The sequence below is a fragment of the Oncorhynchus masou genome, chromosome 31 (assembly GCF_036934945.1).
Source record: "Oncorhynchus masou masou isolate Uvic2021 chromosome 31, UVic_Omas_1.1, whole genome shotgun sequence".
Taxonomy (NCBI): domain Eukaryota; kingdom Metazoa; phylum Chordata; class Actinopteri; order Salmoniformes; family Salmonidae; genus Oncorhynchus; species Oncorhynchus masou.
This window is the reverse complement of record NC_088242.1, coordinates 26,263,047-26,335,135: the sequence shown is the minus strand read 5'-3', so window position 1 is coordinate 26,335,135 and position 72,089 is coordinate 26,263,047. Positions and strand designations below refer to the sequence as shown.

The 72,089-nt window shown below is 42.5% G+C and overlaps 2 protein-coding genes across 5 annotated transcripts; both read left to right on the top strand.

Annotated features, from left to right (window-relative positions):
• Positions 1–13,983: 13,983 nt before the first annotated feature.
• Positions 13,984–20,863, top strand: ercc4 (excision repair cross-complementation group 4). The gene is made up of 11 exons (XM_064950519.1): positions 13,984–14,547; positions 14,832–15,012; positions 15,258–15,453; positions 15,564–15,771; positions 17,435–17,615; positions 17,795–17,920; positions 18,122–18,226; positions 18,387–18,963; positions 19,076–19,168; positions 19,276–19,388; positions 19,510–20,863. The coding sequence occupies exons 1-11, from the start codon at positions 14,371–14,373 to the stop codon at positions 20,241–20,243; spliced, it is 2,691 nt and encodes an 896-aa protein (XP_064806591.1). The 5' UTR covers positions 13,984–14,370; the 3' UTR covers positions 20,244–20,863.
• Positions 20,864–21,877: 1,014 nt separating this feature from the next.
• On the top strand, positions 21,878–68,649 carry mrtfba (myocardin related transcription factor Ba). Of its 4 annotated transcripts, none has more exons than XM_064950518.1 (15): positions 21,878–22,021; positions 25,842–25,984; positions 28,689–28,771; positions 43,658–43,893; positions 49,275–49,340; positions 49,441–49,496; positions 49,594–49,831; positions 50,066–50,250; positions 51,150–51,290; positions 51,610–51,860; positions 54,414–55,503; positions 55,669–55,821; positions 56,001–56,141; positions 67,644–67,704; positions 68,084–68,649. In XM_064950518.1, the coding sequence occupies exons 4-15, from the start codon at positions 43,740–43,742 to the stop codon at positions 68,581–68,583; spliced, it is 3,036 nt and encodes a 1,011-aa protein (XP_064806590.1). In that variant the 5' UTR covers positions 21,878–22,021; positions 25,842–25,984; positions 28,689–28,771; positions 43,658–43,739; the 3' UTR covers positions 68,584–68,649. The 4 variants fall into 4 exon arrangements, with proteins under 4 accessions (XP_064806590.1, XP_064806587.1, XP_064806588.1 ...); XM_064950515.1 differs by having other exon boundaries at positions 50,066–50,259; XM_064950516.1 differs by having other exon boundaries at positions 43,616–43,893; positions 50,066–50,259.
• Positions 68,650–72,089: the final 3,440 nt, after the last annotated feature.

Genomic DNA, 72,089 nt, shown 5'->3' with positions numbered 1-72,089 from the left:
GACAGGGGTGGTGATAGGTGGGATAAACAAGACTCTTCAGTTCAGTTTTGTCCTGTCTGGGAACTTGATGGTCCCTATTACTTATTTATTTATGTCTTAAATCTTCTTGACCTAATTGTGAACGTGTTATATGAAGCCCTGTATAGGCTATAACTAGTGCTTGCATGTGTCCTTTGTCCTGATCTTGTCCACAATACATGCTGACTACACCAGCAACATGAGTGGGTCCGCGTGCGCCATCACAGATGTGGATTTTATCCATCCACACCAGAGGCCATCTTAACACGCAGGTTAAAATATCAAAACCAACTGTGAACCAACTATATTCATTTGGGGGCATTATGAAACATTAATGGACCTTTATCTTGGTATTGCTAACTAATTTGTCCTGGAAGATGAACATTGTGTTATTTCACCTGTAATGTATATTGTCCTTTTTTTTAGCTGGATCTTTGTAAAAATTTGGCCCAGAGTCGTACAAAATGGTGTGTTTCTCTACTCCAACTATCTACTCCAATACTAGAAAAGATGGGAATTGAGCAATCCCGTTCTGAACCAATGCATTTTAACAGTCTAATAAATATAATCATTTAGTTGTGTCATTTAGTTGTGTTTATGTTTATGAGGGTCTTAGGTAACATTATAAAATAAAAAAAAGCATTTTCAATCATTTATGTTACTGTAGGTCGGGTGACCAAATGTCAAGGATTGTGAGGGACAATCTAGCATTTTGTCGCTTTGTCCCAGAACCAAACAATCATTTCCCTCATTTTATCAACAAATTCAAACACCACTCACTTAGAAAAAAAGTTGGATTTGTCCTGTATTTCAGGCAGACCTTCCGACCTGTCTTTTGCAATCATGTTGCATATATTAAAATATATACAATACCCTATATCATAAGGATGTGGTAGCCTAAGCCTACTGGTGATGTTAAACACTTCTCCAATGGTTGTTGAGATCTAATATTCTGCGCAGCGCAAGACAAAAAGTAGGACAATGTCATAGGCCTATTCAAGAGCTACAAAAGTAAGTAAATAGCCATATTAGACTGAAAGATATAAGTTAATTTTGTCAAACTTTGTAAGGCTCTCCATGTTCATTCATTAGCTGCACATTACAACATATTTTCTGCTACTTCATTCAATCCCGTTTTAAAAGTGTCCCTTCCTGTTTTACATTCGATGAGACCAACTCCAGGGGAGTAGAGCTGCCAAAGGTTCACTCAGCCACTTCTAACAATAGTGCTGAATCTTCGAAGGTCACATGATTCATTCGTATAACAAAATATTATAGCATAACGTTACTGTTATTCCAAAAACACAACTAAGCAGAATGTGTTTTGATTGAAACAAAATATAGGAAGGCTTCATAGTTAACGCCGTCTGCTCTAATTTGCTCAGGAAACAGTCATTCAAAAAGGTCTAAATGCATATTCCCATGAAACTGATTGAGATCAAATGATTGGTATGTAGACATAGTTTGGACATTTCACTGGTAAAATGTGAAGAATTATCATTCATGGTTGACAGTGATGTTGCCATGGCCTGTTTTGAAATTAGGTATGCCTAACTTGGTGTTTGAGGGTATTAAACATGTAAAATGTTCTTGAGGCAATATGTGTGGGCATAGGCAGGCGTTGCATTTGGAGGGTGCATTTCTATGCACATTCTATAATGATATTCAATAGACACCTTTCCAGTACATGACACACTGACGTCACACATGGATGCGCGCGACTCTTGACAGCAGTAAGCAAGCCAATGCCATCTGCACCCATTCAACATAGCCTAGATTCACGTTTTTATTACTTCTAAACAAAATTACTTTTTAGGTTGTCATATGCAGTGGCGATTTTAGCATGTAAATCTTGGTGGGGCAAAACATGTTTTATTGTTTTTGATGCATGCCAGCAAAGCCACTACAGAACACAACACTAAACAATTAATTAATTGCACTATAACGGTAACAAATGGTGCCCACAAACTGTTTGGGCCTACATAAAGCTGTCCCAACAGCAGAGTGCCAACAGCAGTCCCAACACCTGACCACTGCTGGCAGCAAAACAGTTCATTCTGCCTCATTTACTGTGACTATTAAAATCTACGCTAACCAGAAACTGTGGATGGAAGGAGGCATTCGCACAAAACTAAAAGCTTAAGAAATGCCAAATGTTGGCACCCTCATGGCAAAATGTGTATTAATAGCATGAGATTAGCTATAAAACTGCACCTTTTTTTTCTTTGTCCCATGGCAAAGCGTGTAGAATTTTTTTCCATATATATTTTTGGGACCCACACAAATTTCAGCAGGCCCACCCACCAACGAATTTCTGGCTACACTACTGGTCGAGAAAGCTTCCGTTTTCTCTGTGTGCTCTTTGTAAACAAACATGCCATGTGACTTGCTCAATCAGCTGCTTTGGGGAACGGCTCCATAATGAACAAATAATGCAACGGGCAAAATTAACAACATGATCTGCACAAGGTGACTGCAGGATTGTTTTTTAAATCATACCGTGGGTATATATGGTGTACCGCCCAAGCCTAGCTGGAAGTGGTCAGTAAGATCAGATCGCAATCAGATCACAATGCGTCTTTTAATCGTCTACACCTGTCTAAAAATGTGGGCACAATCAGAATGTGGGCACGATCAGGACAAAGGATACATGTTAGCACCAGGTATTAACAAGGCTTTTTATTTGCACTTTCCTCTTCCCATACGCTCCCAACAGAGGTCTTGTACTGTGTTAATGTGTTGACAGGGAGCCTACTCTGTAGTGGTCCATGGGATTATCTCTAAGTGCATACCAAATGCCACCCTATTCCCTCCATAGTGTACTTCTTTTGACCAGGGCACATAGAGTTCTAATGATCAAAAGTGGTGCACTATGTAGGGAATAGGTTGCTATTTGGGATGCAAGCCCTGCCTTGAAAGATGAAAGCTGGCCGTTGTTTATTGATCAGACCTGCCCTGTCTCTGTGTCCCAGAGCCCCTAAACGCATCACGCATGAATTACTGGACCAAACCATCACAGCAGCTTTTAGGAAGCAACATGACAACATGAAAAGGCAGCCATATTTCATATCTCTGTGGTCATCATGGTGGAAGGTAAGTTGATCAGGGAGGGACTTACGGGGTGGACTTCTGTCAGGGAAGTGCAGGAGGTACAGTGTAAGGAACAGAGTAGGGAGGGGTGACATGAATCATTCTGTCTCATAAGTGATCCTGTGGTACCTCTGTTCACTAATCTCACGAGAATGATCTTACATTAGCTACAGTATTTGATTCCTTGTGGAATATAGGCAGGTTCCAAACCAAAAAAACAATAAATTCAATAACACATACATTTGTTTCATCACAAAACCGGATAGCAACATCTGTTCAGTGAAGTCCACAACACAAATATTGCATGTAACAAATAGTTATATCACCTGCAGCTTGGTCAAGCAAGTTAATGTTTGACAGTTTACTAAACAACTACTGATTTAGAAACACAAAGTTACTGTAAGTCAGCACAAAGACAACAGGAGCACTGCCTCGACAATTCAACCACCATTTCAACTTAAACATGTAAACATCATCAAATCAACAAGACTGTATTTGCTTAGCTAGTTTAATAGAATCAAAACCAGAGCAATTTCTGCATAGTGCATCTTTAAGTAGTGGAAAAAAGGAACTCCTTTTTGTTAAATGATTTAGTTTGATAGGCAACATCGTTTCCCTCTTAAAATAACAAATTATAGTATCTCATCCTCTAATGCGTGAGCTACTGAAAACAGCAGTGACCCTCCTGGTTTGGTTCTAGACACAGCTATTATCTCTCTGTAGAACCTGCAGAAGCCAGAATGAGTGTGACACAATGCTCACCGGAACTAAAGCTCTTTATTTCATTAAGTTTTTGTACACTGTACAAAAAAATAAACGCAACAATGGACATTGATGGGAACTGGAACACACAATTCATACAAGTAAATCAAGAGCATCCCAAACATCAAATCAAAATTTATTTGTCACAGGCGCCAAATACAACAACCTTACCGTGAAATGCTTATTTACAAGCCCTTAACCAACAATGTAGTTCAAGAAAGAGTTAAGAAAATACTTACCAAATAAACTAATGTAAAAAATTATAAAAAGTAACACAATTGAGTAACAATAACGAGGCTATATACAGGGGGTACCGGTCAATGTGCGGGGTCCAGGTTAGTCGAGGTAATTTGTACATGTAGGTAGGATAAAGTGACTATGTTTAGATAATAAAACAGCGAGTAGCAGCAGTGTAAAAATAAATGGAGGGGGGGGTCAATGTAAATAGTCCGGGTGGCCATTTAAGTAATTGTTCAGCAGTCTTATGGCTTGTGGGTAGAAGCTGTTAAGGAGCCTTTTGGTCCTAGACTTGGCTCTCTGGTACAGCTTGCCGTACGATAGTGGAGAGAACAGTCTATGATTAGGGTGACTGGAGTCTTTAGATAATTTTTTGGGCCTTCCTCTGACACCACCTAGTATATATGTCCTGGATGGCAGGAAGCTTGGCCCCAGTGATGTACTGGGCCGTACACACTACCCTCTGTAGCACCTTATGGTCAGACACCAAGCAGTTGCCATACCAGATGGTGATGCAAACGGTCAGGATGCTCTCGATGGTGCAGCTGTAGAACCTTTTGAGGATCTGGGGACCCATGCCAAATCTTTTCAGTCTCCTGAGGGGAAAAGGTGTTGTCAAGCCCTCTTCATGCTCAATGGGTGGTGACATGTCTGGTGAGTATGCAGGCCATGGAAGAACTGGGACATTTTCAGCTTCCTGGAATTGTGTAAAGATCCTTGCGACATGGGGCCGTGCATTATCATGCTGAAACATGAGGTGATGGCGACAGATGAATGGCACAACAATGGGCCTCAGGATCTCATCACGGTATCTCTGTGATTTCAAATAGACATCGATAAAAGGCAATTGTGTTCGTTGTCCATAGCTTATGCCTGCCCATTACCATAAGCCCACCGCCACCATGGGGCACTCTGTTTACAACGTTCACATCAGCAAATGAGCTTCCCTAAGACAGTTTCTGACAGTTTGTGCAGAAATTCTTCGGTTGTGCAAACCCACAGTTTCATCAGCTGTCAGGGTGGCTGGTCTCAGACGATCCCGCAGGTGAAGAAGCCGGATGTGGAGGTCCTGGTCTGGCGTGTTTACACGTGGTCTGTGGTTGAGAGGCCAGTTGGACGTACTGCCAAATTCTCTAAAACGTTGAAAGCAGCTTATGGTAGAGAAATGAACATTCAATTCACTGGCAACCGCTCTGCTGGACATTCCTGCAGTCAGCATGCCAATTGCACACTCCCTTAAAACTTGAGACATCGGTGGCATTCTGTTGTGTGAAAAACTGCACATTTTAAAGTGACCTTTTGTTGTCCCCAGCACAAAGTGCACCTGTGCAATGATCATGCCGTTTAAACAGCTTCTTGATATGCCACACCTACAAGATGGATGGACTATCTTGGCAGAGGAGAAATGTTCACGAACAGGGATATAAACAAATTTGTGTGCAAAATGTGAGAGAAATAAGCTTTTTTTGCATATGGAAAATGTCTGGGATTTTATTTCAGCTCATGAAACATGGGACCAACACATTACATGTTGCATTTATGTTTTTGTTCAGTATAGATTAGACACAGCGTATCCAATCATGGCCCGGTACTAGGGAGCCACCCTCCACACCACTGGCCCCATGCCCACAGAGAGTGCACCATCTGGGGACCACAGAGCCCTCACCTCTACCCCCACCAGCCCCTCGCCACCCTGACTTTTTTTATTCTGTGTATAGTGTGGAGCCATAAAACAATGTAACTATTAATTAAAGCTCTTCATATCTCTGGACAAATTCTGTACTAAAACACAGTTTGCAGGCTGAAGACATACACTCACTAGCCAGTTTATTTGGTACACCACCCCATTCACAAAAATGGATCGTTCCTACAGACAGTGAGTCACATGGCCGTGGCTTGCTATATAAAGCAGGCAGACAGGCATCGAGGCATTCAGTTACTGTTCGATTGAACATTAGAATGGGCAAAACGAGTGACCTAAGCAACTTTGAGCGTGACATGATCGTCGGTGCCAGGAACGCCGGATCCAGAATCAGAAATGGCCGCCCTCCTGGACTTTTCACACACAACAGTGTCTCGGATTTCGCCAGAATGGTGCGACAAACAAACAATCATCATGCAAGCTAACATGCAGACCACAAACAGCATGGACCAACATCCCTTTGGAACATTTCCAACTTGTAGAATACATTCCCCCAGAAAACTTCAGGCTGATCTGGAGGCAAAGGCGGGTCCGACCCGGCACTAGATGGGTGTACCTAATAAACGATCTGGTTAGTGTACTGTACCAAAGTGATGTTGCAGCAGGAGAGGTGTTAGCGTTTTCCATTATTTCCTTTCCTCTACTTCCTCTGAATTGTCACAGTGCAGTTCCAGGGCTGATTGCCGCCGGTGGGCATGAACACAACTGACAGGGAGAGAAAACACATACGTACACATACACAGGGAGTTTAAACTCTATGACTTCATCTGTCTGGGTGGGTTGTTGGCCTCCTCCGTGTAAGCTGTAATTCAGTGTGTCATCGCCCCCCTGCAGCACGTACAGTATGACACACTGACACACACACACACACACCACAGTGAGGTAAACATTGCCTCTCTGACATGCCTGATCATCCCCATCTCCTCCTAGGAGTGGGATGAAGGGCAGCAGAAGAAAACACATTACATTTGCCGAGGGGCGTCGGAGCTTCGCACTGTAAACAGTTTTTCACTGTCACTTTCTGCTCCCTGTCTGAGTAGTAAAAATAGGTAACTATTTGTGAGGTTCCCATATATGTATGGATAAAGGGCTGTCTAGTTGTGGATAAACAGGAGTAGGCATCAAGGGAGAAGGGTGCGAGTTTGAAATAAAGACCTGCCACTCACCTTGCACCAAAAGTCTCAGCAACACAGTTCTGTGCCTGAAGAATGTTCAGTGTTTGTTCAGTTCGTCTGGCCTGGGAACAGAAGGCTGAGTAGCGTTTAACACGTTGTCATCTTTCACACCACTGACTGGACTCCCACTCTTTGAAAGTCAGTGGGGCTTTTTAACAGCAAGTTATAACAACTTTTTTCTTGCCAAACAACCACCTGTTTACTTAGTTTCAATAACAAATTGTATTTATTATATTTGAGCTTTTTCACTGGTTTGCTCTTTGTGACTGATTTATGGAAATTGGATGGGTGTCTTGTCTTTGCCATTTCAACTAGCCTAACAAACTGTCACGACTTTTCCCAGTCTTGTATAGACTGCAGCTTCAATAGCCCTACAGCCGTTGGTTTTGCAGTTATGAACTCTTAAACTCTATTAACTGTATTCTTCCTCAGGGGAATAAAAAACACAGAAACGGAACAGGTAGCCGAGGTTTGTTTTTCTAAATCTGTCAGTCATCTCTGCTCAACACATGGCCAGCTTGCTGAGTCGTCAGCCCATCTGCATGCCATTACTATAGGCTTCTTTTGACACTAATGGAGCTATTTCAGAAAGCAATAAACTGTGGGGAACATTAGCTGAGATGCAGAGGGGAACACTGAAATGAAGAGTAGCTGACGTGCGGCACATCGCTAAGATGTCTCCCCCAGGCCTCCAAGGGGAAATTATTATTCCAAATAATACTATTAAATTGAGAAGGGGGAAAAATGAAAGAAATAAACCACATGTATTCGCCAAGAGATAGAGTAACGAGACGGAAGGCAACGGCGCACGTTGAAGACGTGAAAAAAACACTGTGTTGTAATGTAGCCAATCAGGCAGTCTCACCTGTCGTCCTTTATGGTGCTCTGTCTCTTTAATTCTCCCACATTCCCCTCCATCTATGGTGTTTTTACACATGATTGCATGTGCTTGGCATGCTGACACTGACAATGAATTCCTCCATATTATTAATTGAACGAGCAGAAATAGAAGCAGAAATAGTAGCATGATTAAAAACAGAAATCCAATCAAATATGCTTATTTAATGTAAGTCCACAGATGAGGTTAACTATTCAATAAAAATGTACGGCACACATTTAGAAATAAATCCCTATCACTGTTCATCAAGCAATCCCTTCAACAATGCTAATTAATCACACCATCTTTTCCCACACTGGATACATCAGCCGTGGCTCCCCTCTTCAATTAGATTTACCTTCATACTGTAATGTTAGTGTTTGGATTAAGTGGAATTACCCAGGAACACTAATGTTTTAAATCCTCCTTAGCCTTTGACTCATTGTGTATCAGCCGCTTGACAGCTATCTGGGATTTAACATGCTGTGTTGTGGGGTTTTATATAGTATGTTACGCAAAAATATGCCACAGATATTAGCAGGAGCTTCCCTGTTGGGTTGGAACCCTAGTCAGTCAGTTCTGTGTTCCACAACTCAGAGCTGTGGAATGATTCCATCATTCTGGAGACTCATTCCGAGTTCCGTCAGAGGATTTTTCTGTCCCTGTATGGTCTCCTTTAGAATCTCTGGATGGTTATTAAAACCAAAGAGTAATGGGGCAGAAGTGAGGAGGCAAAGGAGAAAATGAGGATATCTGGGGGAAGGAAGAAGAGAGAAGAGAAGGAGGGGCGGAAGGGCTATTGTTCTCTGCCTCTTCAATCTTCTCCTACATGATAGGGTTTGATTTTCAAAAGGCAGCTTTGTTATAAAATGGGTCCAAACAGAGGCGACATAGGGACCCAAGTTGAAACACACATTCAACATTTTCCTAGAGCTGGGTGATTCGTCGTGAGAGGAGAGTGACTGTGGAAATATGTAAATGGTCCCTGATACTCTCCCTGAGCGTCTTGCCTCACCCTCATCCCCACCACACACACTCTCCCCCATTGTAAGGAGTCATTGACAAACTGTAGTGTGTAAAGTGGCTCCCCTGTAATCCATCACTGCAAACACCCTCCAAACCTCCCCACTCTTGTCTCTTTTTCTGTCTGTCTCTCTCTCCAACTCTGTCTGTCTCGCCATCTCTCCGTGTGTCTGTCTGTCTCTCTGTCTCGTATCTGGCAAGCCTTACTGAATTATTCATACAATATGCTTTCTGATTAGTCCCATCACTGCAGTATTTCAACACTCACTATATGTATATTCTTTTTTCCCCGACTGGTTTTTCTTTCTCTCCCATATTCTATGCCTCCAAACACCATATTTCATTCTCCTTACTGCCATTCACTGTCACACAGATTTGCTAAACTGGATGTGACAGGGCAGAAGCTTTTTCATGCCTCTTATAAAAGCCATACATTTGGTTTAATGGACATTTCTCTTCCCTTTCCATTTTCTCTCTCTCCGGTTTTCATGCATTTGCCTTAACCATGAGGATGCTTCTTTTCGTAAGATGTTTTATTTTAGTTTGTCACAAGGATTCAAGGGCTACTATTTGCATATACAGTACCAGTCAAAGTTTGGACACACATACTCATCAAAGACATCAAAACAATGAAATAACACATATGGAATCATGTAGTAACCAAAAAAGTGTTAAACTAAACAAAATATATTTTATATTTGAGATTCTTCAAAGTAGCCACCCTTTTCCTTGATGGCAGCTTTGCACACTCTTGGCATTCTCTCAACCAGCTTCACCTGGAATGCTTTTCCAACAGTCTTGAAGGAATTCCCACATATGCTGAGCACTTGTTGCCTGCTTTTCCTTTACTCTGCGGTCCTGTAGGCCAGGTCATCTGATGTAGCACTCCATCACTCTGACTGACCTTCATGTTTTAAAGTAATGATGGACTGTCGTTTCTCTTCGCTTATTTGAGATGTTCTTGCCATAATATTGTAACGACCCTGGGTTTATTAGCGCGGAAATCGGCTCTGCCACACGAGCATGCTTTTGCGGCACAGTCGATCTCGACCTCGGGCTAGAAGGTCGAGGGTTCGAGACCTGCTACCTGCTGTTTCATTACAATATGGACTTGGTCTTTTACCAAATAGGGCTATCTTCTGTATACCACCCTGACCATGTCACAACACAACTGATTAACTTTTAACAAGGAACACCTGTTAATTGAAATGCATTCCAGGTGATCTCATGAAGCTGGTTGAGAGAATGCCGAGAGTGTGCAAAGCTGTCATCAAGGCAAAGGCAAAGCGTGGCTACATTGAAGAATCTCAAATATAAAATATATTTTGTTTAGTTTAACACTTTTTTGCTTACTATATGATTCCATTTGTGTTATTTCATAGTTTTGATGTCTTCACTATTATTCTACAATGTAGAAAATGGTAAGAATAAAGAAAAACCCTTGAATGAGTAGGTGTGTCCAAACTTTTGACTGTACTGAATATGTGCAAATGGTAGCCCTTGAAAAGTAAGTATATATATTTTTTGGTAATTAGCTCCTGTTTACATAAACAAAGAAATGAACTTGGAGTGTATCATTGTTTCCCAGCAGCTACTCTCAGGCTGCCTGACTTGTTTGAGCAGCCTAACTCTGCCAATATGCTTTTCTCCTCATCTATATTTTAGTGTACAGAGAAAGCAATAAGCTCAATGAATGAATTATAGGGACTTGTTTTTGGTTTGTAGGCTACCATTGTTGAATCAGAGAGGGAGAGTCAATGTGCTTGATACTGTATGTCACTGTGCCCTGAAAAAGTGGGCTGCTTGAAAAGTCTAAATCTTCTGTCCTATTTTTCTTTTTTAGCTCTCTCTCTCTCTCTCTCTCTCTCTCTGTCTCTCTACATGAAACATCTACTGTAAGTAGCCCAGTATATTTTGGTTCCTTTATATAACAATGCTCTGCTATTCAAGACCTACACATCTATCCTTCTCTGTTGCTCTCATAGAAATGACATCCGATGATCCATTTCTTCACAGGTACTATACATGAAGAAACCTAAATATTCCCCAGGCATTAGCCATAATGTCTTATAATGACTAGACAGATCTGGAGGCAATACAGTTGTAACAGTCCTCAAAATGGTACGCTATTCCCTATATAGGGCACTGTTTGACCAGAGACCTATCAATCCCGGTCAAAAGTATTGCACTATATAGGGAATAGGGTGCCATTTGGGACAAACCCATTTTCAGACACCCGTTTTAGATGTCTTCCAGTCATATGTGGAAGAAATAATGTAAAATGCCCTATAAAAACTAGCCAGTTCTGAAGGCCATACAGTTATCAGACTTGTAGAGCAGTAGACACTCGTTTTAGCCGCCTCCCACAGCTGCAACCTTCCTAATAAGGGTTGGAGGGGAGAGCTGCTGCTGTTTACTCCATCTCTCTGTCTCTCTCTCTTCCCCCCTCTCTCTAGTCATCATTAAATATCATCTTACTTCCCCCTCCAGCCTGCGTGCCTTACATTTTAAGCTGTTCCCGTGTCATTTACACTGCCACACAACCAGTAATGATGTCCGGAAACTGCAAGGTACGAGCTGACAAATAGTATTTTTTTTACTCATCCTATAGGGAGATAAATATGAGTGGCAAATGGATGTGATAGATGCATCTATGACATCCATTTGCATCTATCACATCCCCTGGGACCTGGGGACCTATGCAGTCATAAGTAGCATGTCTATGGATCATTTGATCCCACTTCATGAAACAGGAAGGGAAACGTAATCAAGATGTGAGCAGCTGCCTAGTTTTCCCTAGTCTTTCTGTCTCTTTAATCCTAATCACTTTGTGCTCTCATCAAACCCTCATCAAGTCTCGTCATGTTTGACATTACACACTTGAATACATCCTCAGAACAGGAAAAGGGTTTTTAGAGAAGTTCAGACTGTAAACATTAGATAAGTTCTACAGTACATTGTGGAACAAAGCAGTAGAATAGAGAACTATGGAGATTGAGCAACAGTAAAACAGTGCTCTAGTGCTCTCTAAAGGCCATTCTGGAACAGGGCATGACTTCTCTTACTTTACATACTGTATGCTTTCTGTACACATTGCTTACATTGCCTGCTGCTGTATGACCTGGAATCAACACTGAAAAGTGATGAAATGGAGTGATATTCCGTTTAGTTTCCAGGTTAACTGCTGACTGAAGTTGACTGAAGTTCAGTGATGCCGTGCTAGAGAAGATCTCCTGCTAGAAGGGACCCACAATGACAGTGATGTCGTGCTAGAGAAGGATCTCCTGCTAGAAGGGACCCACAATGACAGTGATGTCGTGCTAGAGAAGGATCTCCTGCTAGAAGGGACCCACAATGACAGTGATGTCGTGCTAGAGAATATCTCCTGCTAGATGGGACCCACAATGACAGTGATGTCGTGCTAGAGAAGATCTCCTGCTAGAAGAGACCCACAATGACAGTGATGTCGTGCTAGAGAGGGATCTCCTGCTAGAAGGGACCCACAATGACAGTGATCTCGTGCTAGAGAAGATCTCCTGCTAGAAGGGACCCACAATGACAGTGATGTCGTGCTAGAGAAGATCTCCTGCTAGAAGGGACCCACAATGACAGTGATGTTGTGCTAGAGAGGGATCTCCTGCTAGAAGGGACCCACAATGACAGTGATGTCGTTCTAGAGAAGGATCTCCTGCTAGAAGGGACCCACAATGACAGTGATGTTGTGCTAGAGAGGGATCTCCTGCTAGAAGGGACCCACAATGACAGTGATGTCGTGCTAGAGAAGGATCTCCATCTCGAAGGGACCCACAATGACAGTGATGTCGTGCTAGAGAAGGATCTCCATCTCGAAGGGACCCACAATGACAGTGATGTCGTGCTAGAGAAGGATCTCCATCTCGAAGGGACCCACAATGACAGTGATGTCGTGCTAGAGAAGGATCTCCTGCTAGAAGGGACCCACAATGACAGTGATGTCGTGCTAGAGAAGGATCTCCTGCTAAAAGGGACCCACAATGACAGTGATGTAACAGACTTTTAGGGCACAGCCAGGCGGCAGATAGTTTGTTTACCCTGGAGGATCATATGTTTGACTGCACCATGGAGATGAACCTATTGAAACATTGATGCCTGTGTTCCATTGAGGTATTCCACAAGCATGGTTTAAGCCTCACCACCTGCCTAAGTTTCTTCTCTGTGGCCACTTCACTTTAAGAACAACAAGAGAAAGGAACTCTCTTTCTGTGTTGGTAAGTGGAAGTGCTTCACAGCTACTGACCCATATTTTATGGGGAAGGTGAAACAAACTGACTGTTCTGTGAATATCCATCTCTGTAGGTCTCACAATATGCATGACTCTAGATCGGAAATGCACCAAAATGTGAATACCGGTACGAATGTAAATATTAAAGCATGTAAATGCAGGTCACAGTGTTATAGCGACAGTTCTGAGGTGAGTCATGTCAACAACATCTCCATCTGACTCGGAGAGCCAGGGTTGGAGGAGCGGGAGCTGTGTGCGTGTGTGTGTGTGTGTGCGTGCGTGCTGTCTGAAGCAGACAGAACCCTCCCCCACTCCTTCTTCTCCTCCTCCAGTGTCATTTACAAGCCTGTCCTATTCTGAGCTACGATTACACACTGCCTCTTCACTGATTATGGAGAAACGTGGGTTGGCAGGACATAGAACATAGCCCAGCTGGGTACAATTTAGCAGCACAACATACACACACTTATGCAACCACTCTACCTTGTCATGGTCTTTTCACTGCTGTGTTCCCCTATGCCTCCCCAGAGGAATCATTAGTGTTTTGTTAGTGGTAAATATTGTAGATTTTGTCACCTGATTGCATTTCCCTGCTGGCTCTCAAAAACCCCTGAAGGTGGACACTATGCATGATAATAAGTTGGGTTATACAGTACATCACAGGTGGCTGGTGGTACCTTAATTATGGAGGACAGGCTCATCGCAATTGCTTGAACGAAATGAATGGGATGGTATCAAACACGTGGTTTCCATGAGTTTGATACCAATCCATTTACTCCATCCAAGACATTTATGAGCCGTCCTCCTCTCACTAGCCTCCTGTGCAGTACATGTCCAGTATGTGGATACTGTACATATTCCTACTGTATACAGTTACTATTCCACTACAGCAGATGGCGCTAAAAATCCTGTAGCTTCTTCCCGCTTCCCCGTTACGTGACCGGATATGCGATTTCCAAAACATTGGTGGGATGTGCAGGCTAATACAATGAAGTTCCGAATAACTCCTAATGTATGCACTTGTGGTTATTTTCTTACAACTGATGATATGCAGGTATACCGAAAGCCGTTTTAGTTAGCAATTAGGTTAAATGTATTTTCTTTACCGACTCGTTCTTGCAGAGTACAACCATGTTGAATAGCTAGCAAGCTAGATAGCATTCAAGCTATATTGTCTGACTGACCAACATTATTACTGACAAGAACTCACAGTACACGGAGGGAGATGGCTGGTCAACTACTTGAATTTGAGACGGAGATGTTCCTGAGTTTGTTTGGCTCGGACGGGCTGCTGGTGACTGCGGAGGGCATGGGGATAGACCGCATCCTGCTGCAGTTCATGCGGGTGTACTCCGAGGAAGGGAGTCTGGTGCTGCTGCTGAACACTACCACGCCCGAGCAGGTGGGTGAATAATAGCGGTGCTCGGGGAACGTATGGTCAGGGGCCCAATCAGGAGGGGGCAACGTTACACAACGATTATAGGTGGCTACTTGACATCACCTGCTTGACTTTCAAGGTTGCATCAGGAGGGCTTCAGCTAGGATGGACCCCCCCATGGTTGCAGATCTTGCATGAATCGAACTCTAGGTGAAGTTTGAACAACGTTACGTGTCTTTCTATGTAGAAAGTTTGTAACAGTAACCAATAACCCATGTTCCTATTTGTGCTTCTATTTCCTCTGCTAGGAGTTCTTCACAGAGCAGCTGCGAGCTGAGGGAGTGAGCCACCTGCCCCGGACAGTGACCAGTGATGTTCAGAGTACAGAGCGCTACGAAGTTTATACACAGGGAGGGGTCCTGTTTGTCACCAGCCGTATCCTAGTGGTGGACTTCCTCACTGACAGGATACCTGCACACCTCATCTCTGGTCAGTATATAGTGTAGGCAAAACTAGAGTTTTTACCTACCAGTTATGTTATATTAGTATGGATAATGGTACCAAATGGTCCTGGATACAAATCAGACTGGGATGTGTGAAAACAATGCCCTAAGATGTAGTTGCTCAAAAGGACACTCATATTGCTCTCTCTGTCTAAGCACTATCCTTTCTCTGTTTGTGCTGCTTCACTTTATTTATTTACATCGACCCACAACTTTCTCTGTTTTCCCCAGGTATACTGGTGTACCGGGCTCATAAGATAATTGAGTCTTGCCAGGAAGCCTTCATCTTGAGACTGTTCAGACAGAAGAATAAGACAGGCTTCATCAAGGCCTTCACAGACAAGGCCACATCCTTCTCCTCAGGCTTCTGTCAGGTGGAGAGAGTCATGAGGAACCTCTTTGTCAAGAAACTTTTCCTCTGGCCCAGGTGGGTGGGGGAGACCGTTTTATTTACTTTTTTACTCCTTTGTGTGGTACCTTCTTGGATTATTGATGACGATGGATAGTTCTCTCTCTCTGTCTCCCCGCCTCTCTCAGGTTCCAGGCGTCAGTGAACTCGGTTTTGGACAGACACAAGCCAGAGGTGGTGGAGTTGCATGTGTCTCTGACCCCGGCCATGAGGGCCATCCAGAGCTCTGTCCTGGACATCATGAATGCCTGTCTGAAGGAGCTGAAGCGCTACAACCCCACGCTGGAGGCAGAGGACCTCTCCCTGGAGAATACCCTTGGGAATGCCTTCGAAAAGGTCAGACTTGTTTGTTACATAGGAATTAAGCATCAATACCCACTGGAGTAAACTAACTACAACTTCTTGCAGTTCAGCAATAACCATTGTATGCATAACACAACTCAATGTGAATATACATTTATTGTTCTTCATATTAGCATTAGTGATATAAAAACATGACTGCACACTGCTTGTCTCCAGACTAGAGGTCGACCGGATATGATTTTTCAACGCCGATACTGATTATTGGAGGACCAAAAAAAGCCGATACCGATTAATCAGATGATTTTATATATATTTTTGTAATAATGACAATTACAACAATACTGAATGAACACTTTTATTTTAACTTAATACAATACATCAATGAAATCAATTTAGTCTCAAATAAATAATGAAACGTGTTCAATTTGGTTTAAATAATGCAAAAACAAAGTGTTGGAGGAGAAAGTAAAAGTGCAATATTTGCCATGTAAAAAAGCTAATGCTTAAGTTCCTTGCTCAGAACATGAGAACATATGAAAGCTGGTGGTTCTTTTTAACATGAGTCTTCAATATTCCCAGGTAAGACGTTTTAAGTTGTAGTTATTATAGGAATTATAGGACTATTTCTCTCTATCATTTGTATTTCATATACCTGTGACTATTGGATGCTCTTATAGGCACTATAGTATAGGCACTACAGCCTAATCTCGGGAGTTGATAGGCTTGAAGTCATAAACAGCGCAATGCTTGAAGCACAGCGAAGAGCTGCTGGCAAATGCAGGAAAGTGCTGTTTGAATGAATGCTTACGAGCCTGCTGCTAACTACCACCGCTCAGTCAGACTGCTCTATCAAATATCAAATCATAGACTTAATTCTAATATAATAACACACAGAAATACGAGCCTTAGGTCATTAATATGGTCAAATCCAGAAACTATAATTTCAAAACAAAACGTTTATTCTTTCAGTGAAATACGAAACCGTTCCGTATTTAATCTAACGGGTGGCACCCCTAAGTCTAAATATTTCTGTTACATTGCACAACCTTCAATGTTATGTCATAATTATGTACAATTCTGGCTCTTCGTGCACAGAACGCAAGAGAAGTGACACAATTTCCCTAGTTAAAAGAAATTCATGTTAGCAGGCAATATTAACTACATTTGCAGGTTTAAAAATGTATTATTGTGTATTGATTTTAAGAAAGGCATTGATGCTTTCTTCACGAATGAGCTTGTTAAATCATCACCCATTTGGCAAAGTAGGCTGTGATTCGATGATAAATTAACAGGCACCACATCGATTATATGCAACGCAGGACAAGCTAGATAAACTAGTAATATCATCAACCATGTGTAGTTAACTAGTGATTATGTTAAGATTAAACTTATCATATAAAAGACAATTAATGCTAGCTAGCAACTTACCTTGCCTCCTTGCTGCACTCGCATAACAGGTAGTCAGCTTGCCACGCAGTCTCCTCATGGAGTGCAATGTAATCGGCCATAATCGGTGTCCAAAATTGCCGATGACCGATTTATGAAAATGTGAAATCGCCCGACTGAATCGGCCATTCTGATTAATCGGTCGACCTCTACTCCAGACGTTACTTAAATCAAGGCATCCGCTGTACTCTATTGACCACTTACAAATTTTCTCTCATATTCCTGTTTGTTGTGCCTGTTTGACCCCCAGACTATCCGTCACTATCTGGACCCTCTGTGGCACCAGCTGGGAGCCAAGACCAAGTCTTTGGTCCAGGACCTGAAGATCTTACGTACCCTGCTGCTCTACCTCACCCAGTACGACTGTGTCACCTTCCTCAACCTCCTCGAGTCACTCCGCTCCAGCCAGAAAAACTTTGGAAGCAACTCTGGTAAGACGTTGTAAGAACTGTCCTTGGAGAGTAAGAGAATATGAATAGCTAACTGCATTGCTTAGTTTCATTGGAGAGCTATCGTATGAAGGTCTCTGTGTTTCCCCTTCCATTATGTTTGGCAGCCCTAGATGCTGATTCAAGGAAAAATGTCACTCGACTGTGGTTCATTTCAACAGGGTGGTTGTTCCTGGACTCCAGCACCTCCATGTTTATTAACGCCAGGAGTCGGGTGTACTGCATTCCTGAGTCCAAGAAGAAACTCAAGGTGGGAGCTGACACAGAAAAACAACAAAGCACTTCAGGTAACTAACTGCTCTCAAAATATACATTCAAGCACAATCTCTATGGCAATATTATATGTAATTCTACTTCTTTCAGAGGAAGAGCGTGAACATTTCGCTACATCCACGATAACATCTGCAAAAAAATGTGTATGCGAACAATACCATTTTATTTTATGCTTTCTGGAGCTGAAGAAAATTATTTTTGTGTGTCTGCCCCAGAGGTGAAGAGGGTGCTGGTGCTGGAGCAGAACCCAAAGTGGGAGGCTCTGACAGAGGTGCTGCAGGAGATAGAGAAGGAGAACAAGAGCTCTGAACTCAAACCAGGTCAGCCACTAGCAAATTCCAATATAGATAAAGTATTGTATATGGACACACAAAGAGTATTGTATATGGACACACATATTCCTACCAAAGCTATGCCATGCGTTAGTAAACTGTTCAGTCCTAGGTGGTGAGTCTCACTATTCTTTGTCTGATTCCCCAGGCCACATCTTGATCTGTGCCAGTGATGACAGAACCTGTGCTCAACTTCATGAGTACATCAGTCGTGGCTCAGACTCCCTACTCAATAGACTCTACGCTCGCACCATTGGCAAAAGAGATGCCCTGTTCAACCCAGACGCACACAAACAACAGGGCCAGAGTTGGGCCAGGAAACAACAGCCTGAGAAAGAGACCAAAGGAAAAAAAGCCAAAGGGAAGGCGGCAACCAAGCCAAACTCAAAGAGTAAAAAGAGGCCGTCTCTGACCCTGACTCAAATGGTTGGCAACAGAGAGGGGGATGAGGGAGAAGTGATGGGCAGCAGTGGGGATGAGGAAGGCCTGTTGGAAAAAGAGGAGGAGGAGGAGCTAAAGTTAGACTTGTCGTCTGACGCCTACTACGGTGTTCTGAAAGAGCCATTGACTGTTATCCACCCTCTGAGGGGTTGCACTGACCCCTACAGTCTGACGCGGGTACTGCACGAGGTGGAGCCCAGTTTTGTGGTGCTTTATGACGCCGAGCTCAGCTTTGTTCGTCAGCTGGAGATTTACAAAGCCTCCAGACCGGGGAAACCACTGAGGTAATCAAACAAATCCTTTATCCCCATATTCATTTTTACACAGATCTTCTGAATTACATGTTGTTTTTTTCCCAGATGAAGTCACTCATGAAGCATTTCCTTTTCCTCTCAGGGTGTACTTCCTGATCTATGGTGGCTCCACTGAGGAGCAGAGGTACCTGACTGGTCTGGCTAAAGAGAAACAAGCCTTTGAACACCTCATCAGGTCAGACATCTGCTGCATTATATTATGATCATCCTTCAGTTTCCATACCATGTGTTAGTTTGTGAGCTGTGCTGACTGACTGGGTGTCTGTGTGTGTGTGATTGCAGGGAGAAGGCCACTATGGTGGTTCCTGAGGAGAGAGAGGGAAGAGAAGACACCAACCTGGATCTGAGCAGGAGTCAGGAGCCTGCTTACTCTACTACCAACACACGCAAAGCGGGTAAGTGATGTGATTAAATTGCATCTGATTTATTACACTGTGGGTGGCTTATGTCCTACAATCCACATCATCTATCTGAGTGATTTGTTGATGTAATTTCATGTCATGTCTCTCCAATCAGGGGGCCAGGAGCAGCCCAAGGAGCCGTCCCGTGTGATTGTGGACATGCGTGAGTTCCGCAGTGAGCTCCCTTCCCTCCTCCACCGACGCGGCCTGGACATCGAGCCTGTCACCCTGGAGGTGGGCGATTACATCCTCACTGCCGACACCTGCGTGGAGCGCAAGAGCGTCAGTGACCTGATTGGCTCGCTTCAGAGCGGACGCCTCTACACCCAGTGCCTGTCCATGACGCGGTACTACCGGAAGCCCGTCCTGCTGATCGAGTTCGACTCGGCCAAGCCCTTTTCCCTGGTGGCCCGCACCGACTTCCGCCAGGAGATCTCAGCTAACGACGTCACCTCCAAGCTGACCCTCCTCACCCTGCACTTCCCCCGCCTCAGGATCCTCTGGTGCCCCTCCCCACACGCCACCGCAGAACTTTTCCAGGAGCTGAAGAAAGGTCGACCCGAGCCGGATGCCGCCGCGGCCCAGGCCATCACTGCCGAGTCGGACACGGTGGCAGAGTCAGCTGACCTCTTCAACCCTGGGCCATACGACTTCCTGCTTCGGATGCCAGGGGTTAATGCGAAGAACTACAGGGCTCTGGTTAAACACGCAGATAGCCTGGCACACCTAGCCAAACTAAGCCAGGAAAGGCTAGCACAGATTCTGGGGCATGCTGGCAATGGGAAGTCGCTCTATGAGTTCCTGCATAATACTGTGGACATCCCTGCCCCTGCACAGAAATGTAAATAGTCATACACTTTAAAGGAACAGATGCTGATATGTGATATCAGCTATGCTCAGGTTTGACTTTTAGAAAGACTATGGAAGGAACTGTGCCTTGTGTATGGACTGAACTCAATTGTGTTGTCATTGTATGTGTTTGTGAATTTTGTTATCCAACTTTGACTTTGTAAATCTTTGAATATGTAAATGGATGTTTTGCTTACATGAGCTGAATTATATTTAGGATCTGCTGTTGGATTTGATACTTGCAGTACTGTAGTGGAAAACTGCTGATACAGAGGAGTCAGTAAGCAGAAAGTGTTTTAAATCGGGTGTGAAACATCCGGTCTGTGGGTGGTTTCATAAAAACAATCAAATAAATTTGTGGGAGGAACGAAGTCAATATACTTTCAAATTACTAAAACCAAATAGAAACTAAAGCATCAAAAATTCCAGTTTTGACAGCAAGGAAATATAACACATTTTCAGTGCGGCCCTCCAAACCTCATTGATGATCAAATGTGGCCCCCGGGGCGAAATTTATTTGACACCCCTGTTTTAAAACAAATTAAAGTTTATTTGTTGCATTTACAGCATACAACAGATATTAATACTGCCCAGGGAAATGCTTAGTTACAAGCTCTTACTCAACATTTACATTTACATTTAAGTCATTTAGCAGACGCTCTTATCCAGAGCGACTTACAAATTGGTGAATTCACCTTCTGACATCCAGTGGAACAGCCACTTTACAATAGTGCATCTAAATCATTAAGGGGGGGGGTGTGAGAAGGATTACTTATCCTATCCTAGGTATTCCTTGAAGAGGTGGGGTTTCAGGTGTCTCCGGAAGGTGGTGATTGACTCCGCTGTCCTGGCGTCGTGAGGGAGTTTGTTCCACCATTGGGGGGCCAGAGCAGCGAACAGTTTTGACTGGGCTGAGCGGGAACTGTACTTCCTCAATGGTAGGGAGGCGAGCAGGCCAGAGGTGGATGAACGCAGTGCCCTTGCTTGGGTGTAGGGCCTGATCAGAGCCTGGAGGTACTGCGGTGCCGTTCCCCTCACAGCTCCGTAGGCAAGCACCATGGTCTTGTAGCGGATGCGAGCTTCAACTGGAAGCCAGTGGAGAGAGCGGAGGAGCGGGGTGACGTGAGAGAACTTGGGAAGGTTGAACACCAGACGGGCTGCGGCGTTCTGGATGAGTTGTAGGGGTTTAATGGCACAGGCAGGGAGCCCAGCCAACAGCGAGTTGCAGTAATCCAGATGGGAGATGACTCAACACTGCAGTGTTTAAATACTAGGTTTTATTATGATGAATGAATTGTCTGATAATGTTGGTAATGAAACATTTTTATACTGTTTGTCAGAACTAAACTAGGGCTCTATTAAAATATTCAGGTATTGAACATTGGCTCTACATACATCGTTTGGTCTTATCTCTTGAAAAATAAACTTGCCAGAAAGTGCTTCATGATTTGTCATTCTTTGTTTGCTCAGAGTTATATGATATATTGCTGCCAACGATAAACATGTATTTATACACTTATGCGGTGTAGAACGATTTGCCATCTAAGTTGAAGACTCGAGCGCCCCCTGTGTCTTGAATGCAGGCGAGGCAACGCAAAGCTTCTGTTTGACTACTGATTACGTCACAATTTATCCGAACATATCAGCAGGAGCCATTTTATTCCGCGAATGAAACTTCCGATTTCCTAAAAAACACAAGACATTCTTCTCGACATCAATTGCAGTGTGTCGTTGAATCGAATGGTAAACCTTTTCATACGGCAATGCGAAGGAATTGGGTAAGATATTTGAACTGGGTAGGGCTGTCTTGTTTTTAACGTGCGAGCAGAACTAGCAGCATGGCTAGTAGCAGAGTAGCGTTAGTGAGTGCAGAGGTTGTTGATGCAGTCATGCCATGTAGAATACAGCGAGCTAGTTAGCTATCAATGCGAGTGGTTAAAGCCGCCACAGTAGACAATGTGTAAACTGATTTAAATTACAAGATGACAATATTGTTCCGTGTCTTTTCTTTCACCCCCCTATTTTATGCGGTTTACATGCTATCTTGCCTGTCAGATAACCGCACTGACACGCTGTCTCTGTGATGTTGGAAGCTAGCTAACGCTAACTTCTCACAAATTACAACCAACGTCTCGCAGTTAACTGTAGTGCCTTCTCTTTAATCAGTCAGCCTACCAGTAACCGCTAGTGAACTGAATGCAATGTTTTTTGTGTATGCGGTGATATCTCTAGACCTCCCAGTAATGCCACCTGTTACAATGTAACGTTAGCAGCTAGTAAGTCAACTCTGATATCCTACGCCATTTGCTTCATTATCACCAAGGATATCTGTTAAAGGGCAGCCACATATTTTGTCAACTGTTAGCACTGTGAATGCTTGACTCCGCACACCGTAACTCGGTGAGGTCAACGTGGGTCTCAGTCATAAATGGGTGAGGGAGGATGAGCCAGCCCCTTGGGATAACTAGCACCAAAGAGAGAGACTAGCAGATCAAAGAAGATAAAGATGAAAGTGAGGCTGAGAGTGAAGTGGTTGCTGCCTGCAACACATCACTTGATGATGACACAACACAAACACCTCGCCTGACAACACTCTTGCTTGAAATGGGATAAGGTAGATTTGAGATTTTGCATAGGACTTTGTCAGAGCCACATATGGCTCTGCCTTATGAAGCTAACAGATGGTGAGGAAAATAATAGTGAATTGTTCTGGCATACTGTGATTATAATCTGTCTTGCCAAACATTTTACTTCTAACTGATGTTGCCAAGTTTTTAAAGCTCCTCTCCTCATCCTAACAATGTCTTGATTGTTGGTTCATTGGTTGCCAGAGTTAGGTTCTGTTTTTCCTGCACACAAAATCTTATCCGGTTCTAACCTTCACACCAGAGTAACCTGAACCATCCACCCAATTTAAACCTCTTACGATGTCTCAATGAACTTTAACCTTTGGTCTATATATTAATTGATGCCTTCTCCTCTTGGATTTCTGCCTATTTTCTCTGTTGTGATATGGCCTCATGAGTCACAGATTAGGCTAGGTTTGTTGTGCCTGTCTCTCTAGAAGTCAGAAGAGTCACAGTCAACTGTCACGTTCCACGCAATAATTTATTTCCCTCAAGGAGTAGGTGGGATGTGAGTGTGCTTTGGTTTTGTATTTACATTCAACATTGTACTTATTTAGCAGATCTTATCCAGAGCGACTTACGGCAGTGAGTTGTACTAGTCCCCTGTGGGGGTCTAGTTCCCACAACCCTGGAGTTGCAAGTGCCATGCTCAACCAACTGAGCTACACGGGACCTTTTATCTTGTCTGCATTAATTAAAAAAAATGTGGGGGGTGTGGGTGAAAGCAGTTGTCTAGCAGGAAATGGTTTGTCTGGCCAGCTGGCTGAGGTGATAGAGCAGACTTCCACTGTAGTGAACTCTATGCTGTAAAATACTACTTGAGTAAAAGTCTAAATGTATTTGGATTTAAATATACTCTAAATAAGTATAAATATTAAGCAAATCAGATGCCTCCATTCTTTTTATTTATTTTATTTATGGATAGCCAGGGGCACACTCCAACATAATTTACAAACAAAGCATTTGTTTTTAGTGAGTCCACCAGATCAGGGGCAGTAGGGATGACCAGGGATGTTCTCTTGATAAATGTGTGAATTGGACCATTTTCCTTCCCTGCTAAGCATTCAAAATGTAATGAGTACTTTTGGGTGTCAGAGAAAATGTATGGTTTAAAAAGTACATTATTTCCTTTAGGAATGTATCGAAGTAAAAGTTGTCAAAAAGACACAGTAAAGATGCCCCAGAAAACTGTTTTTACTTAAGTACTTTACACCACTGACTCCGGCATGAACCATAATAACATCAGCATTGGCCTTATCTCAAGAAGGAGCAGTCATTTTTGTTGGACTAGACTTGTGGGCTATTTCAGTCTCTAAGAAACCAACTTCAAATCGCTAGGATTGGGTTTGAGGGGCAATAATGTCCACAGCACAAGATACTGTTACTGGGCTGTGACTTGCTGCAAAGGGACTGGTTTTATACCTGAGACACACACACACCAGGAGATTGTGTGTTTAAGTCTGCCGCGAGAGACTAGACCACCCTGACTGAACGGCGAGGAGAATACTGAGTGGGTATTTTCCTAAAGACTGTGTTAGGAGTTCCTCCCTGTAGTGAATATGAAGAAGCATGTTACCACTGCAGTAGCATAACCCCTTTACAGACTGGAGAGGGGCTTGTGTTGTGTATAGATACTTAGCTGACCTATGACCTCTTCTTTGTAATGATGAGGAAGGGGCAGTCCCAGACCCTGTGGGAGAATGCGTTTAGTTCATATGTGCTCTTGATATACAGGCAAAGCTGTCTAATTGTTTATTTGATATTCTGGAACTATGTTATCCCAGGCTGTAGACTGCTATTATGCAATATTACAATATATTAATTGCAAAGTTATGTTTACTGTTAGGTGTACGTCTCCATCCTGCGTCTGTATGCCCATAGTTGGTGATATGGACCTTGTATTGTTCCTTTAAGACTGCTAGGTCAATACATACTGAATCAGTAGGATACTATTAGGCAGGAGCAGAAGGTAATCGATCTGTCGTACCCTCATGCATTATCATGCTCAGCACACTTAGACCCTTGTAGACTTTGCACTCAAAACCTTCAGTTTTATGAAAATGCAAAACAACAGTATTTTAAAGCTGAATTGTAAACACCAGCACATTTACATACATCTATTATCTCCAAAGCCATCTACCATTAGGCCTAGCTGGGCACCACCTTGTCCCTTCTGTGGGTTTCCCTTTGATGAACACATGGTACTCGTTGCTAATGCCTATAGCAGGACAGAGCAGTTGTGTAGGAGCACGGTTGATATTTACCACACATTGTCTAGTCATGCATGATGTTTGCTTTCCCTCTGAGGGGACCAGGTACTTCCCTCTGTTTGAATGTAAACAAACCTGTTGACCTTGATCTTCAGTGGTCAGTTCCTGGAGAGCAACAAGTTTTGTGCATGCTCACTGTTTTGTTCCAGCCCAACATTAAAAACTCCTCCTGATTCAACGATCATCAATACCTTGATGAGTTGAATCAGGTGTTTTAACATGACGCCCGAGCGCGCACACTCTCTATCCAGGGTTCATTGATTGTGGCCATTGGCAGCCCAGGACCTGAGGAGAGTGCACTAGATCCTCTGTAGCTTATAAACTGAGTTCTGAGGTGTTTTGTATCTTGTTTGAACTGGTTGGTGCTACTGTCACAGTTTGGCTTTCAGTAAAGATCCCCTCATGTAGGTGAGAGCTTGTCCCGCTAGTGCTTCTCCTTTTTGTCTCTTTCAATTTAAGGGGCTTTGTTGGCATGGGAAACATATGCTTACATTGCAAAAGCAAGTGAAATGGATAATAAACAACAAACATTAATAGTAAACATTACACTCAAACTCTGGCTCTCTGACTCTCAATTCAATTTCAATGTAAGTCCTTTATTGGCATGGGAAACATATGTTGTCATTGCCAAAGAAAGTGAAGGAGATAATAAACAATAAAAATGATCAGTAAACATTAAGCTCTCTCTCTCCCCCCTCCAGAACACCCCTTCATCCCATCGTCACAAAGACTGCAGCATGCTGTTGCTATAGCAACCGTCGCTTGCCGCTGCAGTCCCGGTGTTTCTTTGCAATACCTGTTTTTTGTCTCAGGTAGCCTGTATGCTTTGGTACTTTGGCAACTGGTAAGTATTTATTTTTTTAAATCCTCTGCTTTGGGCTGGGTGTGTCAATGTCTAGTTTATACATGCAGAATTACTGTTACCTCAATTAATCACGAAATCCCTAGTTTGAAAGTGTCTATTTTCAGGAAGTTGTGCTGTGCCATTTAAAAAATAAATAATTCCCCCCACATGGGCCAGCACCCTAGCAATTCAAGTTCCAGCCAATTAGATTCAGCCCCTCGGCATTTGAGTGACCGCTAGCAAGAATCACATACAGCAGAGCAAGAGCGCAAGGATGTGGAGCGCAATGATGTGGTGCACATGGCTGTACCAGACAATCCCTTTGTCCTTTTTACTAGTGAACTATAATATCTCTTAACGGTCCCCCCAGCGTGAGTTTTCCTATGCGCGTGTTCCTAAATGTGATTTTTACGCAACAGGACAACTGCCCTCAAACAAGACATGCTGCATGCTAATTATCAATGGGGTGTGTTTCAACTTGTCAATATTACATGATTTTCTAACAACAGTTTGAAATGAGGTATGTTCCCCCTCATTAATTCACAGAAGTGGTTCCAAAACTTGTTATAAATCCCGTACCCCTTCAAGCATTCAACCTCCAGCTGCGTACCCTCTCCAGCACCAGGGTCACCACACTCACAAATGTTGTTTTTTTGCCATCATTATAAGCCTGCCACACACACACTATATGATACATTTATTAAACATAAGAATGAGTACGTTTTTGTCACAACCCGGCTCGTGGGAAGTGACAGTTCTTATAGGACCAGGGCACAAATAATAATAATATAATAATAAGCTTTCTCTTTATTTAACCATCTTACATATTAAACCTTATTTGTTCATCGAAAGTTGTGAATAACTCACACCGCACATTGAATATAGTTGTGGAGAGTCCCTGTAATCCTAGCTTCAGATCATTTAGGCGAGAAAAAACATCACCCAGATAGGCCAGTCGTGTGAGAAACTTGTCAAAGTGAAACTTATGGTCAGTAAAGACCTTTAAGCTCATCTCTCAATTAAAAAAAAAAAACGTCAATACTTTGCCCCTTGATAACCAGTGAACTTCTGTATGTTATAAAAGCGTTACATGATCGCTGCCCATATCATTGCATAGTGCAGAAAATACACGAGTTCAGGTGCCTTGCTTAACAAAGTTAACCATTTTCAATGTAGTGTCCAAAACATTGTTCAAGCTGTCAGGCATTCCTTTGGCAGCAAGAGCCTCTCGGTGGATGCTGCAGTGTACCTAAGTGGTGTTGGGAGCAACTGCTTGCACGTGCGTTACCACTACTATGTCTCCCTGTCATGGCTTTTGCGCCATCAGTACAGATACCATCACATGTTGACCACAATAGTCCATTTGACGTCACAAAGATGTCCAGTACTTTAAACATATCCTCATCTGGTTTCCAGTGGTTTGCAGAAGAGGATGTCTTTCTTAATTTATTCCCCCCCCATAAATGTAACCGATATATACCAGGGCTGTGCCAGGCCTGCCACATCTGTTGACTCATCCAGCTGTAATGCATAGATTTCACTGCCTAGTATGCAATGCAGGAATTGTTTCTAAACATCTAATGCCATGTCACTGATGCATTGTGAAACAGTGTTTGATGAAGTCATGGCCTGCATACTGTGTTGTGTATCTTAGTGGCCTTTTATTGTCCCCAGCACAAGGTGCACCTGTGTAAGGATCATGCTGTTTAACCAGCTTCTTGATATGCCACACCTGTCAGGTGGATGGATTATCTTGGCAAAGGAGAAATGCTCAGTAACACAACATTTAAGAGAAATAAGCTTTTTGTGCATATGGAACATTTCTGTGATCTTTTATTTCAGCTCATGAAACATGGGACCAACCCTTTACATGTCTATTTTTGTTCTCCTTTTTTGAAGGTTGTACTGATTTATGATGAGCTAATGCTAAGCCATTTGCGTTCTGTGTGTCACGTAAATGTCTGTCAGACACACAATGTTTTATAGCAAAACGATGAGAAGGGATGGTTCACTCGCCTTTCAAGTAAACTTCCGTAAGTGAATGATGGTAGATTACGCACTCCCTTCAACATGCATACTGCAAATAGACCCAACTCATCTTGTCTCTGCATGTTTGGTTGATGCAGAAAAACTAACATGGTGACATGCACAAACTACCCACTGTGGGATTACTTTTGACTTTTAGAAAGTATTTTACTCAATTATTTCAATCACTGGTTAGCTCACCCATGATGTGATAAATTGTACGTAGTATTTGATATGAGCTAACTCGTATTATGGTTTCTATCAGCCGATAGTTGGGTATATACAATTTGGACTATTGTAGCCTACATTTTCAGATTTGGATGAGTATTGTGTTATGCTACTTCTGTGACTGTCTGAACATTGCATTGATAATAAACTGCTCACATTGAGGACATATTGTAAAGACTGTTTGTGTGAAATAAGTGGGGCCAGCTCAAATGCTGACTGTTGTGTCAATTGTAACTACACGTTCTAATCACACTGGTTTGAGTCTACGCTGCAGGGACCGCTGTGTTCATATGCGTTAATGATTTTTCTGATCTGATACAAATCTTGCAACGGTTGGTGGTCAATGTCTTTGACATTCAAATTTGCACAAAATGCTTTCTTAGTTCTGATAGCGCATTAATTATAGTTTGTAGTAGAATGTACTTTTAAATCGTCTGTCTTCTGTTTCCAGGTCTGTCTCCATGGCTTAGTGTGCTGTAGCAGTTGGACCCAGGCAGAAGTCTCTCTTCTCCTTCAGCCCCTCTTCCAGTGGTGGTAAGGAATGGCATTATGACAGAACGTTTCCATACCAAATGGTACTAAATCCACTACTTTTTACATTTTTATTAAGACTCCTATTAGGCTATATAAACACATTTTGGCCAACATTCAGTTGTCTAGTAACAGGTAGGCATTTTACTAAAAATTAACAATCCATGGTAGAAAAGGTTCACCATTCAAACAGAAAGATTAGGCTGCATCAACCTACATTTTTAAAAACATTTGTATTTTTTAGGACCTTTTATTTAAAACTTGTTAACGGTACAGGTTCCCCAAGGGGTACCCCCCCCCCCCCCCGCTCAACTCAAACGGTGGCGCACAGGATGCAAAAATATTCTTAGAAATATTTAACCTCCACACAATAACAAGTCCAATAGCTCAAATGAAAGATAAACACCTTGTTCATCTACCCAGCGTGTCAGATTTCTAAAATGTTTTACGGCGAAAACATAGCACATATTTATGTCAAACCACCACAAAGACACAGACGATATACAGCCATTTTGTCGAACAAAAGATGCAATCACAAACGCAGGATTAAAAGAAAAATAATGATGTCATAATGTTATAAACGTACAAAACAATTGGTGATTCAACCGGACAAAAGCACTTCTTCTCAGGCAAGCTGGAACAGAACCCACTCTGCCTCCCAAAGGGTCAAAAGCTCACGGGATTTGCACAATTAAACGCTCTACTGAATGAGGACATCTAGTGGAAGACATAGAAAGTGTTTCCAGATCCATAGCTGGTTGGGAAGGGTGGGGGCGATGACATCAAAGTTGCCCCAACTTTCAGGTTTCCAAAACTAGTTTGGGAGATTGCCTGCCCTGTGAGTTCTGCTATATTTACAGATGTAATTCAAACGGTTTTAGAAGCTTTAGAGTTTTCTATCCAATAATAATTATTAAATGCATATATTAGCAATTTTGGTAGATTTTTTTTCAGTTTACTATGGGCACGCAATTCATCCAAAGGAGGCAGTATTGTCCCTAGCCTTAATTAACTAGGCAAGTCAGTTAAGAACAAATTCTTATTTTCAATGGCTGCCTAGGAACAGTGAGTTGGTTCCAATGATATTAGGCCTAAGTCTGATATTTAGGGCCAACTACTTAAATCTGGAAGATAGGAATATGGTGTCTTACTAAAGGAAAAAGGAGTTCAGGTGAAATTTAAGAGCTGAATCTGAGACTCAACAGCCTCTTTTGAAATGTCCTCTTTTAGAAACTCAGAACCAGCTATGGCGGGCTGCACTCCCCTCACTAGGGCACAACACTGGAACTTTCAGACTCATGTTGTGTAGAACAGACTAGGGCTGTTTAGTGACCGTATTACCGCCACACCAGCAGTCATGACCACAGTAAAATTCCACATGACCATTGAGTCACGGTAATCTCTTATACACTCTGGACATGTGTTGATAGTAGCCAACTTGCTAACGACCATCGGGTCGCTAATGGCTTGGTACTCAGTGCTCTATTGTCCCTCTAACCACTCTGACGTGATTTTTCATTTACACTAATGTCAAACACTTAAAAGCCTGATACTGTTTCACAGTTAACACTCACCTCACTGTGATTGATCTAATTGAAGAAGTTCAACAACATTTTTATTTCACTCTTATTTAACCAGGTAGGCCAGTTGAGAACTATTTCTCATTTACAACTGCGACCTTGCGAAGATATAGCAAAGCAGTGTGACAACACAACAACCGAGTTACACATAAACAAACACCGTCAATAACACAATAGAAAAATGTATGTACAATGTGTGAGAATGTAGGGAGGTAAGGCAACATGGTTGTTGTGGATGTTTCACAGCCTAACACAATGAAATGGACCCTGCTTTCTGAGGTGATTCATTCATAACACCCAGACGCATAAGCTCTAATACGCATAGTCCTATACAGTGCAGACTCCAGCTACCCTTGTCGTCGTCCCCCCCCCCCCTTCACACCACTGCCACTCTGTTGTCATCTATGCATAGTCACTTTAATAACTCTACCTACATGTACGTACTACCTCAACTAACCGGTGCCCTGCACATTGACTCTGTTACTGGCCCCCCTGTATATGTTATTTTTTACTGCTCCTCATTAATTACTTGTTACTTTTCTCTTATTCTCATCCGTATTTTTTTGAAACTGCACTATCGGTTATTTCATTGTAAGGTCTACTCCGTCTGTTGTATTCGGCGCATGTGACTAATAAATTGGATTTGCATTCAAAGTATTAAGACCTCTTGATTTTTCCACATTTTGTTGTGTAACAACTTTATTCTACACTTGACTAAATAAGTTGTTTTCCTCATCAGTCTACACACAACCTCATCATGACAGAGCAAAAAATGGTTTAGAAATGTTTGCAAATTTATTACAAATTAGAAACGGATACCTGAAAGGGCTCAAATTCTAAATCCAATAGCTAAGTTATCCATGGTATGACCATCCAAACAATTCCTTCTTTTTCTTGACTGACCGCCTGACAAAGTCATGACCGCCACATCCCTAGAACACACACAACTTAGTAAGGGATCATGTCATGTGGAGTTGGGGATCGTGTCAGCTCTATTCATTAAATCTCTAATGGGTTTTCTGCTATGTTCAGAACCTTGCACCCTCTTCAGCGCAACCCTAATATCACAGTCGGTCTCCAGCCCATCTTTCCTCTACCAGACAGACTGACGTTATTGTTCTAACCTGGGTCTAGTCTCCAGTGACATAATACGTTGAATACCCAGAGCCTCAAGATAAAGTAACATTTAATTTGAACTTTTTTTTTAACTGGCTCATGTGGTGGGCTCGACTACCTCTGTTTGGCTGAGGAGAGGTGGAAGGCGAGTGCTGACTGACCAGATTATACACTGCTCAAAAAAATAAAGGGAACACTTAAACAACACAATGTAACTCCAAGTCAATCACACTTCTATGAAATCAAATTGTCCACTTAGGAAGCAACACTTATTGATGACAAATGTCACATGCTGTTGTGCAAATGGAATAGAAAACAGGTGGAAGTTATAGGCAATTAGCAAGACACCCCCAATAAAGGAGTGGTTCTGCAGGTGGTACCACAGACCACTTCTCAGTTTCTATGCTTCCTGGCTGACGTTTTGGTAACTTTTGAATGCTGGCAGGGCTTTCACTCTAGTGGTAGCATGAGATGGAGTCTACAACCCACACAAGTGGCTCAGGGAGTGCAGCTCATCAAGGATGGCACATCAATGCGAGCTGTGGCAAGAAGGTTTTCTGTGTCTGTCAGCGTAGTGTCCAGAGCATGGAAGCGCTACCAGGAGACAGGCCAGTACATCAGGAGACGTGGAGGAGGCCGTAGGAGGGCAACAACCCAGCAGCAGGACCGCTACCTTCACCTTTGTGCAAGGAGGAGCCGGAGGAGCACTGCCAGAGCCTTGCAAAATGACCTCCAGCAGGCCACAAATGTGCATGTGTCTGCTCAAACGGTCAGAAACAGACTCCATGAGGGTGGTATGAGGGCCCGACGTTCACAGGTGGGGGTTGTGCTTACAGCCCAACACCATGCAGAACGTTTGGCATTTGCCAGAGAACACCAAGATTGGCAAATTCGCCACTGGTGCCCTGTGATCTTCACAGATGAAAGCAGGTTCACACTGAGCACATGTGACAGAGTCTGGAGACGCCATGGAGAACGTTCTGCTGCCTGCAACATCCTCCAGCATGACCATTTTGGCGGTGGGTCAGTCATGGTGTGGGGTGGCATTTCTTTGGGGGGCCGCACAGCCAGAGGTAGCCTGACTGCCATTAGGTACCGAGATTAGATTCTCAGACCCCTTGTGAGACCATATGCTGGTGCGGTTGGCCCTGGATACCTCCTAATGCAAGACAATGCTAGACTCATGTGGCTGGAGTGTATCAGCAGTTCCTGCAAGAGGAAGGCATTGATGCTATGGACTGGCCCGCCCGTTCCCCAGACCTGAATCCAATTGAGCACATCTGGGACATCATGTCTCGCTCCATCCACCAACGCCACACCACAGAATGTCCAGGAGTTGGAGGATGCTTTAGTCCAGGTCTGGGAGGAGAACCCTCAGGAGACCATCCGCCACCTCATCAGGAGCATGCCCAGGCGTTGTAGCGAGGTCATACAGGCACGTGGAGGCCACACACACTACTGAGCCTCATTTTGACTTGTTTTAAGGACATTAGATCAAAGTTGGATCAGCCTGTAATGTGATTTTTCCACTTTAATTTTGTGTGACTCCAAATCCAGACATCCATGGGTTGATGAATTTGATTTCCATTGATAATTTGTGATTTTGTTGTCAGCACATTCAACTATATAAAGGAAAGTATTTAATAAGAATATTTCATTCATTCAGATCTAAGATGTGTTATTTTAGTGTTCCCTTTATTTTTTTGAGCAGTGTATAAATTGCTTGCCTCTTGAAATGTGAATATTTGTGTGTTTTAGATGTACTTGTGTTGACACTTTGGTCAGTACATGTGATCTGAAATAAAGACTGCTGTAGATTGACAGTCATGTAAACCAATGCATAGAGGGGTTGATAGCTGCTTGGTTACTCATCGACGTCTGTAGTATCTAGTGTCCCCACTGTCACCAGTTTTTTTTCTTCTTGGAAAAGAAAACATAACTGTAGATACTGATAATGGATAGTTGTCTCTTGAGGCACACTAAAGTCAGACATGGCAGAACAGTGGTTGTCTTCTGTTTTTGTGTGTGTGTGATGAGACTGCTGGGTCTCTTAGCAACAGTGGTCATTTAAGGAGTGGCTGCTCTCAAATCACTGTCTTCTGGACCATGTAAGATAACTTTTACATCTGTGGGATAATAAACATTAAGTTATTGAAACGATTGGACCACAGCAACGGAATGGCAACAGTAATGAACAAAGAGAGGGATGTTTCTATGTGGAGAATCAACAATCCTCAAGGGATTCACAGAAAATCCCTGATATGGTCTCAAGTATTGTATTCTGAAGTTGTTGTTTTTTTAAATGTGGTTGTTGTGAACAAAAGTTATGAAGTGTGTGTGAGTCCATGTACAGCTATGTACCTAGATGCTTTTAAAATCTTTGTCCTTTTAAGTTGGTACATTGGTTGGAATGTTGGTGCTGTTTCTTAGTCCAGAGGTGAAGCTAAGTAAGAACAGAGCTGCATGGTGCAATGCCAATACCAACATGTCAGGATTGTGCCCCTTTAGCCCTAGATGGATGTGGTTTGAATGGCTGAACGGAGCTGATGGTGGGACCCGGAACCATCATCATAAACTGATTATTCGGAACTATAGTTGCCAAACTGTTTGATTTTTTTTTCTCCCTTAACACTAGAACTGGCTGGCCTTTCAGCCTATAGGTACCCGCTAGAGAACGTTGCTGGGCATCCCATTTATCATATGCATCAGATCAGTGGTGTGAAGTACTACCGAAGTCGTTTTTGGGGGTATCTGTACATTACTATTCTTGACAACTTTTACTTAATTTACATTCCAAAAAAAAAAAAGTACATTTTACTCCCATTTTCCCAGACACCCAACAGTACTTGTTACATTTTGAATGCTTAGCAGGACAGGAAAATGGTCCAATTTAATACACTTATCAAGAGAACATCCCTGGTCATCCCTACTGCCTCTGATCTGGCGGACTCACTAAACACATGTTTTGTTAGTAAATTAGTGTTGGAGTGTGCCCCTGGCTATCCTAAATAAAAAAAGAAAATTATGCCCTCAAGTTTGCTTAATATAAGGAATGTGAAATGGTTTATTCTTTTACTTTAAAACCTCTTAAGGATCGTACCCCCCTTTTATTATAATTTCACCTAAAATGACACGCCCAACTAACTGCCTGTAACTCAGGACATGCATATTGTTGATACCATTTGAAAGGAAACACTTTGAAGTTTGTGGAAATGTGAAATTCATGTAGGAGAATATAACACATTAAATCTGGTAAAAGATAATACAAAGAAAGAACTTTTCTATTTATTTTTTGTTCCTTTTGAAATGCAAAATACACATTATATGACTTAGGAGTTGGCCAATAGATGGCAGCAGTGTGTGTGCAACATTTTAGACTGAGCCAATGAACCATTCATTGCAATACTGTTCAAAATGTTGTATCAAGTCTGCCCAAATGTGCCTAATTTGGTTTATTTGTACATTTTAAAGTACATAACTGTGCACTCTCCTCAAACGATAGCATGGCATTATTTCACTGTAATGCCTACTGTAAATTGGAGAGTGTAGTTAAATTAGCAAGAACGTCAGCTTTCTGCCCGTATAATACATGTCTATGTCCTGGAAAGTTTGCTGTTACAACTGTCATGCTAATCACATTAGCTCAACTGTCCCGGTATAGAGACACTGATCCTGTTTGAGCAGTTACATTTCATTTTGATTCTTAAGTATATTTAAAACCAAATACTTTTAGACTTTCCCTCAAGTAGTATTTCACTGGATGACTTGTCATTACTCAAGTATAACAATTGTGTACTTTTTCCACCACTGCATCAGATGCATATCAACCCGCAAGGTGTGCAAACATAAGCACCAACGCTTGATAAATAGTGCATAAACTATTAGAAATAATTAATTGCATGAAGAAATATTTGTGAAAATGTATAATTAAATAACAATAGTGTTTAGATAGTCAAGGATATGTTTTGTATAATTCTACAAACGGCTCCTGAGTAGCGCTGCAGTCTAAGGAACTGCATCTCAGTGCTAGAGGTGGCACTGCAGACCCTGGTTCTATCCCAGGCTGTACCACAACCGGCTGTGATGGAGAATCCCATAGGGCGGTGCACAATTTGGCCCAGCGTCGTCCGAGTTAGGGGAGGCCACATTGTAAATAAGAATTTGTGCTTAACTGACTTGCCTAGCATTATTGTGCTCGTATACGCATGCCTTTAAAACTTCTTATGGCTGCAATCCAGTTAATGGGATGATATGACAACTGCCAGTGAAAGTGCAGGGCGCCAAATTCAAAACAGAGATCTCATAATTAAAATTCCTCAAACATACATGCATCTTATACCGTTTTAGCTTCTTGCGTCGAGCAATCCCGGATCCGGGATCCTATTTATAGCCTCAAGCTTATTAGCATAACGCAACGTTAACTATTCATGAAAATCGCAAATGAAATGAAATAAATATATTTGCTCTCAAGCTTAGACTTTTTTGTTAACACTGTCATCTCAGATTTTCAAAATATGCTTTTCAACCATAGCTAAACAAGCATTTGTGTAAGAGTATTGATAGCTAGCATAGCTATAAGCCTAGAATTCAGCCAGCAGCATTTTCACAAAAACAAGAAAATCATTCAAATAAAGTAATTTACCTTTGAAGAACTTCAGATGTTTTCAATGAGGAGACTCTCAGTTAGATAGCAAATGTTCAGTTTTTCAAAAAATATTATTTGTGTAGGACAAATCGCTCCGTTTTGTTCACGTTTGGCTATGAAAAAAACCTGTATCCAGTTATAGCCTCAAGCTCATTAGCATAACGTAACGTTAACTATTTATGAAAATTGCAAATGAAATGAAAGTGCTGGCTCTCAAGCTTAGCCTTTTCTAAGCAACACTGTCATCTCAGATTTTCAAAATATGCTTTTGAACCATAGCAAAACAAGCATTTGTGTAAGAGTATTGATAGCTAGCGTAGCATTTAGCGGGCAACATTTGCACAAAAACCAGAAAAGGATTCAAATAAAATCATTTACCTTTGAAGAACTTCAGATGTTTTAAATGAGGAGACTCTCAGTTACATAGCAAATGTTCAGTTTTTCCTGAAAGATTATTTTGTGTAGGAGAAATCGCTCCGTTTTGTACATCACGTTTGGGTACCAAAAAAACCCGAAAATTCAGTCATCAAAACGGCAAACTGTTTTCCAAATTAACTCCATAATATCAACTGAAACACGGCAAACACTGTTTAGAATCAATCCTCAAGGTGTTTTTCACATATCTCTTCATTTGATATATCGTTCGTGGATGTCTACTTTCTCCTCTGAATCGCTTGGAAAAAGACGTGCAGTTGAAGATGACACACCAATTTCGACAGAGGACACCGGGCGGACACCTGGCAAATGTAGTCTCTTATGGTCAATCTTCCAATGATATGCCTACAAATACGTCACAATGCTGCAGACACCTTGGGGAAACGATAGATCGGGCAGGCTCATTCCTTGCGCATTCACAGCCATATAAGATGACAATGAAAAACAGAGCCTCAAATCCTGCTCATTTCCTGTTTGAAGTTTCATCTTGGTTTCGCCTGTAGCATCAGTTCTGGGGCACTCACAGACAATATCTTTGCAGTTTTGGAAACGTCAGTGTTCTCTTTCCAAAGCTGTCAATTGTATGCATTGTCGAGCATCTTTTTGTGACAAAATATTGCGCTTAAAACGGGCACGTTTTTTTATCCAATAATGAAATAGCGCCCCCATAGATGTAAGAGGTTAAAGGTAATCTTGTTGTTAATCCCACCACAGTGTCCGATTTCAAACATGCTTTACAGCGAAAGCACCACAAACGGTTATGTTAGGTCACCACCAAGCCACAGAATAAACACAGCCATTTTTCCAGCCAAAGATGGGAGTCAAAAAGCACAAATGGAGAGAGAATTAATCACTAACCTTTGATCTTCATCAATGACACTCATAGGACTTAATGTTACACAATATATGTATGTTTTGTTTGATAAAGTTCATATTTATATCAAAAAAATCTGAGTTTACATTGGCGCGTTACGTTCACTAGTTCCAAAAACATCCAGTGATTTTTTTGCATAGCCTCATTGATTCAACAGAAATACTCATCATAAATGTAGATGATAATACAAGTTATACACATGGAATTATAGATATACCTCTCCTTAATGCAACCGCTGTTTCAGATTTCAAAAAAACCTTATGGGAAAAAGCGAACCATGCAGTAATCTGAGACGGCGCTCAGAAAAATAATCAAATTAGCCTCCATGTTGGAGTCAACAGAAACCAGAAATTACATGATAAATATTCCCTTACCTTTGATCTTCATCAGAATGCACTCCCAGGAATCCTAGTTCCACAATTAATGCTTGATTTGTTCGATAATGTCTGTTATTTTATGCCCAAGTAGCTACTTTTGTTAGCGCATTAGGTATACAAATCCAAACTCTCATGCATTACTTCGGACAAAATCTTCAATAAGTTATATTACAGGTTGAAGAAACATTTCAAACTAAGTATAGAATCAATCATTAGGATGTTAAATCGTCAATAAAGTTCCAACCAGAGAATTCCTTTAGAATTCCTGTCCAGAGGAGCAACAAATATTGATATCATGTGGAATGCGCGTGACCAGGAAATTACTCATTCAGCTCTTATTCAGTCCCACAACACAGTAGAAGCCTCATTCAAGTTGCTAAAGACGGTTGAAATCTAGTGGAAGCCCTAGAAAGTACAACTTCATTCATATCCCAAAGTGAATTCAATAGGGCCTGGGTTGAAAATCGACCAACCTCAGATTTCTCACTTCCTGTTTGGATTTCTTCTCAGGTTTTTGCCTGCCATATGAGTTCTGTTATACTCACAGACATCATTCAAACAGTTTTAGAAACTTCAGTCTTCTATCCAATACTACTAATAATATGCATATATTAGCAACTGAGACTGAGGAGCAGACCGTTTTACTCTGGGCACCTTTCATCCAAGCTACTCAATATTGCCCCTGCAGCCATAAGAAGTTAAGCATGAATCAATCTGGTCTTCTCTTTATACTTCGGGTCCACAGTCAGCACACAGCTTCGGGGCATTGTGTGAGCAAGCCCCACAAACAAATAGTTTGCACTGCACACAGTTTTCATTGCCCTTGTTTAGTGTGCACCTGCCGCAGGTGTCTCATCTCTGAAGCGGCTGAGTGTCATGGTCTCTCAGAATTGTCCACCCCATACCTATCAGACCAAAAAGACTCCACATCCATGCTCTTTCTGCCGTATGCCCGGCAGACATACGAAAGTGCATTAAATGCTTTGAGTTCATCCCACGTACGGTTTCCTTTTCTGTGCCCTTGAGCAACAGTACAGTCTCTGTGCTGCAACATCTGAATGTCACAAACTCGTCACTCTTTTCTACCCAAATTGTGCCATCCCTCCCAGACCCCTTTCTCTTGGCAGTTGGGATCACCGTCTCCGTTGGCTGTGTTCTGGTTTCTCTGCGGCGAGGCTCGAAGTCAACATCAGAGTACGATGAAGACTCTTCATCAGAGAAGTCGATTTCGAGCTCAATCGCCAATCCAACTCTTGCTATTTTCTGCAGCATTTACAATGCTGTCAGTGCGTCCATTTGTTTTGGTTCGGCTTGCCATTGTGAACTACACACTGTATGTTGTACTAAGTGTCTGATTTGCCTCTGCAAGGGGAAATTATATACCATTTCCAGTCTTTTCATAATAAAATAGACTGCCCACAATTCTTCATTACACTGTTGTTCTAAATTCAATCATCCTATTCACTCTTATCATTCAGATCAATCAATCACCCTCCAGTTCATTTGAAGTAACATGCACCATTGCGTTTCTATCGCCTGTTCAGCCATTGACGACAGAATAGCATATTTACATTTTAAGTTTGTTACTAGTGTTTGCGTAGTAGCCAGATCAATGCTGCTGCGCGAGTGGTCATGTGCTGAATGCATGGATATTCTTGGGAAATTTGGAAATCAAGCTGCACCTCCTTAATTTTGAGCTCTTCCTGATATACAGTGCCTTGCGAAAGTATTCGCCCCCCTTGAACTTTGCGACCTTTTGCCACATTGCAGGCTTCAAACATAAAGATATAAAACTGTATTTTTTTGTGAAGAATCAACAAGTGGGACACAATCATGAAGTGGAATGACATTTATTGGATATTTCAAACTTTTTTTAACATATCAAAAACTGAAAAATTGGGCGTGCAAAATTATTCAGCCCCTTTACTTTCAGTGCAGCAAACTCTCTCCAGAAGTTCAGTGAGGATCTCTGAATGATCCAATGTTAACCTAAATGACTAATGATGATAAATACAATCCACCTGTGTGTAATCAAGTCTCCGTATAAATGCACCTGCACTGTGATAGTCTGAGGTCCGTTAAAAGCGTAGAGAGCACCTTGAACAAGGAACACACCAGGCAGGTCCGAGATACTGTTGTGAAGAAGTTTAAAGCCGGATTTGGATACAAAAAGATTTCCCAAGCTTTAAACATCCCAAGAAGCACTGTGCAAGCGATAATATTGAAATGGAAGGAGTATTTGACCAATGCAAATCTACCAAGACCTGGCCTTCCCTCTAAACTTTCAGCTCATACAAGGAGAAGACTGATCAGAGATGCAGCCAAGAGGCCCATGATCACTCTGGATGAACTGCAGAGATCTACAGCTGAGGTGGGAGACTCTGTCCATAGGACAACAATCAGTCGTATATTGCACAAATCTGGCCTTTATGGAAGAGTGGCAAGAAGAAAGCCATTTCTTAAAGATATCCATAAAGTGTCATTTAAAGTTTGCCACACGCCACCTGGGAGACACACCAAACATGTGGAAGAAGGTGCTCTGGTCAGATGAAACCAAAATTGAACTTTTTGGCAACAATGCAAAACGTTATGTTTGGCATAAAAGCAACACAGCTCATCACCCTGACCACACCACCCCCCTGTCAAACATGGTGGTGGCAGCATCATGGTTTGGGCCTGCTTTTCTTCAGCAGGGCCAGGGAAGATGGTTAAAATTGATGGGAAGATGGATGAAGCCAAATACAGGACCATTCTGGAAAAAACCTGATGGAGTCTGCAAAAGACCTGAGACTGGGACGGAGATTTGTCTTCCAACAAGACAATGATCCAAAACATAAAGCAACATCTACACTGGAATGGTTCAAAAATAAACATATCCAGGTGTTAGAATGGCCAAGTCAAAGTCCAGACCTGAATCCAATCGAATCTGTGGAAAGAACTGAAAACTGCTGTTCACAAATGCTCTCATCCAACCTCACTGAGCTCGAGCTGTTTTGCAAGGAGGAATTGGAAAAAATGTCAGTCTCTCGATGTGCAAAACTGATAGAGACATACCCCAAGCGACTTACAGCTGTAATCGCAGCAAAAGGTGGCGCTACAAAGTATTAACTTAAGGGGGCTGAATATTTTTGCACGCCCAGTTTTTCAGTTTTTGATTTGTTAAAGTTTGAAATATCCAATAAATGTCGTTCCACTTCATGATTGTGTCCCACTTGTTGTTGATTCTTCACAAAAAAATACACTTTTATATCTTTGTTTGAAGCCTGAAATGTGGCAAAAGTTCGCAAAGTTCAAGGGGGCCGAATACTTTCGCAAGGCACTGTATATAGGAATCAAAATGTTTTACCTGCATGTGACTCGGAAGGAGGATTTTCTAAAGTTATGCTCCTTTCCCTGCATCTCTCTATTACAGATGATGCACCCATATATTCATGCACAATTTGTTAACTGATAGGCCTAATATAGTCACTCATCAGATTGTCAATTTAATATTGTCTATGGGCTAACTCTTGTGTGTGAATGTGTACTTATGATGAGCCGGCTGTGCAGGCTGACTGGCATCGTTTTCTTCCCGTTAATCAACTTGTTAAAAGATATGTTTTGCATTATTCTAAAGGCCTACTGCAACACAGCATGTTTTACTTTCCCTTACAATACATTTGATTAGTAATAGTTATAGTAAATATAACTGTTCCATAACAGCTTCTTTTTACAAAGTAAAACATAGGAGAACGGTATCAACTAGAGGTCGACCGATTCATTCGGAATGGCCGATTTCAAGTTTTCATAACAATCGGAAATCGGTATTTTTGGGCGCTGATTTACAAAATATATATATATATTTTTATTTATTTATATTTTATTTATTTATATTTTATTTGACTAGGCAAGTCAGTTAAGAACACATTCTTATTTAAAATGACGGCCTAGGAACGGTGGGTTAACTGCCTTGTTCAGGGGCAGAACGACAGATTTTCACTTTGTCAGCTCGTGGGATCCAATCTTGCAACCTTACAGTTAACTAGTCCATGCAATAACAACCTGCCTCTCACTCGTTGCACTCCACAAGGAGACTGCCTGTTACGTGAATGCAGTAATCCAAGGTAAGTTGCTAGCTAGCATTAAACTTATCTTATAAAAAACAATCAATCATCACTAGTTAACTACACATGGTTGATGATATTACTATATATTATCTAGCGTGACCTGCATTGCATATAATCTGACTGAGCATACAAGTATCTGACTGAGCGGTGGTAGGCAGAAGCAGGCGCGTAAACATTAATTCAAACAGCACTTTCGTGTGTTTTGCCAGCAGTTCTTCGTTATGCGTCAAGCATTGCGCTGTTTATGACTTCAAGCCTATCAACTCCCGAGATGAGGCTGGTGTAACCGAAGTGAAATGGCAAGCTAGTTAGCACGCGCTAATAGTGTTTCAAACGTCACTCGCTCTGAGCCTTCTAGTAGTTGTTCCCCTTCCTCTGCATGGGTAACGCTGTTTCGATGGTGGCTGTTGTCGTTGTGTTGCTGGTTCGGGCCCAGGGAGGAACGAGGAGAGGGACGGAAGCTATACTGTTACACTGGCAATACTAAAGTGCCTATAAGAACATCCAATAGTCAAAGGTTAATGAAATACAAATGGTATAGAGGGAAATAGTCCTATAATTCCTATAATAACTACAACCTAAAACTTCTTACCTGGGAATATTGAAGACTCATGTTAAAAGGAACCACCAGCTTTCATATGTTCTCATGTTCTGAGCAAGGAACTGAAACGTTAGCTTTCTTACATAGCATATATTGCACTTTTACTTTCTTTTCCAACTTTTTTTTTTGCATTATTTAAACCAAATTGAACATGTTTCATTATTTACTTGAGGCTAAATTGATTTTATTTATGTATTATGTTAAAATACTTGTTCATTCAGTTGTTGTAATTGTCATTATTACATTTTTTATATTTTTTTAATCGTCCGATTTAATCTATTTGCTTTTTTGGTCCTCCAATAATCGGTATTGGCGTTGAAAAATCATAATCGGTCGACCTCTATCAACCCGCAAAGTACGTGGACAAATTATTTGCTGAGGAATAGGCATACACAAACTCCTCATTACACTATTGTCTTTCTAAATTAAATCAACCTCTTTCCCCTCATCATTCAGTTAGGCCAAATTTCAATTTAATTGTGAATTAACATGCACAATTATCATCCATTCATCCGTTTGTCATTCAGTGAGGAGAGAGAGACTCATTAGCGCCTGGCTGGGTACCAACATCCTATAGCACATTGTCATGGGGGGTTGCGTTGGGAATAGGTGTGAACTGGTAAAAAGGCTCTAAATACTTTTCTGTTTGTGATTTCAAAATTCAGAAACATGAGCAGTGTAAAATACAAACATTTAGGAAAAGTCATGGAAGGAGCAGGACAGCTTTTTTTGGCAGATGTTTTTTTTTCAGTGGCCTATGGCGGTTCTAGTCTTGTCTTTCCATTCCCACTGCTTCAAACCACCATCAGTTAGCCAACTCTGGACACGATTCATTAATCTTATTGACTGAGCTTCTTTCTTATAACTGTTGGTTAAAACGGGTATTTTACTCACACACGCACACACATCAATACCTCCTAAATTAATAATATGGTTAAAGTCTTCCAGGTGGTTGGTTCTGTATTCCACACCACCACTCCCAGTAGGGAGTTTAGAAGAACACTCTTATCCCAGGGCATGTTGTAACATTCTTTACTAATTTATAAGTGTAAAAGTTGATTTAGCCTTTGAACATGTCCCTGTTTTGTTCTTTGTGTCTTGTAAAAAAAACAGATGGGGGGGGGGAAAAATATCCTATTCTCTCTTCCCATGCAGAGATCATCGTGACATCACACCGGGACGGTAACTGCCCCTGCTGGTTACTAGGAAGCCCCCTGATTTCACTCCCCCTGTGGAGATGGAGCCCCAGGGGCTGCCCAGAACAGAGGGGGATTATGAGATGTTGGGTCTGCTGGTGCCCAGTCCCCAGAGTGAGGCGGTCACCCATGAGCTGGAGGAGCTGACCCTACAGCCCAGCAACAACCTGCCCCCCCTCAACGAACGCAAGAACGGTGAGTGGGGAGGAGAAACAAGCACACACTATGGTGATCGTCAAATTGATTGTCCTTTTTGGTTTTGAGTTGTGACCATCTGTACTCACTGGATGTTCTCAGCTGACTCTCACAGTGAAAAAGTGCTATGCTATGCTTGAAAAGACCACCTTACTCAAAGCCTGGAAGATGGAACTCCAGTGAACCTGCCATAATCATGTTTATAGTGTCTTTACAACTGTGATTGGTCTTTTAACCTTTAACACTTGTATATGGGTTAAATAGCAGATGTAGGAACTGATAAGTGTATAAATTGGAACCCTCCAGCTCAGTAACATGCTATATATTACGTCATAGCTCAGGCTCTGCACTTCACAGCGTTTTATGGTTTTTGACTGCCAGCCGTCCTGAACTTGAGCACTGCACGCGACAAGAGGTTGACCCCCTCCCTTCCCCAATTGGGTAACTTTGATATTTTTTGGGTAGTCGGAGTGAGGTAAATGGAGGACGTTATGTATTTTAAAAGATGAGACGGTGAGGATTATAATATTTACCAAAGAATGGAGTTTTGCTGAGCAACTATCATCATTACTGCCCTTACGACCGGTATGTACTTCCAAAAAATTTCTAAATAAGTTGCATGCAACTGAGAGAGAAAATGCCTTTGCTGGAAAAAAATCAGGGGTTATTTGAGATGCAGAAGAGGTGAATTTAGTCCAAGTAATGACTATAGTTGCTCAGCAAAACCCCATTCCTTGGTAAGTACCAAATGTATTTTGACATTAAGCTTGAAATGCTGGTGAATGGTAAATTTAATGGCTGCTTTCTAGGCTTAAAGGAGAATCTCCATATTCAACGTTTCATGTAAACCCAGATTCTGATTCATCAATAACACATCCCATGCACTTCAGACGTTGTACTGTTGGAAGTTCAATCACAGGGGAGTGGTGAGTGTCAAGCATGTCAGACTCCTTGAAATCCTAGTCAGAATCTCTCACCCTCTGAGCTGACCGGGACTGTGGTCACTGAGCTGACCCACAGCTTAGGAAACACTGCTTAGTGTGTGTGTGTGTGTGTGTCTCTCTCTCTCTGTTTCTATGTGTGTGTGTGTGTGTGTGTGTGTTAGGGCTGGGAATTGCCAGGAACTGCAGGAATACGATATTATCACGATAGTTACACTACTGTTCAAAAGTTTGGGGTCAGGTCACTTAGATTTCCTTGTTTTGAAAGAAAAGCAAAAAAAATGTTTGTCCATTTTTTTTTTTAAATAACATCAAATTGATCAGAAATAGTGTAGACATTGTTAATGTTGTAAATGACGTGTAGCTGTAAACTGCTGATTTTAAAAATATATTTCTTAAATGGAATATCTACATAAGCGTACAGAGCCCCATTATCAGCAACCATCACTCCTGTGTTCCAATGGCACGTTGTGTTAGCTAATCTAAGTTTATAATTTTAAAAGGCTAATTGATCATTAGAAAACCATTTTGCAATATGATAGCACTGCTGAAAACTGCTGTTCTGATTTAAAGAAGCAATAAAACTGGCCTTTTAGACTAGTTGAGTATCTGGAGCATCAGCATTTGTGGGTTCGATTACATGCTCAACATGGCTAGAAACAAAGAGCTTTCTACTGAAACTCGTCAGTCTATTCTTGTTCTGAGAAATGAAGGCTATTGAAGATCTGGCACAACGATGTGTACTACTCCCTTCACAGAACAGCACAAACTGGCTCTAACCAGAATAGAAAGAGGAGTGGGAGGCCCCGGTGCACAACTAAGCAAGACACCAGAGCAGAACACCAGTTTCAACATCAACAGTGAAAAGTCACGTTTAGTGTGTGTATTTACATCGAATGTGTCGTCGAAAATTGAGACGGAATTCACGACAAGCGGTTCACAAAATGTTTCGTGTTAGGCTACAAAAATGGATTTTATCAAACAAAAGTCCTTTCATTGTGTTACAATAAGCATTGATATTGCAAACAGGAAGATCGTCAAAGGTAAACATTTATTTTATTGCAATTTGGGATTTTGTTACGCCTGTGCTGTTTGAAATAGTTTTTTTTATGGGGCTCTGTCCTCAGATAATTGCATCGTATTCTTTCAAATCAAATAATTTTATTTGTCACATACACATGGTTAGCAGATGTTAATGCGAGTTTAGCGAAATGCTTGTGCTTCCAGTTCCGACAATGCAGTAATAACCAACAAGTAATCTAACTAACAATTCCAAAACTAATATCTTATACACAGTGTAAGGGGATAAAGAATATGTACATAAAGATATGAATGAGTGATGGTGCAGAGCAGCATAGGCAAGATACAGTAGATGGTATCGAGTACAGTATATACATATGAGATGAGTACGTAAACAAAGTGGCATAGTTAAAGTGGCTAGTGATGCATGTATTACATAAGGATGCAGTAGATGATAGAGTACAGTATATACGTATACATATGAGATGAATAATGTAGGGTATGTAAACATTATATTAGGTAGCATTGTTTAAAGTGGCTAGTGATATATATTTTACATCCTTTCCCATCAATTCCCATTATTGAAGTGGCTGGAGTTGAGTCAGTGTGTTGGCAGCAGCCACTCAATGTTAGTGGTTGCTGTTTAACAGTCTGATGGCCTTGAGATAGAAGCTGTTTTTCAGTCTCTCGGTCCCAGCTTTGATGCACCTCTACTGACCTCGCCTTCTGGATGATAGCGGGGTGAACAGGCAGTGGCTCGGGTGGGTGTTGTCCTTGATGATCTTTATGGCCTTCCTGTAACATCGGGTGGTGTAGGTGTCCTGGAGGGCAGGTAGTTTGCCCCCGGTGATACGTTGTGCAGACCTCACTACCCTCTGGAGAGCCTTACGGTTGTGGGCGGAGCAGTTGCCGTACCAGGCGGTGATACAGCCCGCCAGGATGCTCTCGATTGTGCATCTGTAGAAGTTTGTGAGTGTTTTTGGTGACAAGCCGAATTTCTTCAGCCTCCTGAGGTTGAAGAGGCGCTGCTGCGCCTTCTTCACGATGCTGTCTGTGTGGGTGGACCAATTTAGTTTGTCTGTGATGTGTATGCCGAGGAACTTAAAACTTACTACCCTCTCCAGTACTGTTCCATCGATGTGGATAGGGGGGGTGTTCCCTCTGCTGTTTCCTGAAGTCCACAATCATCTCCTTAGTTTTGTTGACGTTCGCAGTAAATCCTGACAAAATCTGACAACGCAGTTAGATTAGCAGGATTCTAGGCTTTCGAAACATGTGAGACACTTGTGTTTTCATGAATGTTTAATATGACTATGTAGCGATCACCGTATGTTGTCGAATTTAATCCCGCTAACGGGTTCGGTGCGCAGAGGATAAATCATCCGTTTGGCGAAGAAGGCTATGATTCAATGTTAATTTAACAGGCACCGCATCGATTATATGCAACGCAGGACAAGCTAGATAACTACACATGGTTGACGATATTACTCGTTTAACTAGTGATTATGTTAAATGTGATTTGTTTTTTATAAGATACGTTTAATGCTAGCTAGTGGAGTGCAATGTAATCGGCCATGATCGTGTACGAAAATGCTGATTACCGATTTGTATATGAACTTGAAATCGGCCCTAAATAATCGTCCATTCCGATTAATCGGTCGACCTTTAGTCCAATCTATTGAATTTACCACAGGTGGACTCCAATTTTTTTATTTAACTAGGCAAGTCGGTTAAGAACAAATTCTTATTTTCAATGAAGGCATAGGAACAGTAGGTTAACTGCCTTTTTAGGGGTAGAACGACAGATTTGTACCTTGTCAGCTCTGGGATTTGAACTTGCAACCTTCCGGTTACTAGTCCAACGCTCTAACCACTAGGCTACCCTACCGCCCCAATGAAGTTGTAGAAACAACTCAAGCATGATCAATGGAAACAGGATGCACCTGAGCTCAATGTGGAGTCATAGCAAAGGGTCTGAGTACATGTAAATTCTGTTTTTCATTATGGGGTGTTGTGTGTAGGTTGAGAATTTTTTTTGTTTGAATCATTTTTAGAATAAGGCTGTAATGTCACAAAATGTTAAAGTTAAGGTGTCTGAATACTTTCCGAATGCACTGTATATATATTTTTTCTATATATATTGTATTCTAGAGGGTACATTTAGAAAAGAGAGACCTAGGTATCTTTGTCTACCCTGTCAAAATAGGCTAAATATTAAAATACTGTCAATGATTTCTTTGAAGTTTTTCAATAAATATTCATATTTGTAGCTACTTTTTAAGTTAATACCTGCAATCAACTTGTGCATATGTTAGGAGATTGAGCAGACTGTATTCTTCATTCCACCTGTCACATTACTTTACAGTAAGAATCTTATCTCAGATGAGCCAGTCACATGTTTTTTGTAAATAGCACAACGGGAGAAAGCGACCTGGTGAGTCCGTAGCGTTCTATGTCTATCGGCGAATCTCTGTTGTGCGGTGCACATGAGGTGATGTTCCACTTGTATGCAATTCACTACTAAATGTTTGCCATCAGTTAGCCTATGTCTATAAAGCTCTGGCTGAGTTATTTCTTCCCTGTGCTTCCTACTAGCGTTTTCTCCCATGCTTTTCTGAAGAGCAGCACATCATAACTTTGTTCATTTACACAATTTCTCTCAGTCACTTTCGCATGTAAATGTTCACACTCACCGAAAATGACATTTGGTAGCTATTTGCTATGCTTGTATAACTTTATGATCTGTATTTTGCTGTGCTTGCAATGTAGTTTATGTTCGTTTTCACTCGTTAGCATTTAGCTGACAGCGTCTATGTGATCTCGCGATTAGTATGCTAATTTTGTTATCTTTCTGGTACTAGAGGCCCAATGGGCTTTTCTTGTGTGCTTTGCCGGTAATACCATAAATCCCGGGATGAGAGAAGGATGGTATGAAAATCTAGATACCGCCCAAGCCTAGTAATCAAGTACATTTAGGCTAGTTGATTTAGCTGTTTGAAATCATGTTTTGCCTGTTTAGCTATTTGTGATAAATCACAATTCCCCCAGATATTTGTTCCTGTACAATTTTCAAATGCTTTTGATTATTGAAATGAGTTTGTGCCGGATTTGATTAGCCTTGGCTGCAGCTAAAAGGAACAAAGAATGAAACCGTATTAAGTAATGAATTTATTGTTCAGAAAGGGGATTCAAGTGAAACCAACCAGGCTTGTTAACCACTGCTGGTGGTAAAGGAAGTGAGTTGTGTTGGCCGTGGGAGTCCAAACTCTGCTGGTCTGTGTGTCTAGCGTTCTAACAGAACCACATCCTCTTGTGAAAGCCTCAGTTACTCATGATGACTTCAGACCCGCAGATGCAGGCAGTTTCTGGTTGTGTTTACTGAAGAGTCTACATTTCTCTCTCGCCCCCCTCCTCCAACAGTCCTTCAGCTGAGGCTACAGCAGAGACGCACCCGTGAGCAGCTGGTAGACCAGGGCATCATGCCTCGTGAGTATGGGCACTGCCACTTTATGTAGTCATAATTGAGTTATGTGTTCGCGTTAGAGGTGTCTGTTGAGAAGCTGACAATGTGTTTCTCCCCATGCAGCTCTAAAGAGCCCAGCGGCATTTCATGAGCAGATACGCAGTCTGGAGAGAGCCAGGGTAAGAGCTCAGCCTTGCAAATACATTCCCCAATATATTCCATGTTCTTGTATGGACATTTCTTGAAAATGCCCTGTCCCTGTTTTCCCTTTCCCAGACTGAAAACTTCCTGAAACACAAGATCCGCAGCCGACCAGAGAGATCTGAACTGGTCAGAATGCACATCCTTAAGGAGACTGGGGCAGAGCCCTCCCTGCAAGCCACCCAGATGAAGCTGAAGAGGGCCAGGCTGGCTGACGACCTGAATGAGAAGCTGGCCCAGCGCCCCGGCCCCATGGAACTGGTAGAAAAGAACATTCTGCCTGTAGAACCCAGCGTCAAGGAGGCCATCATTGGTAAGGCCTGGTAGAGAGAGAGAGTGATATGGAGCCGTATCAGGAGTCTGAGTGTAGGAGTGCTGCATTAGGATCACGTTTGTTTTTTTACATCATAATAAATACGATTAGATGGACCTCCTGAACCTGCCTAAATCACAGAAGGCCTGTTCGTTCACCTTTACCCCTTTCTAAACTTGATGTGGACCTTTTGGTTAATGTGCTGTGTTAATGTTGAATTTGTTGGTCCCTCAGTAAACTACCCCAAAGCGCTGGACACGTACGGGTTTGATGAGGACAGCGGGGACGCCCTGTCTCCAGAGCAGCCGGCCAGCCATGAGTCCAAGGCCTCCACACCCTCCCCTGGGGAACCTCGGACCCTAGAGGCCCCCTGCCCACCACCGCTGCCCACAATCACCAACAACCACACAATCCTACAGGTAGGACATGTAAGGTTCTTTATCCACTTGAATTTCCTTTTGAAGCACAATACATATGCTTCATCATACCTAGAGTTGCAAAGAGAAGGTATATTACTTGAAACTTTCAGAGTTTACCAGTAAAATACTTGAATTTTGGTAGCTTTCAAGTTTTGGGGGGGAATTGTATAAGATTAATGCCATTGGTGTTTTAATATGAGGGGTTCAGCATGAAATATATTTTATATTTCTTTACAGATATTTATTTTACAATGTCAATATGTCTCTGTTTCAATGTTTTGCCACCAAACTGGTGGCAGTTGTGAAAAAAAGTTAATAGTTGAAAGACATTCAGTTAATTGAAAATGATGTTGATTTTAGATGCTTTTTTTCATTACTTAGGCTATTTTCTCTTGAACAATATGGTCTATCCACTAGTGCAGTGTGTCCCAAATCCAGTCCTCGGCTACCCTCCAAAAGTACACATTTGTTGTAGCCGTGGACAAGCACACCTGATTCAACTTGTCAATGAATCATCAAGCTCACAATGAGTTGAATCAGGTGAGTTTGTCTCGGGCTACAACAAAAATGTGTGCTGATGGGGGTACTTCGAGGACTGGATTAGGGAAACCTGGACTAGAAACTAATGGAAAATATGGACACAAATGTATAAAAAATGAGTGTATATGAATACATTTATTTTTTAAAGTTATCCAAGTATAAATGACCAAAGTAACTTTGGTAAATTACCAGTAGCTTTGCAACCCCAATCATACCTCACATTCTTTATCTACCCCTGAATGATTGTAATAATTTAGGTAAATGTTCAGAGAAATGCAAATTATTAACAAGAAACTTAGTTATGTAAGTTATAGGCTTACGGTTATGACTGAAATCTGTTCCTCTGTCTTCTGTCCCAGCCCTTTCCTGTTGTCACCCAGGCAACGGCAGACTTCCTCAAAGCTCACTCCACCCAAGAGCTGCCAGTCAGTCGCCCAGCACCCGCGTCTCAGCCTATCATCACTGTCGTTCCTTCAAAGCCAGGGCCCACCCTAGTGAAAGTAAGCAGACACATTGTTCTGTCTACTGTTTAGGAAAGTATACTTTCTAAACATCAAACTTCACATTGAAACTAAAGCTCAGTCTTTGAACTAGCATTGAATCCAAATCACTGAATAAATAAATGTAAATATATCTTTCTGTACTAAAATCTGGATTGTCATCTTTCAGTCATAGAAAAAAAACAGTACTTGAGTCACTTCTAAACACAGATTGTCAGCCCTGTACATGTTCATTAAAACAAGTCTGTAAGGCAGACTGACTAGTTTTCAATCATGTGCATCTTCTTTATCTTGATATTTCTCTTCTCTCATCCCACAGCAGAGCCAGCCCAAACAGCCGGGAGAGAGGAATCGCAGTAAGAAGGGCAAGGACCCAAAGCCCCGGGTCAAGAAGTTAAAGTACCACCAGTATGTCCCCCCAGACCAGAAACAGGAGGCCAGCGATGCCCCCATGGACTCATCCTACGCAAAGATCCTCCACCAGCAGCAACTCTTCCTCCAGCTGCAGATCCTCAACCAACAGCAGCAGCAGCACTACAACTACCACACCATCCTCCCAGCACCCTTAAAGTAGGATATTACTGTCATATCAGGGCAAATAAATAACACTCCTGGAGTCAAATCGAAACTTCCACTTAAGTCCAATCTCCACTTTGTCAGTGGGAGACTAAGTGAAAATGTGAGTTAATTTAGCATTTGCCCCAGAGGCTCAACAGACCTGAAATTCCGAGATCCGAGCGGGTCCGGGTAGGCTTGGGCGATACCCTGGTTTATGGTATAAACAGTATATTTAAAAAAATACAGATGGTATGATTTTCAATACCGGGGGGTTTAGCGGCACCCCCGCCTCGCTGGTGTGCCTGCTACGCCACTGCTTGTAACTTAAAGCAAAATTCCACCTAAACTATATTTTGGTATGTTTCTTTAGTCCATTGTTGACATAGTCACAATGTTTTTCTTGTCAGCAATCAAGTTTTCAAGATACTGTATGTAACTTTCAAAATGCAGAAATCATCCCCGTATGAGGCATTTAGCATCATAAGATGCTGTGTTTTACATCATGGTGGTGATTTCTGTATTTTGAAAGTTACAGACAATATCTTAAACTTGATTGCTGACCAGCAAAACATTGTGTGTATGTCTACAATGGACTAATGAAACAAACACTAAAATATAGTTTTTGGGTGGGATTCTCCTTTAAGTGAAGTAGAACTATAAGAAATCTGTGTCAAATTATAACTAGCTCAGGGCTCCAGCTATGTATTTGGTTTGCTAAATTGCTAGCAAAGTTTTCTAGATTTCAAGATTAACCTTGGTTACAGCAGAGACATTCTTTCCCCTCTTGGTTCAAGATCCCGGTTGCCTAAATTGTTTTGGGCATACATTGTTTTTAAATGGCACCCCTTGTGTGCATACTGGTAATACCTTATACCCCAGTAGGGTACAAAAATGGTATGACAGTATGAAAATCTGGATGCCGCCCAACACTAGGTCCGGGTCCTAAATTCAGACTTTTGTCTCGTTTCGGGGTCGGGTCTGATGTGAAGTGATTAGAACTGTGCAAGCTTGTTATTTGTGTCCGCCAATTGCAACTCAATAAAATGTATAGCTCATGTCCATTTGAAACTAGTTCTGGCTGCTCACCTCACATGCCCCTGCTGCTGAGGGGAGAGAGAGAATGCGAGTGATAGGAGCCTTTGTATAGGCCAGTGATTCCCTTCCTTTTTCACTTACTGTACCACCAACTGTATTTAGCTCTGCCTGGAGTACCCCTAAAGTAACCCCCTCATGTGCATTTTACCAGTAAGCCTATGGTCTCATGAGTCCTGGTTGGGAACCACTGGCCTAGGCTACTGTTGATTACGAAGATGGAGGCCTTTTTCTTTGAAGTAAAACTAAAGTTAGGAGAAGGAGTACGGTGAAAAGAGGCCAAGGGGGAATGTCCTCAGTGACAAGTTCTAATATTATAGTGGACAAAGATGAGAAGAACATTGGCGCGGCCAACTGGACTGTGTGCAACTCACTTCAGGTTTCATGTCATTTTCTAACTTTTATTTTCTGTATATTTAATTTGTTTGATCATTATTGTTATTATTATTGTCAGCCTATTTAAGAATCTAAACCAGCTGTTTTAAAAATAATTTACACCAGTTCACTTAAAATAATGGAAACCTAAAATACCTGATTTACTTCTTATCCCTTGCACAAATAGCTTACAGCTGTGTCAGTTGATACAATGTTTCATGTTCATTGCAGACAGGCCACGCGTAGCCAATGTGAGGTGGACATTTATGGCTATAAAGTTTTAAATATGCTACACATAGAAATGCAACAAATAGTTTTAAAAAATGTTATAGGCAGTTAAGGACACTTAACTGTGGATTATTTGCCCAATATCACTTTATTGATTGCGCTGGCAGCACCCAGTCGGAGGTTTCATCCTCCCTCTCTTTCTACTCTCGGATCTGAACGGATCTCTCGGATCCAACCCAGCACGGGTCTGTTTTTCCACAGGCCTTTTCGGAACGCTTCTGACTGTACTTCGTTATTTTTTAAGATATATTTAAGCATATCGGGTCGGGTGAGAAAGCCATGGATCCATTTCAGAACGAGTCCAACTATTTGGACCCGTGAAGACCTCTAATTTCCCCTTACTAGGTTAATAACCTCTGTCATTACGTCAATCTGTCTACCTGTTGTTCAAACAAAGGTTTACAAGAGAATATTATGTTAGCTGGAAAGCACCTAAAAAGCAAACCAACTGTTGTTGTTTCCAATGGCCTGAATGACAAACTGACAATTAGCTAGTTTCCAATAACAAATCCTCTATAATGATATTAATAACCTGTAGGATGTTGTTTTGGCCTTTTCTATAATTTCCCTGTTAGTGGGAGTTGATCCAAGGTCAGTTATTGTTGGAACTCTGCATTGTTCTATTGACTGATTGTGTACTAAGATGCAGGGCAGAGGAGGCTCCTAATATATATTGCTAACACATTTCCCTTCTCCCTCTCTCTACCCCGCTTTCCCCCACATTTCCCCTCTCCCTCCTTCGCCATATCTCACTCCACCCTCTTTACACTCCCTTTTGCTCTTGTTTCTCTCTCCATTCTCCTCCCCCAGACCTGTAGCTGAGGGTCAGAACAGCGGTGTGAGCGGCCTGCCAACCTCTATAGTGCTGTCCCTGCCTCCTGCCCCCCATGTCACTGTCCCTCCTCCCACCCTTGTCCGTCCCAACAACAGCCTATCCAACCGCAAGCCTGGCCACCTGCCTCCTAACCTGGAGGACATGAAGGTGGCCGAGTTGAAACTGGAGCTGAAATTGCGAAGCCTCCCTGTCTCAGGGACCAAAACTGATCTCATCGAGAGGCTGAAGCCCTACCAAGAGAGTCCCAGCACCCCGGCCCCTACCACAATCCCAAACCCCGGCCCTAAAACCCTCCCCTCAGTTCCCATAGAGGTTGGCTCATCCCCTGCACTTCTACCTGCCCACCAGGTGGCACCAGAGAGCATGAGCGCTACAGCCCCAGTGTCCCCAATCCCCACAGATCTCGCCACCTTCAGAGACGACGGAGGGATGCCCAGGGTATCCAAGCTCCTTTGCGACCCCCAGAGGGTGAGCCTCTGTCGGACAGGTGCGGGGATGTCCCACCTTGGCCTGGGTGTTGTCCCGGAGGAGAAGGACCGGCGGCTCCATGAGAAGGAACGTCAGATCGAGGAGCTGATGAGGAAGCTGGAGCAGGAGCAGATGCTGGTGGAGGAGCTCAAGATGCAGCTGGGGGTGGAGAAGAAGACCCAGCCCCTCCAGGGACCCTCAGACCCCGTCCCCATGATCCAGACCTTCAACGCAGTCAAAATGGAAGGCAGGATCCTTCCTAACTGCTCAGCCATGATTAACTCAACCCTGGCCCCCCAGACTCTCCCCACTGTGGTGAAGGTAGAGGATGTCATTTGTAACTCCAGACCCCATTCCCAGCCCAATCCAGCCCCCAGTCTGCCCCAGTTTTTCATCAGCCACCAGGGGAGAGTGTCCCAGGTTCTAGGCCAGCCTGTTTCTCAGACCCTACTCACGGCCCAGGATGGCTCTACTCAGATCCTCCTTCCTGTCCTCCAGGCTACGTTGTCAAATCAGGCCCCAGGTCTGATGCAAGCCTCCATCTCCCAGCTGCATACCACCAAGATGGAGACAACTAATCACAACCACATTTTGCAGGTGATTTCAAGTTACATAGATGCACATCTTAAATCAGGTTACAGACCAGTTAACTAGGCGTAAGACCCCTAGACTTAGCGAGTGCAGTGATATTAGCAGGCTAGTTAATTGGTTCCTTAACACTACGATCCTGTATTTTTACCCCCTTCTGTGTATTTTCTACAGACTGTTACAGTTTGTAACGGCTCTGGGATGGTGGAGAACCAGACTATGCCCGACATGCCTCCCCAGTGTTTCCTGAGCAGCTCCCCAGATAACAGGCTCTCTCCCCGTGGGGTTTCACCCAGCCACAACCTTTCCAATGGGCCTGTTAACAAGGTACGCTTTCTCTATTTATTATTTGGAAAACATCATACTCTATCCTAAATGTGATGCAAAATGCATATTGCAAACCTACCTTTCTCTCTCAAATACTTTCAAATCTTACATTCGTTATGAGTTCTTATTATAGACCAGGTAGGTTGTTAAATGTTTCCCTCTTCTCTCAATTCCTCCAGTCCCCCTCTCCATCCCAGCCCACCTTCATCCTCCACCCCTCCTCCCTCGTTACCCAGCCCCCCAAGACCAGGGAGCCCCCTCGCTACGAGGATGCAGTTAAACAGACCCGCAACCTGCAGCAGGCCAACAACCTCACACAGGTGAACACTAGGGTTGAATGGCATTTACCAAGATTTACTGCCAAAACCACTCCCTTTTCCCGGCATAAATAACTGCAAGAAACCGGTAAATTATAATCAAATTTGTATGAACAGCATGATGTTGAATTATATGCAATGTCTACATCTGAGTTCTCTATGGCCTTCTCTCTGGTCAATGCATGATGAATCATCAACGCTTAGGTTGATTTTAACATTCTATTGTGACAGGTGACCTACATTTGCTGGAGCATAGCCTGTGCTACAGTAATATAAAGACCGAATGAGCATCTAATTTACACATCTCCATCTGTCTTTCGGGGGTCAACTTATTATTTTATTTGTATATAAGATTATTATTTTTATTTTATTGCAGCTGCAGAGTTTTTTAAAACAGGTCTAAGGCACTGCATTTCAGTACAAAAGGCATCAGTACAGACCCTGGTTTGATTCATGCCAGCAGCATACCACCCTGCATTCCACTGCTGGCTTGCTTCTGAAGCTAAGCAGGGTTGGTCCTGGTCGGTCCCTAGATGGGAGACCAGATGCTGCTGGAAGTGGTGTTGGAGGGCCAGTAGGAGGCACCCTTTCCTCTGGTCTAAAAATATATATCCCAATACCCCAGGGCAGTGATTGGGGACATTGCCCTGTGTAGGGTGCCGTCTTTCGGATGGGACGTTAAACGGGTGTCCTGACTCTGTGGTCACTAAAGATCCCATGGCACTTATCATAAGAGTAGGGGTGTTAACCCCGGTGTCCTGGCATACCATCATGGTCACTTAATCATCCCCAGTTTACAATTGGCTCATTCATCTCCTCTGTAACTATTCCCCAGGTTGTTGCTGTAAATGATAATGTCTTCTCAGTCAACTTACCTGGTAAAATAAGGGTAAAACAAAAAGGATATACGGCTGTATCACAACCAGCCATAATTGGGAGTCCCATAGGGTGGCGCACAATTCGCCCAGCATTGTCCGGGTTATGATTTGGACGGGGTAGGCCGTCATTGTAAATAAGAATTTGTTCTTAACTGACTTGCCTAGTTCAATAAAGGTTAAATAAAAATAAAAAATAGAAATATTATTTCCTTAACCTCTAGCGTCGAGCGATCCTGTATCTGGGAGCGTGATCATAGCCTCAAGCTCATTAGCATAACGCAACGTTAACTATTCATGAAAATCGCAAATGAAATAAATATATTGGCTCACAAGCTTAGCCTTTTGTTAACAACACTGTCATCTCAGATTTTCAAAATATGCTTTTCAACCATAGCTACACAAGCATTTGTGTGACTATTGATAGCTAGCATAGCATTAAGCCTAGCATTCAGGAAGCAACATTTTCACAAAAACAAGAAAAGCATTCAAATAAAATAATTTACCTTTGAAGAACTTCGGATGTTTTCAATGAGGAGACTCTGTTAGATAGCAAATGTTCAGTTTTTCCAAAAAGATTATTTGTGTAGGAGAAATCGCTCCGTTTTGTTCACGTTTGGCTAAGAAAAAAACAGAAAATTCAGTCATTACAACGCCAAACTTTTTTCCAAATTAACTCCATAATATTGACAGAAACACGGCAAACGTTGTTTAGAATCAATCCTCAAGGTGTTTTTCACATCTATTCGATGATAAATCATTCGTGGCAGTTGCCTTTCTCCTCTGAACCTAATGGAAAAGTGGACTCAGCTGGAGATTGCGCAATAATTTTGACGGAGGACCCCAAGCGGACACCTGGCAAATGTAGTCTCTTATGGTCAATCTTCCAATGATATGCCTAGAAATGCGTCACAATGCTGCAGACACCTTGGGGAAACAACAGAAAGTGTAGACTCATTCCTGGCGCATTCACAGCCATATAAGGAGACATTGGAACACAGCGCGTTCAAAATCTGGGGCATTTCCTGTATGAAATTTCATCTTGGTTTCGCCTGTAGCATTAGTTCTGAGGCACTCACAGATAATATCTTTGCAGTTTTGGAAACGTCAGTGTTTTCTTTCCAAAGCTGTCAATTATATGCATAGTCAAGCATCTTTTCGTGACAAAATATCTTGTTTAAAACGGGAACGTTTTTTTATCCAAAAATTAAAAGAGCGCCCCCTATGTCGAAGAAGTTAAGTCGGTGCACATGCAAACACTCTTGCAGTCTTTATCTCTCCAACTCTATTCAAATTGCATCCAAAATAGATCATCCTGTTCAAGATTGATATAGATATCCTAGCCTACCTCGTTCAGGTTTTATTTTTATTTAACTTGGCAAGTCGGTTAAGAACGCATTCTTAATTACAATGACTGCCTACCAAAAGGCAAGGCCTCCTGCAGAAAAACAAATATAGGACAAAACACACATCACTACATATAGAGACCTAAGACAACACTACATGGCGGCAGCAGCACAACATGGTTACAGCACAAAACAGGGTACAAACATCATTGGGCACAGACAACAGCACAAAGGGCAAGAAGGTAGAAACAATAATATATCATGCAAGCAGCCACAACTGTCAGTAAGAGTGTCCATGACTGAGTCTATGAATGAGATTGAGATCACTGTCCAGTTTGAGTGTTTGTTGCAGCTCGTTCCAGTCGCAAACTGAAAAGACGAGCGACCCAGGGATGTGGGCTTTGGGGACCTTGAACAAAATGTGACTGGCAGAACGAGTGTTGTATGTGGAGGATGAGGGCTGCAGTAGATATCTCAGATAGTGGGGAGTTAAGCCTAAGAGGGTTTTATAAATAACGACATCACGGTACACGTTCCCCAAGGGCCCCCCCCCCCCAAGCTCAACTCAAAAGATGGCGCACAGAATGCAAAAATATTCTTAGAAATATTTAACCTCCACACATTAACAAGTCCAATAGCTCAAATGAAAGATAAGCACCTTATTCATCTACCCAGCGAGTCAGATTTCTAAAATGTTTTATTGGCGAAAACATAGCACATATGTATATCAAACCACCACTAAGACACATACAGTATGTAGCCATTTTGTCAAGCAAAAGACACAATCACAAACGCAGGATTAAAATTAAAATAATTCACTAACCTTTTGAAAATCTTCATCAGATGACCGTAATAGGACATGTTACACAGTACATTTATGTTTTTTCAATAATATGCAATTTATATCCATAAATCTCCGTTTACATTGACGCCATGTTCAAAAAATGCTAAAAAATGTCCGGAGAAATTATAGATAGCTCCGCCAGATAACGCCAGATAACAGCAATACACATCATAAACTTTGACTAAATATACATGTTCTACATATAGTTAGAAAGATGCACTGCTTCTTAATGCATCCGCTGTGTTACATTTATTTTTAACGTTACAGAATTCGTTCACTAGGCAATATTCTGAGGCGGCGCTCAGACATAAGCAAATCAAATCAAATTTTATTTGTCACATACACATGGTTAGCAGATGTTAATGCGAGTGTAGCGAAATGCTTGTGCTTCTAGTTCCGACAATGCAGTAATAACCAACAAGTAATCTAACTAACAATTCCTAAACTACTGTCTTATACACAGTGTAAGGGGATAAAGAATATGTACATAAGGATATATGAATGAGTGATGGTACAAAGCAGCATAGGCAAGATACAGTAGATGGTATCGAGTACAGTATATACATATGAGATGAGTATGTAAACAAAGTGGCATAGTTAAAGTGGCTAGTGATACATGTATTACATAAGGATGCAGTCGATGATATAGAGTACAGTATATACGTATGCATATGAGATGAATAATGTAGGGTAAGTAACATTATATAAGGTAGCATTGTTTAAAGTGGCTAGTGATATATTTACATCATTTCCCATCAATTCCCATTATTAAAGTGGCTGGAGTTGTGTCAGTGTGTTGGCAGCAGCCACTCAATGTTAGTGGTGGCTGTTTAACAGTCTGATGGCCTTGAGATAGAAGCTGTTTTTCAGTCTCTCGGTCCCAGCTTTGATGCACCTGTACTGACCTCGCCTTCTGGATGATAGCGGGGTGAACAGGCAGTGGCTCGGGTGGTTGATGTCCTTGATGATCTTTATGGCCTTCCTGTAACATCGGGTGGTGTAGGTGTCCTGGAGGGCAGGTAGTTTGCCCCCGGTGGTACGTTGTGCAGACCTCACTACCCTCTGGAGAGCCTTACGGTTGTGGGCGGAGCAGTTGCCGTACCAGGCGGTGATACAGCCCTCCAGGATGCTCTCGATTGTGCATCTGTAGAATTTTGTGAGTGCTTTTGGTGACAAGCCGAATTTCTTCAGCCTCCTGAGGTTGAAGAGGCGCTGCTGCGCCTTCTTCACGATGCTGTCTGTGTGAGTGGACCAATTCAGTTTGTCTGTGATGTGTATGCCGAGGAACTTAAAACTTGCTACTCTCTCCACTACTGTTCCATCGATGTGGATAGGGGGGTGTTCCCTCTGCTGTTTCCTGAAGTCCACAATCATCTCCTTAGTTTTGTTGACGTTGAGTGTGAGGTTATTTTCCTGACACCACACTCCGAGGGCCCTCACCTCCTCCCTGTAGGCCGTCTCATCGTTGTTGGTAATCAAGCCTACCACTGTTGTCGTCCGCAAACTTGATGATTGAGTTGGAGGCGTGCGTGGCCACGCAGTCGTGGGTGAACAGGGAGTACAGGAGAGGGCTCAGAACGCACCCTTGTGGGGCCCCAGTGTTGAGGATCAGCGGGGAGGAGATGTTGTTACCTACCCTCACCACCTGGGGCGGCCCGTCAGGAAGTCCAGTACCCAGTTGCAAGGCGGGGTCGAGACCCAGGGTCTCGAGCTTGATGACGAGCTTGGAGGGTACTATGGTGTTGAATGCCGAGCTGTAGTCGATGAACAGCATTCTCACATAGGTATTCCTCTTGTCCAGATGGGTTAGGGCAGTGTGCAGTGTGGTTGAGATTGCATCGTCTGTGGACCTATTTGAGCGGTAAGCAAATTGGAGTGGGTCTAGGGTGTCAGGTAGGGTGGAGGTGATATGGTCCTTGACTAGTCTCTCAAAGCACTTCATGATGACGGATGTGAGTGCTACGGGGCGGTAGTCGTTTAGCTCAGTTACCTTAGCTTTCTTGGGAACAGGAACGATGGTGGCCCTCTTGAAGCATGTGGGAACAGCAGACTGGTATAGGGATTGATTGAATATGTCCGTAAACACACCAGCCAGCTGGTCTGCGCATGCTCTGAGGGCGCGGCTGGGGATGCCGTCTGGGCCTGCAGCCTTGCGAGGGTTAACACGTTTAAATGTTTTACTCACCTCGGCTGCAGTGAAGGAGAGACCGCATTTTTCCGTTGCAGGCAGTGTCAGTGGCACTGTATTGTCCTCAAAGCGGGCAAAAAAGTTATTTAGTCTGCCTGGGAGCAAGACATCCTGGTCCGTGACTGGGCTGGATTTCTTCCTGTAGTCCGTGATTGACTGTAGACCCTGCCACATGCCTCTTGTGTCTGAGCCGTTGAATTGGGATTCTACTTTGTCTCTGTACTGACGCTTAGCTTGTTTGATAGCCTTACGGAGGGAATAGCTGCATTGTTTGTATTCAGTCATGTTACCAGACACCTTGCCCTGATTGAAAGCAGTGGTTCGCGCTTTCAGTTTCACGCGAATGCTGCGATCAATCCAAGGTTTCTGGTTAGGGAATGTTTTAATCGTTGCTATGGGAACGACATCTTCAACGCAAGTTCTAATGAACTCGCACACCGAATCAGCGTATTCGTCAATGTTGTTATTTGACGCAATACGAAACATGTCCCAGTCCACGTGATGGAAGCAGTCTTGGAGTGTGGAGTCAGCTTGGTCGGACCAGCGTTGGACAGACCTCAGCGTGGGAGCTTCTTTTTTAAACTTTTGTCTGTAGGCAGGTATCAGCAAAATGGAGTCGTGGTCAGCTTTTCCGAAAGGGGGGCGGGGCAGGGCCTTATATGCATCGCGGAAGTTAGAGTAACAGTGATCCAAGGTTTTTCCGCCCCTGGTTGCGCAATCGATATGCTGATAAAATTTAGGGATTCTTGTTTTCAGATTAGCCTTGTTAAAATCCCCAACAACAATGAGTGCAGCCTCCGGATAAATGGTTTCCAGTTTGCAAAGAGTTAAATAAAGTTCGTTCAGAGCCATCGATGTGTCTGCTTGGGGGGGGATATATACGGCTGTGATTATAATCGAAGAGAATTCTCTTGGTAGATAATGCGGTCTATATTTGATTGTGAGGAATTCTAAATCAGGTGAACAGAAGGATTTTAGTTCCTGTATGTTTCTTTCATCGCACCATGCCTCGTTAGCCATAAGGCATACACCCCCACCCCTCTTCTCACCAGAAAGGTGTTTGTTTCTGTCGGCGCGATGCGTGGAGAAACCCGTTGGCTGCACCGCTTCGGATAGCGTCTCTCCAGTGAGCCATGTAACCGTGAAGCACAGAACGTTACAGTCTCTGATGTCCCTCTGGAATGCTACCCTTGCTCGGATTTCATCAACCTTGTTGTCAAGAGACTGGACATTGGCAAGAAGAATGCTAGGAAGTGGGGCACGATGTGCCCGTCTCCGTAGTCTGACCAGAATACCGCCACGTTTCCCTCTTTTTCGGAGTTGTTTTTTTGGGTCGCTGCATGCGAACCATTCCGTTGTCCTGTTTGTAAGGCAGAACACAGGATCCGCGTCGCGAAAAACATATTCTTGGTCGTACTGATGGTGAGTTGACGCTGATCTTATATACAGTAGTTCTTCTCGACTGTATGTAATGAAACCTGGGGTACTAATGTAAGAAATAACACGTAAAAAAACAAAAAACTGCATAGTTTCCTAGGAACGCGAAACGAGGCGGCCATCTCTGTCGGCGCCGGAAGTTGTATTAGCAATATTTCTCTGCTATGTTGGAGTCAACAGAATTACAAAATTACAACAGAAATATTCCCTTACCTTTGATGGTCTTTGATCAGAATGTAGTGGAAGGAGTCAAACTTACCCAATACATCGTTTGGTTTCAAGTTGTGTCTCTGTATTAGCATATGCTAACAGCTTCAGCTGAAATGCACCCAAAATGACTTCTGGTCCCGCACAGTTGCACATCAAAACTTCAAAATTACATATTATATGTCGACTAAACTGGTCAAACTAAGTGCAGATACAAGCTTTAGGATGTTATTAATGTACAAAACAACTGGCGATTTGACCGAATGAACGCAACTCTTCTCAGACGACATGGAACAAAAGAATAGGCTGTATACAATTGCGCCAGGACGCACAGATATTTTCCCGTGACACGTCACTATTTTGCCCGCCAACGGGTCAAAGCTCGCGGGATTTTCCCCATTGCTCGCTCTATTGAACGGACACATCCTGCCGAACACACAGAAACTGATTCCAGATCCGTAGCTGGTTGGGAAGGGTGGGGGCGATGACGTCAAAGTTGGGGTAACTTTCCTGGTGAGAGAGAGAGAGTTGCCCTGTGAGTTCTGCTTTACATACAGACATAATTTGAACGGTTTTAGAAGCTTTAGAGTGTTTTCTATTCAATAATAATTATTATATGCATATATTAGCAATTTTGGACAGATTTTGTTTTGTTTACTATGGGCACGCAATTCCTCCAAAGGGGGCAGTATTGTGCATAGCCTTAACAGGATAAGCAAAGAACCAGTGGGTCTTGTGACGGGTATACAGACCTGACCAGTTTACAGAGGAGTATAGAGTGCAGTGATGTGTCCTATAAGGAGCATTGGTGGCAAATCTGATGGCTGAATGGGAAAGAACATCTTGCCGCTCGAGAGCACCCTTACCTACCGATCTATAAATTATGTCTCCGTAATCTAGCATGGGTAGGATGGTCATCTGAATCCGGGTTAGTTTGGCAGCTGGGTTGAAAGAGGAGTGATTACGATAGAGAAATCTAGACTTGGTTAACTTTGGCCTGCAGCTTTGATATGTGCTGAGAGGACAGTGTACCATCTATCCATACTTCCAAGTACTTGTATGAGGTGACTACCTCAAGCTCTACTACCTCTGAGGGTTTAATCACACCTGTGGGAAGAGGGGCATTCTTCTTATGAAACCACATACCTTTGTTTTGGAGGTGTTCAGAACAGGGTTACGGGCAGAGAAAGCTTGTTGGACACCAAGAAAGCTTTGTTTTACACCAAGAAAGCTTTGTTGTAGAGCATTTAACACAAACTCCGGGGAGGGGCCAGCTGAGTATGACTATCATCTGCACATAAATGGATGAGAGAGCTTCCTGAGCTATGTTGATGTAAATGGAGAAGAGCGTGGGGCCTAGGATCGAGCCTTGGGGTACACCCTTGGTGACAGGCAGTGGCTTTGACAGCAGATGTTCTGACTTTATACACTGCACTCTTTGAGAGAGGTAATTAGCAAACCAGGCCAAAGACCCCTTGGACACCAATACTCCTTAGCCGGCCCACAATAATGGAATGGTCTACCGTATCAAAATACTTTGGCCAAGTCAATAAAAATAGCAGCACAACATTGCTTAGAGTCAAGGGCAATGGTGACATCATTGAGGACCTTTTAAGGTTTCAGTGACATCCATAACCTGAGCGGAAACCAGATTACATACCCGAGAGAATACTATAGACCTCAAGAAGGCCAGTCAGTTGATTATTAACAAGTTCTTCAAACACTTTTGATAAACAAGGCAAAATAGAAATAGGCCTATAATAGTTTGATCTCCCCTTTAAATAAAGGACGAACCGTGGCTGCCTTCCAAGCAATGGGAACCTCACCAGAGAGGATAGACAGGCTTGGTGATTATAGGGGCAGCAACCTTAAAGAAGAATGGGTCTTAACCATCTGACCCAGATGTTTTTTTTGCGTCAAGTTTAAGGAGCTTCTCTAGCACCTCGGACTCAGTGAATGCCTGCAGGGAGAAATTTTGTAGTGGGGCAGGGGGGAAAGAGGGAGGAGCATCAGGGCTGGTAGCATTATAAGGCGCTAGCGTCCCACCTCGACAACAGCCAGTGAAATTGCAGGGCACCAAATTCAAACCAAAAGAAATCCCATAATTAAAACTACTCAAACATTCAAGTATTATTCACAATTTTAAAGATAAACTTATTGTAAATCCAACCACAGTGTCCGATTTCAAATAGGCTTGACGGCGAAAGCACACTTTGCGATTATGTTAGGTCCGCGCCTAGCCACAGAAACCCATACAGCCATTTTCCAAACAAGGAGAGGTGTCACAAAAGTCAGAAATAGCATTAAAATGAATCCCTTACCTTTGATGAGCTTCATCTGGTGGCACTCCCAGGTCTCCATGTTAGACAATAAATGTTATTTTTGTTCGATAATGTCCCTCTTTATGACCAAAAACCTCCTTGTTCGCACGTTTTGTCCAGTAATCCGAATGCACAAGGCATGGGCACTAAGTCCAGATGAGAACTTTTATTAAAGTACAATAAAAGTTTGTAGAAACATGCCAAACAATGTTTAAAATCAACCCCCGGTTGTTTTTGTCATAAATAATATTTTGACCGGACAAAAACTTTCAATAGAAAAGGAGAAACAAGAAAGGCGCGTTCCTGATCAGGCGCATGGCTGATGTCTGGAAATTTCCGCTGTCCACTGATTGAAAGTGGTGTATCTCCCTCATTTTTCAGAGTAAAAGCCTGAAACAATGCCTAAAGACTGGCCACATGTAGAGGAAGCCATAGAGCTTGTGAACTGGGTCTTTATATGGTGGATAGGCTTTCAATGGAAAAACAGTCTTTCAAAATAATAGTACTTCCTGGTTGGATTTTCCTCAGGTTTTTGCCAGTCATATCAGTTCTGTTATACTCACAGACATTATTTTAACCGTTTTGGAAACTTTAGAGTTTTCTATCCAAATCTACTAATATGCATAACCTAGCTTATAGGCCTGAGTAGCAGGCAGTTTAATTTGGGCACGCTTTTCATCAGGAGGTGAAAATACTGCCCCCTTCCCAAGACTGGTTAAGGGAAATGGACAGCTGTGTTTTAACCTGTCTTTCAACCATTTTCCAGAACTTCTTGGGGTTAGACCCACAAAGGGAGAACTGCTTCTTAAAATAACTAACTTTGGCCTTCTGGATAGCCAGAGTGCACTTATTTCTCATTTGCCTGAACGAGAGTATGCATGTGCTGAGCCTTTCGCCAAATGCAATTCTCGGGGTGGAGTAACTCTGCAAGATCACGGTCGAACCAGGGGCTGAACCTGTTTTTAAATCTTCTTTTCTTTATGGGGGCGTTTTGTTAACAAAATCACTTACAATATTGAAAAATAAGGTCCAAGCGTCTTAGACAGAGGGGATCAAGCTGATTCTTCACCAATTTACAGAGGCCAGGTAATGCATTCAATGCCTTATATTTAGGTAATTAATGACGGCTTATGCACAAAAAGCTTTTAACTTATAGCCTCTATCTCTTGCGCAATACGCAAGCATCTATGCTCCGTTGGCCTCTCTGTTAAAAAGGCTCCTTAGTTCTTGGAGTCTCATGCAAATAAAGCTAGACTAGAATAGCTTGCTGGACGTTATGCTTTTAGAGTTTCTTATACGTATAGTCTATTCGAAGAGGGACGGAAGCACTCTTTTTCCTGAATGTTAAATAAAGCAGCCAAATAGAACTCCCAGGTAGATTGAAAGAAGAGCGAACTCGATGGCGGTAGGCAAAAGCAGTTATTTATTCAGACCCATAACAATTCAATGCTCGTGAAGAGAAGTGAAAGCCGTCTGCATCTAATTCTAGTCATACATTATTCAAGCATGTCAGAATGATGAAGATAAGGACAACAAAATGTATTTAATTTAACTGTTGGAAGTGAGGAAGGAATGAAATGACACTAAAGAAAGAGGGGAGGTAGGCTAATAACTTTCGTGGAAATATTATGAGAAGTGTAAATCCAACTCGCTAGCCTGTACTTGTAACTTTTATAGGCCTCTTGTGCTGCATCAGAATGCAATGTTCTGGCTCTGCTTTATCATGGTTTGAACGAGGTGTGTAATTCCAGTCCATATACAGTAATAGTCTACACTCGAAACGATTTGCCTACCAGAGCTAGTTTAATTTATTTACCCAAGAGAGCATATAGCTAGCAAAATCTGTGCTTTTATGTTTTTCTGTCATGCGTAATGTGGCGTAGCCTATATCATAAAGGCTATGTATTTAATAACGGCACAATCATTTGAGTTTTTGGGGCTTGGGCTCATTAAATGTCTTTTTAATGTAGGGCTCATAAAATGTATTTAATCAGGCTCAGGTTGCATCAGGTTTGAATTTTCAGTCAAAGCTCTAATCAAATCCAGACAGGCCTATTTATGTTTTATAACGCTTTTGAATGACACTTCTGGTTTTGGCGAAAAATATAGGGTTACATGGGAGAAAAGTGATTAATTCTCTGGATGAAACATTTTGTAAAATACTGGGAAAATATTCAACCCCAGTTGAACACACACGCTCGTACAGTAAGACCGACACAAACACATTCACAAATGTATGATGTATCGGTCGTACATCTCCACCCCCTTACCTTATTGGCTCTCTCAGGTCTCCACAGCAACCAGCCAGCAGATGGACGACCTGTTTGACATCCTGATTCAGAGTGGAGGTGAGAACTTACAGCATGAAGAAACATTTACACCTTTAGCTCCTTGTCCTAAACCTGAAGCGACTAAGTTACAGCCATCTGGCCTTTTCAAACAGTGATAAGGATGGCGTTTCTTTTTAGACTTCAGCCTGTGTTACAATACACAGGCTGGGTAGCCTAGTGGTTAGAGCGTTGGATTAGTAACCGAAAGGTTGCAAGTTCGAATCCCCGAGCTGACAAGGTACAAATCTTTCATTCTGCCCCTGAACAGGCAGTTAACCCACTGTTCCTAGGCCGTCATTGAAAATAAAAATTTGTTCTTAACTGACTTGCCTAGTAAAATAAAGGTAAATAATCAATACAGGTAAATAATCCCATTCCTGTCTCTTTTCTCCTCCAGAGATCACTCCATTCATCCAGCAGGACCTGTCTTCTCTAAGCACTAAGACTGTCCCTGTCACAGCCAACATCACTACCCTCCCTGTCAACACCGCCCTGTTCAGAACCCCTCCACAGATCCAGGTTGCTCCCCCTCCCACCCCTCCCCTCAACCCCCTGCTCCTCCCCAGCCTGGCCTCCGACAACCAGCTGGAGGCCTTCCTGGAGGGGACTCTGAACAACCCGTCCCCAACCACGGATCCCCGCACCCTGGGTCTGATAGAGGAGTTGCAGTCCCAGCTCCTGGATCAACCCTACTCCCCAATGGACACCTCAGAGCTGTCCTTCTGCGACTCCACGTCTCCCCCTTCCTCCCTCAACATGGGCTTGTCCGACACAGTCCTGGACAACATGGAGTGGCTGGATCTAACCATGCCGTCCGACTCCGCTGGGGGGCTCACACCCCTGGGGATTCCTTCAGACTTCCTGGATACACACGACCTGCAGCTGCACTGGGACTGAGGGAGAAGGGGGGAAGGAAGGAAGGAAGGAAGGAAGGAAGGAAGGAAGGAAGGAAGGAAGGAAGGAAGGAAGGAAGGAAGGAAGGAAGGAAGGAAGGAAGGAAGGAAGGAAGGAAGGAAGGAAGGAAGGAAGGAAGGAAGGAAGGAAGGAAGGAAGGAAGGGAGGGAGGGAGGGAGGGAGGGAGGGAGGGAGGGGAGTAGTGGTGTAGGGATAGAGGGACTCAATGTAACAAATGCAGACTTGGTAAGTGAGGTTAGTCCTCCTTGTGTATTTAAAACATAAAAAATGTTATGCCATATAATAAGATTAGCCAGCTGGTGATGGATGCAGTGGATGTTTAATAGGAGTACTGGGACCAGAGCCAAATGAACAAGGAGGCAGACGGTATGTAAATATCCTGTAAATGACAGTTATTTGAACCAGATCAAGGTTAGCTGTTCCCTCAGCCCTGCTGGAGTTTTTATTGAATTGGGCAAAGCTTTCACTATACGACACCTGGCAGTCAGTCTTACGCTGTTCAGCTTTCCTTGCGGTGAACACATGGATGTGTTAACTTAGCATGCGTTTCACCTCATGCTACAGGGTCTGGATCTACAGCCATTGCTCTGTGGAAGCATGCTGCTGTGCCATACAGTCAGTCTGAGAATGTGGTTTGTTTATTACAGAACTGCTGTGCACAAGCCACGACAAACAGCATAACTGACCCAAGTAAAACTGACAAGAATACAAGGCTGTTTTACACTGGTCTTTTTTTTTGCGACATACCTATATTTGGTATTGCGACATACCTATATTTGGTATTGCGACATACCTATATTTGGTATTGCGACATAGCTACATATTGTTTTGGATGAGACTGTTTTTTTTTCCTGAACTAAAACAGTTATGGTCAGTTGGACTAGTTGGACTATTTAAGCAACTGAACTGACACTGAGAACAGACTCACTCCTATTGGATGAGGAGGAGTGGACTCCTCCCACTCTGAGCTATGCACTAAGGAGGCGGGCCTTACACCTGCACCTCACACAAGGAAATCTGAATCACAGATAAAGATTTTAATGAACCGTTTATTGAAAAAAAATGTCGATCCACGTGTTGGTTATCTTTACTTTCAATTCAAGGATTCCAAGTTGATCCGTCTGAAAGAAAGTGGAGACTACATTGTTGGCAGCTTTATCTTCTGAAAGACAACTGACGTATCAGTGGCAAGGGAACAATTATGCTATCACACAGGTACACTACATAGAGGTTCATGTGTATATACTTACTGTATGCTAGCCTGGTCCCAAGGCTGTTTGTGCTCTTGCCAACTCCATTGCTTATTGCCAAGCATGTTTGACATGACAATGAGTGACAAGAAGTTGGCATGATAGTCTGAGTGCCAGTTGTTTTGTATGCTACAAGTGTTTGTGACATGTTTTAATGTGGCTGCATGACCTCTGGCAGAAAGAGGTGCTCTACTGTAATCTTCTCTGTCTGTCCTGAAATCTGTCTGTCAAATCTCTGCATTTGTCTCGGTCTCTCAGCATTTGTCTCGGTCTCTCAGCATTTGTCTCAGTCTCTCACTGTGTGTCTGTGGTTCTGTCTGAGAAATGATGCATGATGTCTCCGTCTGCATGTGTGTCTATGTGTGCCCTTTCTGTATGTCTCTGTTGTTGAACGTTTTAAACAATGTCTGATATCGGGCTACATTTGTCTCTGTCACTGAGTTGGCTGCAACTCACTTGAGTTGTCTTTATTTTTATGAAGTTGGACGTTCATAAGACAAATGAACAACTTTTATAGGCTGAGTTTAAAAAAAGTTTGTCTCACAGAACAGCTTTGTATGACTGTTCCCTCTCCTGTTTGGTTTGTGTTATGTGGTAAAACGCACAGTAAACACCCACAGTGGTGTGACCAACAGAGTTAAACTTAAAGGGATCACATTAAGCTTCTGGTATAGCTACCATTTTGTGGCTGAATTTGATGGCGTTTAGGCGTATAAAACCTTTTTAAATTTGCGTTGTGTAGTTCTACCTGGCATATCATGTCAAACGACTTTAGTGGTATTCAGCATCTCAATCCAAAAATTATTCTGATCAATATTGTATAGAACTAATACGGTTGTACTGTATAGCACTTTGGAATATCATGGCTTTATTTTGATGTTTGAACAATCATTCTTATCCAACAAGTCAAACACTAAGGATAACATATAGGCAGGTAATAATGCCTCATACTGTACACACTGTCTGTTACCATTAGGAACCAGATGCTTGTAACTGTGGTTTAGGGCTATCAAGGAATTATTTGTTTTTTAATTGTTGCCTAATAAGGCAGTGAAACATTGGTGAATATCTATTGTTGCCACTTTTTTAAAATTGTATTTATCACATTTTTTGTGTTCTAAAATCAATAGTTTTTTTCTGTATATATGCAAGAGGAAGATTACTGTAAATGTTTGTTTTTTACCACCCATACCAGAAATATGGCCAAATGCATCTATATACATGGGTATGCTGTAAAATATGACAGTTGGATTCTAAAACATTTAGATTCTGAATCATGTCAAACCTGTGTACTACTACTGTTAATAGGATGTTAGTGAAGCAATAAGGCCATAGACGTACACTTACACTACTGGTGCATTTGTGTTGTCGCAATCTTATAACAAGATGTCATCGTGTTGATCATTGCAAGCGGATATTGATTTCGGCCTTACCTAATTCTGTGTCTTCTGTATGGTACTGTCTCCCGTTCAACCCTGGTTCTTTGTCTGAAATGTAACTACACTGAACAAAAGTGTAAACGCAACATTTTCAAAGGTTTTAGTTCATATAAGGAAATCAGTGAATTGAAATACATTCATTAGGCCCTACTCTATGGATTTCACATGACTGGGAATACAGATGTGCGTCTGTTGGTCACAGATACCTTAAAAAAAGGTAGGGGTGTGGATCAGAAAACCAGTCAGTATCTGGTGTGACCAGCATTTGCCTCAGGCAGCGTGACACATCTCCTTCACATAGAGTTGATCAGGCTGTTGATTGTGGCATGTTGTCCCACTCCTCTTGATATTGGTGGGAACTGGAACATGCTGTCATACACATCGATCCATAGCATCCCAAAAATGCTCAATGGGTGACCTGTCTGAGTATGCAGATCATGGAGGAACTGGGACATTTTCAGCTTCCAGAAATTGTGTACAGATCTTTCTGACAGAGGCTGTGTATTTTCATGCTGAAACATGAGGTGATGGTGGCGGATGAATGGCACGACAATGAGCCGCAGGATCTCTGTGCATTCAAATTGCAATCAATAAAATGCAATTGTGTCCATTGTCCATAGCTTATGCCTGCCCATACCAACCCCACCGCCACCATGGGGCACTCTGTTCACAACGTTGACATCAGAACCTCTCACCCACACATCGGCCATCTACCCGGTACAGTTGAAACCGTGATTCAACCATGAATAGCACCAGTAGGAGTCGAGGGTGCGCCTTTGCCCACTGCAGTCTTTTACGA

Bases quoted from the DNA above. Each gene is read 5' to 3' on its own strand.
- ercc4 (XM_064950519.1), top strand. From the start codon at position 14,371: ATGGCTGGTCAACTACTTGAATTTGAGACGGAGATGTTCCTGAGTTTG. The intron at 15,454-15,563 runs GTGGGTGGGGGA...CGCCTCTCTCAG, and splicing joins AAACTTTTCCTCTGGCCCAG to GTTCCAGGCGTCAGTGAACT. The intron at 19,169-19,275 runs GTCAGACATCTG...GTGTGATTGCAG, and splicing joins GCCTTTGAACACCTCATCAG to GGAGAAGGCCACTATGGTGG.
- mrtfba (XM_064950517.1), top strand. From the start codon at position 43,740: ATGGAGCCCCAGGGGCTGCCCAGAACAGAGGGGGATTATGAGATGTTG. The intron at 50,260-51,149 runs GTAAGGTTCTTT...CTTCTGTCCCAG, and splicing joins CAATCCTACAGGTAGGACAT to CCCTTTCCTGTTGTCACCCA. The intron at 55,822-56,000 runs GTACGCTTTCTC...CAATTCCTCCAG, and splicing joins CCAATGGGCCTGTTAACAAG to TCCCCCTCTCCATCCCAGCC.